This window comes from Henckelia pumila, chromosome 1 (assembly GCF_033568475.1).
Source record: "Henckelia pumila isolate YLH828 chromosome 1, ASM3356847v2, whole genome shotgun sequence".
Taxonomy (NCBI): Eukaryota; Viridiplantae; Streptophyta; class Magnoliopsida; order Lamiales; family Gesneriaceae; genus Henckelia; species Henckelia pumila.
This window is the reverse complement of record NC_133120.1, coordinates 61,838,719-61,910,807: the sequence shown is the minus strand read 5'-3', so window position 1 is coordinate 61,910,807 and position 72,089 is coordinate 61,838,719.

Sequence of the window (72,089 nt, the reverse complement as noted above, 5' to 3'; positions counted from 1 at the left end):
CGTCTATAGGTATGGCTCCTTATGCAGCATTGTACGGGAGGAGGTGCAGATCTCCTGTGCATTGGGATGAGGTCGGTGAGAGGATTTTACTTGGACCTGAGATTGTGCAGCAGACAGCTGATATTGTGACACAGATTCGGGATCGCATGAGGACTGCTCAGAGTCGTCAGAAGAGTTATGCAGATACTCGACGACGAGATTTGGAGTTCGCTGTAGGTGATCATATATTCCTGAAGGTGTCACCTATGAAGGGAGTAGTGCGATTTGGCCGGAGAGGCAAGCTTAATCCGAGATATATAGGGCCATTCGAGATCTTGTAGAGAGTTGGCACGTTGTCCTACCGTTTAGCTCTACCACCAGGGCTAGCGGCAGTGCACAATGTATTCCATGTATCCATGCTTCGGAGATACATCTTGAACCCGTCACATGTGTTGGATTTTGAGCCTCTTCAGTTGACACCGGAGTTAGCATTTGAGGAGAGGCCTATACGGATCTTGGCTAGGGAGGAGCGCAGATTGAGGACACGGGTTATACCGATGGTCAGAGTTCAGTGGCTGAATCACTCGGAGGAGGAAGCTACTTGGGAGACCGAGGCAGATAGGAGGACTCGCTACCCGGATTTGTTCGGGTAAGTACTTTAATTTCGAGGACGAAATCCAATTTAAGGGGGGGGAGAATTGTAACACCCGATATTTTTAAATACGTAAATTCGCATGCATAATTAGGAAATTTATTTATTTAAAATTTTAGATAATGGGTTAAATAATTATGTGAATTATTTGTGCATGATTTAATTTATTTTTAAGCATTTAACCCATAATTGGTGATTTTATGATTTTTAGTATTTAAATTATTTTATCGCGTAGACGGGACCGTGGACGGACGAGATGACAACTTTCTATCCAATTTATTTCATGAGCCTTTTAAGAGACCAAAAATATTATTTTGAGTTTTATTTCCTCAATATTTTTAGTATTTAATTTTATATAATTTTAGGAGTCCGTTTTTATTCAAAATAATCCAAAATAATGACTTTTTAGTATTTTTAAAATTCCCTTAATTAATATTTCGGGATTTTAATTTAGTCATCAGATTTTATTTCTTATTTAGAGTTTTTAAGTTATATATTTTATATTTAAAAATCCTTATTAATATTTTAATTAACCAAACCCCTATTTTTTTTAAATTACACCCTAAATCTACCCTAAACCCCACGTTTTCAAGCCTTGGCCGCCACCCCCTCCTTTGTTCATCAGCTTCTTCATCGACCAGCCATCCCCAAGGACTCCATAGCCACGTTTTTGAAGCTTCCAAGTCGATTGTCATCACCCAGTCGTCCCGGATTCGTTCTACACGCTCCTACCTCTTCTTTTATCGGTGCAAGGCATGTTTCCTTTCGATTTTTTTATGCCATATCAGTTGTGATAGTGTTTGTAATGTTATGCATCGAAAATTTGTAGTTTTTTTCAGAAAATTGTTTGAGTTTCGATGAAGGCGCACGGTTTTGTTAGATTTTTGGTTCATACTCATGTTTTCCTTAGCCATGGTTGCATCTAGCTGCTGGTCAGAGGTTCAGAGGGTTGTGAGGGTATCCTGGACTCGAATGGCTCGAGTGGTTCGAGCCAAACGAGCCCAAGAAAACCAGAAGGTTCGATCGGCCTCCTGAAGTGCGCAGACTAGGGTTCACGGGAAGGGCTTGGTTCGGCTAGGGGCTGGGCTGCATGGTTTGGGTTCAGGGGCTAGGTTCGAACCGCCCAGACGTGGGCTACGTCTGGGCGGCAGCGCTCCGGCCAGGGGCGGCCGGAGCAGGCCGGCAGCAGCCAAGGAGTGGCTGCTGCTCACGGCCGCAGCAGAATTGGGGCTAGGGCGTCGGGTTCTAGGGTTCCAGGTGGAGTCCGTGGGTCATGGGTTAAGTTAGTTGGGTCCGGGTCCGGGTTAAGTTAATTGGGCTCGGGAATTTTTAATTTTAAGTTAATTATTAAATTTATGTGTTTTATTGGGCTAATTAGATTAATTAAATTAATGGGCTACATTTAAGTTTGTTAATGGGCTTTAATTAATTAAGTGGGCTTAGAATAATTAATTATTGGGCTTAAGTATGTTAATGGGCCAGTCTCAGTGTTAGTGGGCCAGAATTTAAGAAAATGGGCTTGAGTGTTAGGGCCAGCAGTTCAGTACAAACCATGAGAAATTGCATGTGTCCTAAATATATATTTAATTATTTTATGCATGAATGTTATTTTAGTATTTATATGTTAGTATAAAAATTAAATTAAATATATATTAAGGACACACATTTTAATTAAGTACATGCATTCATGAAATAATTTTTATGCATGATTTAATGTTTAAGGTTGAGCAAAAGAAAATAATTTTATGTTGGAAGTTGAAGTAGTGTGACAATTTAAGGGGGATTCGTCCCCATATGTGAACTATTGAAAGGCAGTTTACTGCCAATTTAAGAGGTGATTCGTCACTGCCACGTACGTTGGTTTTCACGCTGATCAGTATTTAATGTATGATTTAAGGTTACACTATGGATACAACCATGCGATGTTAGAAAATACTTTGCTCAATAATGTTTATGTATTATGTATGATTATGATATTTAAGTTAATTTAAGTTATGTTATGTCATGATATTTTTAAGCATGCTCATTCATGTATATGTTATGTATTAGTATTAAAGTGATTTAAATTATTTTAAACCCTTGTTATGTTAGCATGTTGGGCCTCTAGGCTCACTACACTGGTATGATGCAGGTGAGTACATAGAGGAGGATGTGGTACCCACCGGTGGCGAGGACATATGAGCGGACATGCATTGACCCCGTGACCGTGATAGTCGTCTGAGTCTTTATGCATGTTTTGAATATTTTAGCATATTATACATTTTTTTATTTATTTTCAGTGGTTGACAGTATGGGATATTTTATTTAAATATTTTCAGTGCATGCAAATTTTATTTATTTTTGCTTATGTCAGTATTTTATTAAATGTTTGACTCAGATATTTAATTTATTAAAAGTTGCATTTTTACTTAGTTTATTTATTTTTAAATCTATTTATTCTGTGCATATATGTATGGGCATGTATGTACATATTATTATTTAGTAAGTATAAAAAATAAAATAAAAAAAAAATTTCTGCATATTTATTTATATAAGAGAGTTAGGGTAGTTTCAACAAGAGTATGAGTATACATGTATGCAAAGTGAACTCCCTATAAACTCGAGGTCAAGGATCAGATAACAGAGACAGACCGGGCCCTGGTATGTAGCATGTTGTGCCGTCGCTTCAGGAGGTGGCTCCCATACCATAATACAAGTGGATATGCCGGACCCAAATCGATGGAAGTCCAACCACTAACAGGTTAGGGAAAAACCCTACTAACAGACATCTCGAAGGAGATAGCTCAGTATGCAAATGAATGCAGCATAAATCAATGACATATAAACCATGCAGTCACATAATACATGCATACTCAGTCAGGATATCTTAAACAGTACTTTCGTACCTCAAATCAGTGCAAGATCTACCAACTCTAGGTCCACGCCTATAGTCTGCTCTACACTGCCAAATGATACTACTATCATTAAAGTGCTCTAAAAGCCTTAACTAAGCTATTGCATACTCCTAAATATTTATAGGAAGCAAAAGCTATACCTTCGTCCGTCGTTAGCCCTTTGATGTCAAGCGCCTCAAAACTAGGCCACAGCTCCGCTACGACGTCTAGATCGCTATGCCACTTCCGGATTCCCCACGGGACGCCTAGAATTCCCTAGATCTGAGTTAGAAGGCTAAGGGATCGAGAGAAAAGAGAGGAACTGGTGCACTTCAAAAATGAGCTCGACACCCCCTATTTATAGACGGAGTTCGGATCGTGCGAACTGGACATCGAGTCGTCCAAACACGTTCGGGTCGTCCAAACTGGGCTTCGGGTGGTCCGAACCCGATATTACGTCATTGATTAAGTCAGCATGATGATGTCATCCATGACGATTGTCGGTAGCACGTTCGGAGCGTCTGAACCACTCTTTGGATCGTCCGAACCCTGACTTCGGACCGTCCGAACCTTGACTTCGGAGCCTCCGAACTCGATGACCCTCAAACCATTTCCAAGTGTTATGAATCCAATTCCGGACTCCGTTAACCAATTAAGAGTTCCCTTAATCATGTTTACTCTTAACTAGTAGGATTAATGAATTGATTAATACGTAATCACTGATTTTGGGCACGGGCTACTACATTCTCCCCCACTTAAGATGTTTCGTCCTCAAAAACAGATCTTAAGTAATGAATGTTATACAGAAATCAGAAACATTCTTTATTCAAATCAAACGTTTACAGATTTTGTAACTGAATACAACTTAAAGAATGAAATCAAAACAAGTCAGGATAGTCTTCACGCATCCTGTCCTCAAGCTCCCAAGTAGCTTCCTTAGTGCCTCGGCACTGCCACTGAACTAAAACCAAAGGAATGACTTTGTTTCGCAAAACCTTATCCTTATAATCCAGGATACGAATAGGTTTCTCAACATAAGTCAAATTCTTGCTTACCTGAACCTCATACCGCTGCAGAATATGAGACTCATCCACCACATACCGTCGCAACAGAGATAAGTGGAACACGTCGTAAATACTGGAAAGATGCGGTGGCAAGGCTAGTCGATAAGCCAAATCGCCAATGCTCTCCAAGATCTCAAACGGACCGATAAATCTGAGAGATAAATTTCCCTTAAGGCCAAATCTGAGAATCTTGTGGAAAGGTGACACTCTTAGAAACACTTTCTCCCCGATATCGAACTGCAAAGGCCTATGCTTGGTATTAGCATAGCTTTCCTGACGATCCTGTGCATTCTTAATCCGTTTCTTGATCTGATCAACAATGTCTATTGCCTGTTGGATAAACTCCGGTCCCTCAGCCTGTCTCTCCCCCACTTCTTCCCAAAAGAGTGGAGTACGACTACGTCGCCCGTACAACGCCTCAAAAGGTGCCATCCCAATGCTAGTATGATAGTTGTTGTTGTACGCGAAATCGATCAATGGCAAATGATCCTGCCAGGCTGAACCAAAATCCATGACGCACGCTCTAAGCATATCCTCCAAAGTACGGATAGTGCGCTCTGACTGACCATCAGTCTCCGAATGATAGGCAGTACTCAAATTGAGAGTAGTACACATCACACGTTGAACACTCCCCCAGAAACTAGAAGTAAACCTGGGGTCCCGATCGCTGACAATGCTCACAGGCACTCCATGAAGTCGAACGATCTCCTGAATGTACAACCGAGCCATACGATCCATATTGTATTCCCGGCTATAGGCAATGAAATGCGCTGACTTGGTGAGTCGGTCCACCACAACCCAGATAGCATCACAGTTCCTCGGGGATACCGGCAAATGAGTCACAAAGTCCATTGTGATAAACTCCCATTTCCATTCAGGAATAGGCAAACTGTGAAGCAATCCTCCAGGTCATCGGTGCTCTGTCTTGACCTGTTGACACACCAAACATCTCGAAACAAACTGATAAACACTGCGTTTCATTCCCTTCCACCAGAAATGAGTACATAGATCCTTGTACATCTTGTTGCTCCCAGGATGAATACTCAATTTAGTGCGATGTGGCTGAGACAAAATCTCCTCTCGCAACTCTTCATCTTGCGGAATCACAAGCCTACCAGACAAACACAGAAAGCCATCTGACTGATAATGAAATCCAGACGAGCTACCCTCGTTAGCTAGATGAGCTAAGTGCTGGGTCTTTGAATCAGACATCTGAGCTTCTCGAATTCGCGAATACAAATTTGGCTCAGATAATATCGCAAACATCTGGATACTCTGCATACCTTTTTTATGCTTGAAGGTATATCCCGAAGTACAACAGTCACTAATCGCACTAGACATCGAACAAGTCTGAAGTGCGGATAGTCGTACCTTGCGACTCAAAGCATTAGCGGTGAGATTAGCAGCTCCCAGATGGTACTTAATCTCGCAATCATAGTCCTTAAGCAAGTCTATCCAACGTCTCTGCCTCATGTTCAACTCAGCCTGAGTGAACAAATACTTGAGACTCTTATGGTCGGTGAAGATCTCAAATTTCTCGCCATACAGATAATGACGCCAGATCTTCAAAGCAAACACAATGGCTGCTAACTCCAAATCATGGACTGGGTAGTTGTCCTTGTGAAGCTTCAGCTATCTAGAAGCGTATGCGATCACATGCCCATTCTGAGTCAGGACACAACCTAACCCCTGAAGAGAAGCAACACTGTATACCACATACCCTCCAGATCCTGACGGGAATGCCAACACTGGCGCAGAAGTCAACACCGTCGAAGCTCACAAAAATTCTCCTCACACTCGGAGGACAACTCGAAATCCACACCCTCGCGGGTAAGTTGCGTCAAAAGTCGAGCTAGCTGAGAGAAGTTCAGAATGAAGCGACGATAATACCCTGCTAGACCTAGAAAACTACGGATCTCAGCAACTATTGTCGGACGTGACCAATTAAGCACCGCCTCAATCTTGCTTGGATCAAGAGAAATCCCCTCCCTGGATATGATATGGCCAAGAAAGACCACTCGATCCATCCAGAACTCACACTTGCTCAGCTTGGCGTATAACTGCTCATCTCGAAGAGTATGCAGTACTAACCGTAAGTGAGAAACATGCTCTTCCATATTACGCGAATACACCAAGATGTCGTCAATGAAGACCACGACAAACTTGTCCAAATACTCCCTGAAGACACGGTTCATCAGATCCATGAACATAGCCGGCGCATTAGTCAAACCAAATGGCATCACTAGAAACTCGTAATTCCCATAGCGAGTACGAAATGCAGTCTTGGCTATGTCCTGATCACGGACTCTCAACTGATGATACCCAGATCTCAAGTCGATCTTGGAGTAAACTGAAGTGCACTGCAGCTAATCAAACAATTCATCAATACGAGGCAACGGATACTTGTTCTTCACAGTGACTCGATTCAGCTGTCGATAGTCAATGCACAGCAGCATCGACCCATCCTTCTTCTTTACAAAAAGAACAGGAGCTCCCCAAGAAGATACACTAGGACGAATGTACCCCTTGTCCAAAAGATCCTGTAGCTGATTCTTCAATTCACGCATCTCTGACGGAGCCAGACGATACGGTGCTCGAGAAATAGGAGAAGCACCCGGCATCAACTCTATGCCAAACTCGACTTCCCTAGCAGGAGAAAAACCCGGAATATCATCAGGAAAAACATCTGGAAATTCATCCACAACAGGAATAATCTCTATCCCTATGCTCTCAGCGGACAAATCAACTGCATAGATAAGGTAGCCTTCCCCGCCAGACTCTAGAGCTCGATTGGCTCTCAAAGCTGATACCAAAGGCATCGGGGGTCGCGCTCCCTCACCATAGAAAAACCAGCTCTCACTCCCCTCCGGATGAAAGCGTACTAATCTCTGATAGCAGTCCACTTAAGCATGATAGGCAGTCAACATATCTATTCCCAGAATGCAATCAAAGTCGTCCATTGCCAGGACCATGAGATTCGCTAACAGAATGTTTCCTTCGAACTCTAAAGGGCAACCCATCACTAGAAGCTTAGCCAAAGCAGATTGGCCCGTCGGAGTAGAAACAGACATTACTACGTCTATTGCAATGCATGGTAACTTATGCCTCTTAACAAAACGTGCAGAAATGAAGGAATGAGATGCACCAGTGTCAATAAGTACAAGAGCAGGTATACCATAAAGCAAAAATGTACCTGCAATGACTTTCTCATTCTCCTCCACTTCTTGATCATGTCTCAGGGCAAACACCTGACCAGAAGCTCGTGGCCTCAAATGAGAACTCCCAGCAGGCTGTCCCTGCGTCCTCTTCTGAACGGTAGCCTGAGAACCGGATCCTGAACCAGAACCAGAACCACCTCCCCCAGATAGTGGACAATCCCTCCGGATATTACCAGTCTCTCCACAACGGAAACAAGCTCCAGAAGCTCTGCGGAAACGGTCGGATGGATGGTTCTTCCCACAGTGATCACACTTGTCCTTCTTACCAAAACGGACAACACCTCCAGACCCAGAGGAAGAAGTAGATCCAGACTTCTTGAAAAATTGAGCACGGGGACCCAAAGATCTAGCAGGCCTCGACTGAGGGAAAGACCTGTTCCGCCGAATGCTGTCCTATGCCTGGTGACAATGGCTCACCAAACCCTCGTAGGACATGTCGTCGCCAACCGCCACAAGGTCATGGATCTCAGGGTTAAGTCCCTTAAGGAACAGATTATACTTCATCCCAGAGCTGTCGGCAATCTCAGGGCAATAGGATAGTAGATCAAAGAACTTCTGCTGATACTCATCAATAGACATGGCTCCCTGTCACAGACTCAGTAGCTCACCTGCCTTCGATTGACGGAGTGCAGGAGGAAAATACAGCTTCTGAAAAGCTGTGCGGAACTCGGCCCAGGTGGCCACTCCTCTCGCCGCAATAAAGGGTGCAGAAGTAAACCTCCACCACCTATGGGCTCGCCCATCCAGAAGATAGCCAAGGGTCTCCATCTTCTGCTCCTCGGTGCAGTGTTAAGTCTGAAAAGTCGTCTCCATACGGTCTAACCAGTTCTCCGCATCCTCCGGAGACTCACCTCCAACAAGGGGCTTAGGACCCATCTGCAGAAATTGCCGTACAGTGAAACGATCCTCATCACGACGACGATGATGACGGTCCCGACGACACTCACGATCGTCATCTCCCCAGCGTCCACCTCCACTACCATGGCTACTCTGGTCATCGTAGTTCGCCATCTACAAAAGCACCTCACGGTTACCTTATGTAGAGTCTAAATCCCAAGAATACTATGCATGCTCTGATACCATAAATGTAGTGACCCTTCCCTGGATCACCTGCTAAACAGAACTTAGGCATGCAAATAACTTAATAAACAGATATCAGAATAAACTGCGAAAACAATATAAAATTACAATCCCAAGGCAAGGAATCTGTAAATACCCAAATATTATACAACCTGATCGAACAACTGTATTAATCCAAATAACAACAGAAATAAACCTAGACGAAGCTCCAGCTCGCCAACCACTGTCTAGCCCCTCTTGGAACCACCCGCCTCGTCCAATCGCAAACCTGCCCCATGGAATAAGGTGTACAGAAACACAGAGTACGAGACGTGAGCATAAAACACTCAGTAGAAGAGTATGAGTATACATGCATGCAAAGTGAACTCCCTATAAACTCGAGGTCTAGGATCAGATAACAGAGACAGACCGGGCCCTGGTATGTAGCATGCTGTGCCGTCGCTTTAGGAGGTGGCTCCCATACCATAATACCAGTGGATATGTCAGACCCAAATCGATGGAAGTCCAACCACTAACAGGATAGGGAAAAACCCTACTAACAGACATCTCGAAGGAGATAGCTCAGTATGCAAATAAATCCAGCATAAATCAATGACATATAAACCATGCAGTCACATAATACATGCATACTCAGTCAGGATATCTCGAACAGTACTTTCGTACCTCAAATCAGTGTAAGCTCTACCAACTCTAGGTCCACGCCTATAGTCTGCTCTACACTAACAAATGATACTACTATCATTAAAGTGCTCTAAAAGCCTTAACTAAGCTATTGCACACTCCTAAATATTTATAGGAAGCAAAAGCTATACCTTCGTCCATCGTTAGCCCTTTGATGTCGAGTGCCTCAAAACTAGGCCACAGCTCCGCTACGACGTCTGGATCGCTATGCCACTTCCGGATTCCCCATGTGACGCCTAGAATTCCCTAGATCTGAGTTAGAAGACTAAGAGATTGAGAGAGAAGAGAGGAACTGGTGCACTTCAAAAATGAGCTCGGCACCCCCTACTTATAGACGGAGTTTGGATCGTCCGAACTAGACTTCGGGTCGTCCAAACACGTATGGGTTGTCCGAACCCGATATTATGTCATTGCTTATGTTAGCATGATGACATCATCCATGACAACTGTCGGCAGCACGTTCGGAGCATCCGAACCACTCTTCGGATCGTCCAAACCCTGACTTCGGACCGTCCGAACCTTGACTTCGGAGCCTCCGAACTCGATGACCCTCAAACCATTTCCAAGTGTTCTGAATCCAATTACGGACTCCGTTAACCCATTAAGAGTTTCCTTAATCACGTTTACTCTTAATTAGTAGGATTAATGAATTGATTAATACTTAATCATTGATTTCGGGCACGGGCTACTACATGGAACTTGGGGGTCTTGTGGCTAAGTTTTTGATTGAGTATAAAATTTAGGCTTGAGCAGAATTCTTGAAGTTTATTGGGATGTCTGGAAACTGGTTTAAAACAGGGATATAACTCGGGTTTTGGGTTAAGGGCTCGGGTTTGGAAATGTTCTAAGATGTTGGGAATATGTCGGTTTAAGCGGGAATTAATTCGGTTAAGTTTTGGTCGAATTTTAGATTTTTGATTTAATAAGGTGCAGAATTTTTGAAGCAAAAGGGCTGCTGCCCGGAATTTTGATTTTTGTAAAATGATTGCTTAGGAATACAATTAAGAGGATGATTTTCCCACTTAGTTCTAAGTGACGTGGAGTCGTGGTTTCAAGAGTAATCCTTTTTTATTAAGAATCGAGCATGTTACAAATTTTACGAGCAAACCGCTCGTTTAGTCCTAAGCGCAAATTATGGGTTAAATTTCCATCATTTGGTTTGTCTCCTAAATCACCATCCCGGTCATCTTTGTGTGAGTCATATGCATGATTATCGATCAACATTTACATATACGTCATATTTACATATGCATGTTAAGTCCATATTCAAATATGAAAGAAAATATTTTTTTAGAAACGAAGTGAGATGATTGTGACTATAGAAAGTATGGATTTGAACGGGCTGGGAGATGTTCTATAGGGGTGTCAAAACTCAACCCAACACGCCAACCCGACACGAGTCGACCCGAAAAATATCGGGTTATGGTTGGGGTTTTTGGATTTGGGTCGAATCGGGTTGACCCAAAAGATAACCCAAAAAAATTAATCGGGTTAGGGTTGGGTTCGGGTCAACCCGAGATGACCCGAGATGACCCGAATATTTTTAATATTATTATTTTTATATAAAAATAAGAAATATTTGCTACATTCTTATACATTGTGTGTTTGAAATTTTTTTATTGTATATTAATATAATAGATTTAATCATTTAATGTTTTTTTTGTACAATTTTTATTTTTTGTAGTAAGTATATACTTTAAATATTTTAAAACTACACTTTCAAATTTAAATATTATATAAGCTTAGATTTTTTTTTATGTGATTAAATTAAATATTAATATTATTATTTTGTGTTTTGAATTTTTATTTAATAATTTTGTTAAAAAATTTTAAAAATTTAAAAAAATCGTGATAGTTCGGGTTGATCGAGTTAGTCGGGTTAGCCGGGTTCAGGTTCGGGTTAACCATTTTCGGGTTGGGTCGGGTTCGGGTCGGGTCGGGTTGAGAAATTTTTAAAATTTATTTTCGTCAACCCGACCCGAATTGACACCCCAAACGTTATGGCTTCCCTTACCAAATTTATGGGTTTGGACGGGTCGAGAAATCCTAGCTTCCCTTACCAAGTATGGGTTTGGACGGGCCGGGAGAAATCCTAGCTTCCCTTATCTAGTATGGGCAAGACGGGTTGTGTGAAATCCTGACTTCCTTGCGGCATAGTGCACTGTAGCCATGATCATGATCGAAATCACAGAGTCAAAATCGAAGGATCTAAGTTCAATATTTATGACTATGTTCAGATCAGTTTATTCAGTTATTTATGTTCGACTTAGCCATGCATATGTTTCATTTCACTCCTTTCATTCAGAAATCATTTATTTATGTTAAGGGCACAAAGTATTTTATTACAAGTTATTTTAATCTGCATATGCTTGTATTTATGTAGTACTCGTTATTCTTTCCATATTCTTGTTGAGTCTTTTAGACTCACTACACTTATTGTTTTCAGGTGAGGAGTATTTCTTTGAGATCGAGGGGCAAGACTATCGAGTGGACTGCGATTCAGGCACGGCACATCCCTCGGACCTATGCTAGTCTTCCGCAGAAGTTTATTTTAAACTCTTTATAGCTATTTATTTTGTTATTTGCAAAAATGCAAACGCAAGGATTTTGTGAGACCCCGTTTCTAATCTTCTAATCTTGAATAATTAACCACAATCGAACACGAAGAGCCGCGGATAAATGAATCAAAATTATTTTTTTTTTAAATGCCTTGCGCGCGTGCAGGCTATGCGGACAGAGGGCTCGAGGGTGGCTTGCCCGCGCGCGGGAAAAAATTCCCGAGCCCTCCAGGCTCGCTCACGCGCACGCGAGGTCCGCCTCGCCCACGCGCAGGCCAAACGGGCAGAGAGAGAGCAGAAGCGTAGAAAATCAATTCAAAGGCAAATCCAATAAATTATAAACTCAAGAACACATACAAATCAATATTTAGAAAATTCCATATTCTAAGTTATGCCCAAAAAATACAATAACAAGTTCGACGATAGGGTACGTTCGACTAATCAAAATAGTACAAGTCCAAAAGGCACAACCCTACGACACATGGTGTGTCACTTCTATCATTCTCACCCCGAGCTAACCCAGACGACTAGGTCCGGCTCCTGATCCTCCTGTTGTCAAGTACACATACAAACAAAAACAACAGTCGGATAACTCGGTTAGAAATATAATTTCTAAGTAAAAGAGACAGGCATGCAATATCAAATAAACACCTCATATAGACATGTAATAATCATCAATAAATCAAATGAGGGTGGATGTATGCATGACTTCAAAACTCGGGATTATCAAATCAGATAATCGAAATATCGATTGGTACTCGGTTGGGATCCCTGAGTTAAGTCTGTACAAACAACCCACCTACACTCCCATTCATGGTGGATGTCGCACAACTCAAACCCTAGACTTCAGAGCAACTATAAGAAGTATTCTGGCACTTGGAAAAACTCGAAATCCAAAGCCACTTCAATATTGCTCCCTAAATCATCTAATTTCAAAACGAATCGAATATTCGGCTCAATATGAATGCAAGTGTAAACAACATAATCAATCAAGTTCACACCAACAATTAAACATGTAGTATGTGATTTTCGGGACTCGAGAATCAATCGAACTCGAGTATACAACCTTATTCAATTCAATGTCGTCTTTTACCTTTCAAGTTCATCGAGGATTCAAATATGAAAATAACAACGAATTCAAATCAATAATCAATCGAATCAAAACGAATCAAAACGGAGAAGATCAACAGTATATTGTCTTCAATTCTCAAATCGATTCAACTCCCAAGTTCGATCCAAACCCAAAACTCCAATCCAAATCTGAAAATGAAGAATATACGGATTCGATATCAATCTACTAATTCAAACCAAACCCGTAAATCAAACCGAAACAATACAACCGATAATTCAAAACTCGATTTCGACGGCATAACTGCTATAAACGGTCAAACCAAAAATCTCCAACATCATCAAACAACTCCAAACAACCCACATCATCTTCTAAACCAACAAAACAATCAAAATCCAAAACCCCATTTTTGAAATAGGCTCCAAAAATCATATAAAATCCAAACTTTGTTCTTTTTCCGAACCGACTTCGAATACACGATCTATGCTAGCTCAAGAACAACATACTCGAAGATTATCAAAATCTGACGATCCAAAAAAAATAAAAGTTTGAGGATCATAGTAAAACTTACGTCAAAACGAAGCCTTCGTTGCGGTGATCATGAATCTCAACTCGGAACTAAAATCCGACGGTCGGATCGTGCGAATCAGACGGAAGAAAAGCTCAAAAAGCCATCCATGGCTTATCTGATCGATACGCATGGATGGGAGAGGGAGAAAGAGGAGAGCGATGTGATGGAGAGAGTCAACTTGCAAGATAATATATATAATCCAAGTTTTTTTCATTTTAGTCCCTCAATTCTCCAAAGTTTGCAAAATGACCCCTGTGAATTATCAAAACGGCCCTCAATTAATGAAAACTCTGATTATCTCAATTAAACTCGATTACAATAAAATCGGGGCATTACAATTCTCCCTCTCTAAGATTTGATTTTGTCCTCGAAATCTGAAAGATCGCAACTGAAAACAAGAAAAAATCAAACTGAAGAAAAACTCACATCAGTCGAATAACTCTGGAAATCGCTGCCTCATATCGGATTCGGTCTCCCAAGTTGCTTCTTCAACTCCATGAAGACTCCACTGAATCTTCATCAACGGAATTGACTTGTTTCTGAGCTGCTTCTCTTTTCTGTCAAGAGTCTGAACCGGTTGCTCGAAGTAACTCAGAGTCTCATCAAGTTCTGCCTCGTCTAGCTGAAGAACATGCGACGGATCCGGATGGTATCTCCGCAACATCAAAACGTGAAACACATCATGGATGCCTGAAAGAGACGGAGGAAAAGCAATATTATGGGCAAGGTCTCCTATCTTCTCCAGAATCTCATATGGACCAATGAATCTCTGCGACAACTTCCCTCTTTTCCCAAATAAGACAGTAACGGAGAAATCTTCAGAAACACATGGTCTCCCTGATCAAAACACAGTGGTCTGCGTCTGATATTCGCATACTAGGCCTGTCGATCATGGGCTATCTTCATTCTGGTTCGAATCAACTTTACCTGCTCTGCCATGTCACGAATCATATCTTGACCCAAAACAGGTGATTCTGAAATCTCATCCCAGTATAACGGAGATTTGCACTTCTTCCCGTACAAATCTTCAAAAGGTGCCATGACAATACTCTCTTGGAAGCTGTTATTGTACGAAAACCCGACTAGAGGCAAAGAATCCTGCCATCCTGAGCCAAAATCAAGAACTACTGCTCGAAACATATCCTCCAAAGTGTGGATCGTACCCTCGGATTGACCGTCGGTTTGAGGGTGATACGTTGTGCTCAAGTGCAAACGAGTACCCAATGCCTCCTGTAAACTGTGCCAAAAGTGAGAAGTGAATCTCGGATCTCTGTCTAATACTATCGACTTCGGCACGCCGTGCAATCTCACAACCTCTCTGACATACAACTCGGTCATTTGATCGTAACGGTATGTCATTCGGTATGGAATGAAACAAGCAGATTTCGTCAATCGGTCAATCACAACCCAAATCACATCACAACCTCTGACTGAACACGGTAGCTTCGTGAAAAATCCATCGAGATGTGATCCCACTTCCATTCCGGAAGTGGCAAACTGTGCAATAATCCACCTGGTTTCTGTTGGAGAACGCGGCGATCAGATCAATCAGGATTGATACCCGGTGCAGCGGAAGTTTAAAAATTTTATATGGAACGATTCCATAATGGGTATCAAAACTTTTACGATTAAATTTTGTGTGTGTAAAAATTAAATAACAATTATAAATTTTTACCTCTAATCTCGAATCGAGATTTTGGACACCAACAGATTGCTCTGCTCTTGTTGTATATCCCTGGAACTGATGGACGAACTGTTCTTCAATCAGGTCCAAGAACGGATAATTAATCCCTCTGATAGATTGCACTAGAAAATCTATCAGAAGTTTCTACGAAGAGAATTAACGAATTTGATCCGTTAAACCAGACTGTAATTCAAAAATCACAGGCTGGATTTTCCTGAGCAGAGTGGAGGGGGCGGCCACTGTTAGAGAAAATACTTAGGGTTTTCGAAAATTGTGACCTATTGTGTCTAATTTTTGTACTGCAATAACTTATTTATAATGTAGGCCGCTAACAGCTTAGGGCCCATTAGTCATAAGTTCAAGCCCGACAAGCAAAGCTCGCATGTTCAGAAATTAATATAAAATTCATCATGACTCCGATTGATAAACCGATTTCACCAATGTGCACAAAAACCATTTCTGCACCTTTTAAAGTCAAGATAAATTTTTCTGAATCCGAATTCAGTGATTTCCAAAAATGCCCATCCCTATGTCATTTTAGGAAATCTTACTCCTCTACTCTTAAATAAGAAGTCCAACTTCTTTGTTCATTAAATTTAACTCTTTAAATTTAACTATCTCAACGGGGATTAAAAATCCATTACTCTGTGTGACCCTCAATGGTTCAGGGATACAGCTAGTCGTGGGCTCACAACTCCTTGTGACTTGGAACAACAAAATTTCAAACATGCCCATCGAATCATGGTAAGAGCGCCTAGCAACATCGCCCCATGATTCCCTAGGTATCACTGATAGTGCCTACAAGAACCAATAGATTTTGGTTAGCGTACAGTACGGTCCCTTCATCCATATATCCCGATCGAATCAACAACCATTGGTATATCGAGAGTCGTTCGAGATTCGATAACTATGCAATACATCTTGAAGATCAAATAGTGACATCGCATGTGCTACTAAGAAACCATTTCTTAAAACACATCATGTACTCTGGCCAGAGATTCGTCACACTAATATCTCCTCAGATCACATAGGATATCCACACTCGCAAGTATGTGGTGAATCCTTGACAACAAAGCATCGACTCCTATATGTGTTGTAACTGTACCCAATCTCGACACCTGATAACCCCAATAGAGTCGGTAAACGAGTCAAAGAACAGTACTAGCATATAGAGTCTCAATGATGTTTCAAGTAGTAAGGACTAATGGTGTACAACCAAAACCGGGGACTTTATCCACTCGATAAGTGATAACCACTTGGATAGTTCGGATAGGGTAGTTCGATCATTCATCGTATGAATATCCATTTGCATGATTCGAACATCTCTATGTTCCTTACCAATGAAACGTGGTACTCTGCATCGCAAATGCTTGTCTCTAACTCGAGCGATCCTTATCCTTATTATCGGACGGCTCAATCGACTAGGAACAGTTTAGAATATACAGTGACTATAAAATGTGTTTCATGATAGACATCCCCATGTTCTACCACATCTTACATACACTATAGTATATTCAAGGTCTTTATCAAAACAACAATAGTATATCACAATATAACAATATGAAGAAATATAAAGTCATTGCCATTAATAAAAGTGTAAATTATATTAAACAAAAGATTGTTTATACAAAGAGTCATCAAAACCCTTAGCCACAAGTTGGATCACCGGGCACCCACTCTTTCAATCTCCCACTTGCCCTAAAGCCAACTATTCATACTACGTAGACCCATTGCTTCGCGATGTTTGTCAAATAATGGTCCTGGCAAGGGCTTAGTAAGTGGATCAGCGATATTGTCTGCAGAGGCCACTCTTTCGACAGTGATGTCTCCTCTTTGCACAATCTCCCGGATGATGTGGTATTTCCTCAGTACGTGTTTGGATCTTTGATGAGACCTTGGTTCCTTTGCCTGAGCAATGGGTGTTGTCACAGTACACCGGGACTGGACCAACAACTTCAGGAATGACGCCCAACTCTTGGACGAAATTCCTCATCCAAACGGCCTCTTTAGCAGCAGCTGATGCTGCAATGTATTCTGCCTCAGTGGTGGAATCCGCTGTGGTGTCCTGCTTGGAACTCTTCCAAGAGACAGCACCGCCATTGAGCATGAACACAAATCCAGAGATTGACTTCGAGTCATCCACGTCACTTTGGAAGCTAGAGTCGGTATAGCCTTCCAATTTTAGTTCTCTTCCTCCATATACCATGAACATATTCTTAGTCCTTCGTAAGTACTTAAGAATGTCCTTCACGGCTTTCCAATGCATTTGACCGGGATTAGCTTGATATCTGCTCGTGACACTCAGAGCAAATGCTACATCCGGTCTAGTAGATATCATCCCATGCATGATACTACCTATGGCTGACGCATATGGTACATGTGTCATTTTCTCTATCTCTTCATCAGTCTTGGGACACATAGACTTGGATAGAGATACTCCATGACACATGGGTAGATGTCCTCTCTTGGACCCATCCATTTAAAACCGTTTCAATATGGTGTCGATCTAGGTTGATTGAGTGAGTCCTATCATTCTCTTAGATCTATCTCTATAGATCTGTATCCCTAGAATATAGGATGCCTCACCCAAATCCTTCATCGAGAATCTACCTGATAACCATATCTTTGTTGACTGCAACATCCCTACGTCATTCCCAATGAGTAGGATGTCTTTAAAATAAAGTACTAAGAATGTCACAGCATCCTTAACTACTTTCTTGTACACGCATGGTTCCTCCGGGTTCTTGATGAAACCAAAATCCTTTATTGTTTCATCAAATTTCTGGTTCCAACTTCTTGATGCTTGTTTTAGACCATAGATTGATCTCTGAAGCTTGCATACCTTATGCTCGCTTCCCATGGATGTGTATCCCTCAGGCTGCTTCATATAGATTTCTTCCTTAATGTCTCCATTAAGAAAAGCAGTCTTCACATCCATTTGCCATATCTCATAGTCATACCAAGCAGCTATGACAATAAGGATTCTTATGGACTTGAACATTGCAACTGGTGAAAAGGTTTCATCATAGTCAACTCCTTGTCTTTGAGTATAACCTTTCGCCACCAATCGCGCCTTGTAGGTCAATACCTTACCATCAGGCCCAAGCTTTCTCTTGTAGATCCATTTACACCCTATTGGAACAATTCCATCGGGAGGATCTACTAAAGACCAAACTTGGTTTGTATGCATCGAATCTATTGCATAGCTTCAAGCCATAAATTTGAATCCGCATCAGAAATTGCTTCTTTGAAGTTTCTTGGATCACATCCAACATCGGGTTCATCTTGATCCCCTTCAAGAAGAAGACCATATCGAATAGGAGGTTAGAAGTCCTCTCGTATCTTCTAAGTATAGGCGTGTCCATCAATGGTTCCTGAGGTGTAGGATCGTTATTTTGTATTTCTGGTTCTTCTCGAATTTCTTCGAGTTCCATCATCTCGCCTTTCTTATCCAATAAGAACTCCTTCTCCAAGAAGGTGGCATTACTTGAAACAAACACCTTTGTTTCAGCAGGATGATAGAAATAATATCCGATTGAATTCTTCGGATACCCTACAAAATAACATAAGGTGGATCGACTATCCAACTTATCTCCCACTGTCTGCTTCACGTAAGCAGGACATCCCCAAATCCTCAAGTAAGAATACTTAGGAGCTTTGCCATTCCATAACTCGTATGGTGTTTTGTCCACTGCTTTAGTGTGGACGTTGTTCAACAACAATACCGCCGTTTCAAGTGCATAGCCCCAAAACAAAGGTGGAAGCTCAGTGAAGCTCATCATGGATCGAACCATGTCCAACAAAGTTCGATTACGGCGCTCTGATACACCATTCAATTGAGGTGTCATAGGAGGAGTCCACTGAGAGAGAATCCCATTCTCTTTGAGATAGTCCGAAAACTCGGTACTCAAGTATTCTCCACCTCGATCCGATCGAAGTGCTTTAATACTTTTACCTAACTTGTTTTCTACTTCAGCCTTGAATTCTTTGAACTTTTCAAACACTTCAGACTTATATTTCATTAAATATAAATACTCATACCTAGAATAATCATCAGTAAAGGTAATGAAGTAGGTGTGGCCATATTGAGTACCAACTCTAAATGGACCACAAACATCTGTATGGATCAAATCCAACAGATTTTGACTACGCTCAGGTTTCCCCTTAAAAGGAGATTTAGTCATTTTTCCTTTCAGGCAGGATTCACAAGTAGGTAGAGAGTTAATATCAGACATATCAAACATGCCCTCTCCCACTAGCTTGTTCATCCTCCTTGAGGAAATATGACCTAGCCTAGCGTGCCAAAGGATTGCCGGGTTTTGACTATCAATTTTCCTTTTGTTTGTTGTTGCCGGTTTATCAACATAATTTATTGGAACGTCTTTTAGTTTTATGTTGTATAGATCATTTTCAAGTTGTCCATTTCCAATCAAACATTCATTCTTGTAAATATTGCAAATCCCATTCACAAAATTGCAAGAATAACCATCTCTATCTAGCATAGAAACAGAAATAATGTTTTTAATCAAATCTGAAGCAAATAAAACATCTCTCAAAAGTAACTTAAAACCGTTCTGCAAAATTAAATAAATATCTCCCACAGCTTTAGCTTCAACTCTGGAACCATTTCCGAGCCTCAGCTGGGTCTCACACATTCTAAGCCTGCGACTTCTTGTCATCACCTGCAAATCATTGCAAATGTGAGATCCACATCCGGTATCCAATACCCAAGAAGTAGTATTAAGTGAAACATTTATTTCAATATAGAACATACCCTTTGCAGTTCGCAACTGCTCTAGATATTCCTTGCAGTTACGCTTCCAATGACCGGGCTTCTTGCAGTAATGGCAAACATCCTTGGATTTTTCCATGTTTGAAGCCTTTGTCTTGTACTTTTTCTCGGGTTCAATTTTCTTGGGTGGGCAGAACGTTTCTTACCCTTTGTACTTGGCCCCTTCTTAGCAGAAGAAGAGGAGCCCACCAAGAAAGCCGATTTATCCTTCTTTAATGTGGATTCATATGTTACAAGCATATTGACCATCTCTTCAAGGGAGGCCTCTATCTTGTTCATATTGAAATTCACCACAAATCCGTCAAACGAATAAGGAAGAGATAGAAGTAGTAAGTCCACGTTGAGTTCATGCTCCAACACCAAATCAAGCGTTACCAACTTCTGTATGAGCCAAATCACTCGTACCCCATGATCACGGACCGAAGTCCCTTCACGCATGCGACACGTCATTAGCTCCTTTATAGTAGCGAACCTTTCAGCCCTCGATTGAGCCCCAAAAAGTTCCTTGAGTTGTACGTGAATGTCAGCAGCATTCACGGTGTCCTCAAATTGCCTCTGGAGTTCATCAGACATCGATGCTTGCATATAGCATTTGGCCTTGATATCATGGTCCCACCATGTATCAAGTTTGGCTAACTCTTCCGGACTTATGTCAGCTGGTGCGGCGAGAGGCCCAACTATTCCCGAGTCATAGGAGGGAATAGAGTATGGGGCTTTCCACTAAAGAAAGAATGAAGCAAACCCGAATACAGAATCAGTGCCGCCGCATAATACCCCTATTGTAACGCACAATCCCGCTTCTTTCAGCCTATTGGACCTAGCAACCCCTAATTCAATCATCCGATGATTGAATTGAGTAGGGGATTCGCTAGGACAGTGGAAAGAGATTTGCGATTCCGTAAGCTAGACCATGGAAAGGAAAGTAGTATAAAGTAGGGCAGATTGCCACACTGTCAGGCTAACTTGGGTTTCCTTCTGGTACTGCTTTCAGCCAACTAGCTCATTGAAGCCTTGCCTTCTAGCTTTTTCCGAAACCCCCCAGTAACTAAGGTAAACAACGTAGAAAATGCACCCATTTCTGTACCGGTTCCGGAAGAGTTGTAAACAGTTCGATCCCTTGCAAGCAGGGGATTTGGGCAAAAAGATCCTTCGGAGGAGATTTTTCTAACACGTAGAGCATCTTCTCCGAAGTCAAGACAATCTTCAACTTACGGAACCATTCCGTATAGTTTGCGCCAGTCAATTTATTTTGTTCGAGGATCGAGAAAAGTGGATTACGCGAATTCATCTTTATGAAATATTGAAAAGAAACAGACAAATATCAGTGATTGATTAATTAATTTACTAAGACATAAAATAGGCAAAATTTATTTTATGAATCTCACTCCCACTATTTTAACGATTTCACTACCCTGTAGTGAAAACGGGAAACTGTTTTCCTTAGTGAGAACATGGAGTCCAATTGACAAACTATGGTCCCGAATAATATCAGCCAACCATAATTTTCAAAAGGTAGAGCCCAATTGCTTCCAAAGCAACCTCCACGTTTTTACCTCATGTCCAATAAGGGCCCAATAATATGACGCCGTTTATTGTGACATGTCAAGATGACCCATCAATATTAAGTTGTGATGGACGGTCGCCATGTGGATCCCCCAATAATATGAGCCGATCCCATGGGAGTTCCACCCAACTTACAACATGTGTCGATCCAATGTACAGCTTTTCGACGAACGGGCCCCCCCCAATAATATGAGCCGGACCATATCCGCGGGTAGCATCTCATACATTTATCGTTGATGGAAGGTAGGAACATTTAAACAAATTTAAATTTCCTTTATTTATCTTGATATCAATTTTAAATCATATTTAAAATGAGGGATTTTAATTTTGAAAATTTGTCTCATCATTTTTAAAATTTTGTATGCTTGTCGGATTCACACAATTTTGTCTAAAACATGCATACAACAATAATATCATATATTATATAGGATGATCGATTCCATTTCTAATCGACCCGTGGTTTCCAATCACGAGTCTTAGTCCAATCCTAGGTAATATGCAGTATGCAATGCAATCCTATTACATTGAGCTTCCAATTTACATTTCTTCTGTCTTTATTGTTTGCTGGGCCCACCTCCATCTTCAAATCTTCATCTCCCACTAAATCTAATGTATTTACAATAAATAACAATGACCAGTAGGGGATACATTTTTAAAGGGTGGGAACGGGCCATAAACCAAGCCCACTTTTATTACATATGACAATTCATATTGGGCCATAAACCAGGCTCATTAATAAATCCAACAACAATAAAAACAAATGTAAATTCCTAACATACACCTACAAAATTGGTCATGGCAATCGATCATCCTTATCCAATAACATTTAATTCAAAATTAATTTATTGGATAACATGCAATGACAATTTAAATTTAAAAGGATAAAATCATATTCCATATATAAAATCTTATTTTACATACAAAATCATATTTTATCTTTTTATCAAATAAAATCATATTTTATCTATAAAATCCAATTTTATACATAAAATCATATTTTACTCAATATATCCATAAGATCATATCTGATCATCAATTGTACCAAAAATAATTAATTTCATAAAATCTGATTTAACGGATAAAATATTTAAAATTTCCAAAAATTCAAATTTATCCAAAAATAAATTTTAAAATTTTCAGACTCGAACAATTCGATCCGATGCCTCGTGGACTAATCAAAAACAATTTTCGATCGGACCAAAAATAGAATTTTAACATATTAAAATTTAATTTTAAAATTAAAAATTATTTTTCGCGGGCCGCCCGGGACACTCCTGGGAGCGACGATCGCCGCCCTGGGCAGCGCCGTGCGCCGCCCTGCGCTGCCCAAATTTTGCCCGAAAAAAAAATTTTTATTTTTAAAATATTTATTTTGTTTCAAAAAACCGAGGCTTAAAAATTTTTGTACAATCGATTAATTTAATCGCTTGATCTGAGCAACCTGGCTCTGATACCACTGTTGGAGAACGCGGCGATCAGATCAAGATTTTATATGGAACGATTCCATAATGGGTATCAAAATTTTTACGATTAAATTTTGTGTGTGTAAAAATTAAATAACAATTATAAATTTTTACCTCTAATCTCGAATCGAGATTTTGGACACCAACAGATTGCTCTGCTCTTGTTGTATATCCCTGGAACTGATGGACGAACTGTTCTTCAATCAGGTCCACAAACGGATAATTAATCCCTCTGATAGATTGCACTAGAAAATCTATCAGAAGTTTCTACGAAGAGAATTAACGAATTTGATCCGTTAAACCAGACTGTAATTCAAAATTCACAGGCTGGATTTTCCTGAGCAGAGGGGAGGGGGCGGCCACTGTTAGAGAAAATACTTAGGGTTTTTGAAAATTGTGACCTATTGTGTCTAATTTTTGTACTGCAATAACTTATTTATAATGTAGGCCGCTAACAGCTTAGGGCCCATTAGTCATAAGTTCAAGCCCGACAAGCAAAGCCCGCATATTCAGAAATTAATATAAAATTCATCATGACTCCGATTGATAAACCGATTTCACCAATGTGCACAGAAACCATTTCTGCACCTTTTAAAGTCAAGATAAATTTTTCTGAATCCGAATTCAGTGATTTCCAAAAATGCCCATCCCTATGTCATTTTAGGAAATTTTACTCCACTACTCTTAAATAAGAAGTCCAACTTTTTTGTTCATTAAATTTAACTCTTTAAATTTAACTATCTCAACGGGGATTAAAAATCCATTACTCTGTGTGACCCTCAATGGTTCAGTGATACAGCTAGCCATGGGCTCACAACTCCTTGTGACTCGAAACAACAATTTCCAACTTGCCCATCGAATCATGGTAAGAGCGCCTAGCAACATCGCCCCATGATTCCCTAGGTATCACTGATAGTGCCTGCAAGAACCAATAGATTTTGGTTAGCGTACAGTACGGTCCCTTTATCCATATATCCCGATCGAATCAACAACCATTGGTATATCGAGAGTCGTTCGAGATTCGATAACTATGCAATACATCTTGAAGATCAAATAGTGACATCGCATGTGCTACTAAGAAACCATTTCTTAAAACACATCATGTACTCTGGCCAGAGATTCGTCACACTAATATCTCCTCAGATCGCATAGGATATCCACACTCGCAAGTATGTGGTGAATTTTTGACAACAAAGCATCGACTCCTATATGTGTTGTAACTGTACCCAATCCCCACACCTGATGACCCCAATAGAGTCGGTAAACGAGTCAAAGCACAGTACTAGAATATAGAGTCTCAATGATGTTTCAAGTAGTAAGGACTAATGGTGTACAACCAAAACCGCGGACTTTATCCACTCGATAAGTGATAACCACTTGGATAGTCCGGATAGGGTAGTTCGATCATTCATCGTATGAATATCCATTTGCATTCTTTGAACATCTCTATGTTCCTTACCAATGAAACGTGGTACTCTGCATCGCAAATGCTAGTCTCTAACTCGAGCGATCCTTATCCTTATTATCGGACGGCTCAATCGACTAGGAACAGTTTAGAATATACAGTGACTATAAAATGTGTTTCATGATAAACATCCCCATGTTCTACCACATCTTACATACACTATAGTATATTCAAGGTCTTTATCAAAACAACAATAGTATATCACAATATAACAATATGAAGAAAGATAAAGTCATTGCCATTAATAAAAGTGTAAATTATATTAAACAAAAGATTGTTTATACAAAGAGTCATCAAAACCCTTAGCCACAAGTTGGCTCACCGGGCACCCACTCTTTCAGTTTCTTCCTCTCGGCTTTCACCTGTAGACAATTTAGACAACGGGACACAAACCTCATGACGTCTCCTTTCAAATGCTTCCACCAGAACTGAGTCTTCAAGTCATTATACATCTTCCGGCCTCCGGGATGAACACTGAACCGGCTGCAATGTGCCTCTCGAAGAATTTGTTGTCTCAATTCAGAAACATTGGGAACAACAATATGGTTATTCACGAATAAAACACCATCCCTGACCTGAAACTCTGACTGGTGACTTGATCTGACCCTCTCTAACGAACTCTGACTGCTCGGATCAGATCTCGGTGCCTCTCTGATCAACTGAAACTGTTAGAACCTAATGGGGGTGGATTTAGGTTCTATTCGCAACTTTAGCAATTTAAAGTGATTATGCAAATACGCAAGCGGAAGACTTAAATCAATTAATAATAAGTGTAGTAAATAAATGTGTAATGTAAATAAAGCAGTAAAAGGGATAAGAGATGTTTATGGAAGTTCGACGATAAATCGTCTACGTCTCCCCTTCTTGGTTAAGATCGATTAACCAAGGATCCACTAGCACTTCGAACGGCTTGGCTTTGATGGCTCCAAGGATAGCCTTACAACTTGACACGATCACCGCGCCGATACAACTCAACACTTGGCCTTAAGGGCTCCAAGGATAGCCACAACACTCGTAAATACACTTGGCTTCACACACAAGTGTTTACAATAACCGAGCAACCAACTCACGAATGAACTTATACAAACAACCCTCTATTTTGAATATATATCTCACAAATATTTCTTTTAACTCTTGTAGGAGAGGAACTTTCTTGCAAAGAGAGTTGAGAGTGAATTGGTGAGTTGAGAAGGCTTCAAATGGCATGTATTTATAGGTGCCAATCCGAACGGGTTCGGGTCATCTGAACGGGCCTTTGGGTTGTCAGAACCTTGTCTGATTGAAATTCAAATTCTTACGGCTGGTGAACTGTTCGGGTGGTCCGAAGTCATCTTCGGGTCGTCCGAACGGCGGCATTAAATTCATTCCGGCAAATTTTCTTCCGACAAAATCTTCATGGCCGTAAAGGATTTCGGGTCGTCCGAACCTGTCTTCGCGTCGTCCAAAGTAGTCATTTCGTGGCCTCGGAGAGTGCCTCCGATCTTTATTTAATTCCTGGAAAATCTTCGGGTCGTCCGAACTCACTTCGGATCGTCCGAAGTATTCTTCGAAGTCTCCGAACTTGTCCTCCGATCTTTATTAAATTCTGGAAATACTTCGGAGCATCCGAAGTTGTCTTCGGGTCGTCCGAACCTGGACAGATTCTAACTTTTGAATTTTTATTCCCAATTTTTTGATTATCTGTTCTTGCTTCCAATATTGTCTATACTCAAAAATATTATTACCTGCAAATTTCTCACTTTAAACTGTTAGTAACGATTAACCAAGTTTTGTAATCATCAAAAAAATTTAATTATGAGAATTGTTAATGCATTAAAAATATTAATCTCATTACATGAGATTTGTATGCGTTTAAGGCGTAACAATCTCCCCCTTTTTGATGATCACAAAACTTGGTTAAATAGGATAAATAAAATAAGACAATAATATAATTAAACAAATTTACTCAAATATTTTTTAAGCTATAATAATTAAAACTCCCCCTCAATTTAATGAATAATTATTTAACCAAATTAATTCTTCCCCTTTTTGCGATAATCAAAAAGCAATTAAAAGACGAGAAAATTAAATTACACAATAATTTCATTAAACTAATTTAGAAATTTTTACATTAAAAGCATAAACAAGTACAACTTAAAATGCAAAAAAAAAACCTAAGAGTCATCATCGTGCTGCGGCGGAGGATAGCGAGAGAAAAAGTCATCGAAGCGAGTCTCCAGCGAGGCAACTCTCATTGTCAATGCATCCATAGAGGCAGTAGAAGATGCAAAGTGGCTGGCTAGATTCCCTTCAATGCGCTGAAGAGTCTCGAAAAGACGATCAGTCTGAGGAGCGGGGGTCGTAGGAACTTTGGGTAACTCAAATGGAAGCTCACCAAGATTTGGAAAAGTATGAAAACCAGAAGAAGAAGGTCCTCCTTTTTCAGCAGGTGGCCCATTGGGAAAACCCTTAGCTTGAGAAGTGGGTGAAAGACTCGAATAAGGAAGTGATAAATGTTTGTTCGGAAGATATTTTTTAAAGGCACGAGTTGGGTCATTAACCCAACAAGAAAGGACAGGATTCCAAGATAGTTCCATCTTGATAATCGAAGAATGGTTGAAAGTGTTGAAATCAGAGATGGGAAGAGCATTTGGGTTATCAAAAGAGATATCAAAATGAGTCAAAATGCGGTTTATGACACGAGCAAAAGGTAGAGAAACTTTCCTCGTGGCTTTAGCCGCATTATGCATAGCTGCATAATGAATCGAGGAAGGTTGAAAGGATGGGAAGAGACAATATGGTAGAGAACATAAATATCAAGATATTTGCATGTGGATGAGTCTCCACTGCGCGGAATGATGGAAGTAGTGATCAATTTCTGAATGATTTGGTTGTCGGGATGGAGTTGTTTTAAAGAAAGACGATCATCGGCAACAGTGGCTGGACGACCAAAAATAGTAGAAAGAACCTCATCTCGATCAAAAGAAGGATCATCAGTGGGCCATCGCTGACCGAAATAGTTGCTGGGTCCCAGCAAAGGAAGGTCAAACCACTCGGCAAAGTTGGAGACAGAAAAGAGAACATGCCTACCCTGGACAATCGTGGCGATATGAAGCTCCTCGCCAAGTTCAAGTTCCACGTTGGCGTAGAACTCGTAAAGTAACTCTTGAAAGATGGCATCCGGAATGGAAGGCTGGAAAAAGGATTCCCAATGCTGGCCAGCAATGAGAGGCAATAAAAGCAGATGTGATGTAGCAAGATAGGTGACATCGAGAATACGACAGGGTAAAATCGGTCGAGTGGGATAATCCTCAGGGATAGGACGAGAAATAGCCAGTAAATTTAGATCATGGATAGGGATTGGGCAGCTAGAGCTAGCTAGATCACGGCGGCATTTGGTAGGCATTATTTAGGCTAGATTTTGGATGAGAGAGGAGAAAAGAAAGTTTTTATGGGTGAAGAAATCGGATGGCCCGAGGGGGTATATATAGCAAAGGGTTCGGACGATCCGAACTGGGTTCGGACGGTCCGAACCTGATTATCGAGGGGATAAGATTGACAGTCTGTAATTCAACTTCGGAGGACCCGAAGTACATTCGGATGGTCCGAACAGTACATTTTTAAGTTCAGGTGGTCCGAAGTTTTTCGGAGGGCCCGAAGCTGAGGCGGTCAAACTTCAAAGTTTTACCGCCCATATTTCGGACGATTCGAAGCTTGGTTCGGAGGGCCCGAACTGGGTAATTAGGAGGGAATTTTGAAAGTCTTGAATTGAATGGGCGCGAGGCAGTTCGGACGATCCGAACTATGGTTCGGGTGGTTCGAACCAGCCAAAGTTTCAAAAATTCAAAAAATGACCCTTAAATTAAATTTTGCAATTTTAAGTATTAAATCAAATAATTCACATAAAATGTGAGCTTTTTAATTTTGAATAAATATAATTGATTTATATTATCCAAAATTAATTTGCTCGATTTTAATATTAAGCTCCCCCTTAATATGACATTAAATTTATTTATGTTCGTAAGTGTTTACAACTCAATCATGCCAAGTTCAACACGCAAACGAATAAAATTATTTTCATCTAGTGGTTTTATAAAAATATCGGTAATTTGATTTGACGTGTCAACATATTGAAGTTCAACTTTATTTCGTTCGATGTGGTCACAAATCAAATGATGACGAATGTCAATATGTTTGGTGCGCAAATGTTGAATCGGATTCTTTGTAAGACAAATGGCGCTAGTGTTGTCACAGAAAATAGGGATTTTTGAAAAAGAGACGCCATAGTCGAGCAATTGATGCTTCATCCAAAAAATTTGCGCACAACAACTACCGGCAGCCATATATTCGGCTTCGGTCGTTGACAACGCAACACAGTTTTGCTTTTTGGAAAACCAAGAAACTAAAAAGTTTCCTAAACAGAAACAGGTTCCACTAGTGCTGTTTCGGTCCACCTTATATCCACCAAATTCGGCATCACAGTAAGCTTTTAAATCAAAGAAGGAATTTTTCGAATACCACAAGCCGAGATTTGGAGTATTTGTAAGATATTTGAAAATGCGTTTTAAGGCAAACAAATGTGATTCCTTCGGACATGATTGAAATCGTGCACACAAGCAAACACTAAACATAACGTCCGGTCTACTAGCAGTAGCATATAATAAGGAGCCAATCATACTACGAAAGGAAGATTGATCTACAGATTTACCATTTTCATCCTTGTCGAGTCTGATTGCTGTGCTCATCGGTGTGGATGATGATTTTGTGTTCTCCATCTCAAACTTCTTAAGAATCTCCTTGATGTATTTGCTTTGGTTCACAAAGAACCCATCCTTGCACTGCTTGATTTGCAATCCGAGGAAATAATTAAGTTCCCCCATCATGCTCATCTCAAATTGTTCCTGCATAAGCTTGAAAAAATCTTGACAGAGAGTTTCGTCAGTAGAACCAAATATCATATCATCAACATAATTGCACAATCAAAAGATCATTTTTGACATTCTTGGTGAATAAACTGTTGGAACACGGTCATTCTCCGGATCGAAAAAGAAAGTGATACCAGTTGCAGCGGAAGTTTTAAAATTTTATATGGAAAAATTTCATATCATGGGTATCAAATTCCTACGATTAAAATTGATAACATAAAATTTAAACAATGTAAATTTTACCTTAAAATCTCGAAGCGAGATTATGGACACCAACAGATTAATCTGCTCTTGTTGTATATCCCAGGAACTGATGAACGAACGTTTCTTCAATCAGGTCCACGAACGCAGATTTAATCCCTCTGATAGACTGCACTAGAAAGTCTATCAGAAGTTTCTATGAAGAGAAATTAACAGATTTGATCTGTTAAACCAGACTGCAATTTCGAAAATTACAGGCTAGATTTTTTATGACAGAGAGGAAGAGGGGAGGCGGCCACCTAGAGAGAGAACCCTAGGGTTTACGAAATTTTTTTATGCCTTATTGTGTCAATTTCTATACTGCAATAACTTATTTATAATGTGGGCTGCTAACAGCTTAGGGCCTATTAGTCATAAGTTCAAGCCTGAGAAGCAAAGCCCGGATGTTCAGAAATTAATATAAAATTCATCGTGACTCAGATTGATAAACCAATTTCACCAATGTGCACAGAAACCATTTCTGCATCTTTTAAAGTCAAGACAAATTTTCTGAATCTGAATTCAGTGGTTTCCAAAAATGTCGATCAATATGTCATTTTAAGAAATCTTACTTCCTCTACTTTTAAATAAGAAGTCCTACTTCTTTATCCACTAAATTTAACTCTTTAAATTTAATTATCTCAACAGGGATTAGAAATCCATTACTTGTGTGACCCTCAATGGTTCAGGGATACAGCTAGCCGTGGGCTTACAACTCCTTGTGACTCGGAACAACAATTTCCGACTTGCCCATCGAATCATGGTAAGAGCGTCAAGCAACGTCGCCCCATGATTCCCTAGGTATCACTGATAGTGCCTGCAAGAATCAGTAAATTTTGGTTAGCGTACAGTACGGTCTCTTCATCCATATATCCCGATCGAATCAACAACCATTGGTACAATGAGAGTCGTTCGAGATTCGATAACTATGCAATGCATCTTGAAGATCAAATAGTGACATCGCATGTGCTACTAGGAAACCAAGTAACCTAAAACACATCATGTACTCTGGCCAGAGATTCGTCACACTAATATCTCCTCAGATTTCATAGGATATCCACACTCGCAAGTGTGCGGTGAATCCTTGACAACAAAGCATCGACTCCTATATGTGTCGTAACTGTACCCAATCCCGACACCTGATGACCCTAATAGAGTCAGTAAACGAGTCAAAGCACAGTACTAGCATATACAGTCTCAATGATGTTTCAAGTAATAAGGACTAATGGTATAAAACCAAAACCGCGGACTATATCCACTCGATAAGTAATAACCACTTGGAAAGTCCGAATAGGGTAGTTCGATCATTCATCATATGAATATCCATTTGCATGCTTTGAACATCTCTATGTTCCAAACCAATGAAACATTGTACTCGGCATCGCAAATGCTAGTCTCAATCTCGAGCGATCCTTATCCTTATTTGTGGATGGCTCAATTTACTAGAAACTGATTAGAATATACAGTGAACATAAGATATGTTTCATGACAGTGATCTCTCTATATTCACTATCTCATCTTACTTTAGTATATTTAAGGTCTTTATGAAAATAACAATAGTATATCATTATATAATAATAAGATAAAGTGGACGTGTAGTAGCCCGTAACCAAAATCAGTAATTAAGGAATTAATCATAATTACTTGGGTAGAGTTCGGAAGCTCCGAAGGTAAGTTTGGAAGCTCTGATCAGGATCGGAAGCTCCGAACAGGATCGGAAGCTCCGATCGATATTACGTCAGGCATGACGTGTGGCAAGATCGGAAGCTTCGATCAGGACCGGAAGCTCCGATCACCCCTATCCGAAGTCAACAAGTGATATTTTGACACGTGGCAGATCAAGATCTTCGGACGCTCCGATGGCAGGATCAGACGTTCCGATCGAGGTTCGGACGTTCCGATCAAGGATCGGAAGTTCCGATCGTTGTCTATAAATAGAAGGCCGAGGCTTCACTTTCATTTGTCAATTACGAGTTCTCCTTTCCATTCTAGTCCTTTTGGAGCTGTTCTAGTCTTCTTAGGCTTGGTCCAGAGGTCGGCGAGGCGTTCGGTAGTCGTAGCGGAGTTGTGCCCAAGTTCTGGAGGCATCGACATCAAAGGGATAATGACGGACGAAGGTATAGCTTTTGCTTCCTATAAATATTTAGGAGTACGCAATAGCTTAGTTAAGGCTTTTAGAGCACTTTAATGATAGTAGTATCATTTGGCAGTGTAGAGCAGACTATAGGCGTGGACCTAGAGTTGGTAGAGCTTGCACTGTTTTGAGGTACGAAAGTACTGTTCGAGATATCCTGACTGAGTATGCATGTATTATGTGACTGCATGATTTATATGCCATGATATTATGCTGCATTCATTTGCATCTTGCTGTATCTCTTTCAAGATGTCTGTTAGTAGGGTTGTACCCTATCCTGTTAGTGGATGGACTTCCATCGATTTGGGTCCGGCATATACACGGTTATCTCAGTATGGGAGCTACCTCCTGAAGCGACGGCACAGCGTGCTACATACCAGGGCCCGGTCTGTCTCTGTTATCTGATCCTTGACCTCGAGTCTATAGGGAGTTCACTTTGCATGCATGTATACTCATACTCTCGTACTGAGCGTTTTATGCTCACGTCTCGTACTCTGTGTTTCTGGACACCCTATTCCATGGGGCAGGTTTGCGATTGGACGAGGAGGGTGGATCCAGGAGGGGCTAGTCAGTGGTTGGCCAGCTGGAGCTTTATCTAGGTTTTATTACTGTTGTTTGGGTTTATACAGCTATTCGATTTGGTTGTATATTATTGGATAAATTACAGATTCCTTTACTTGGGATTGTATATTGTTTATGGTTTCCGCAGTTTTATTCTGATATCTGTTTAATTAAGTTAATTGCATGCATAAGTTCTGTTTAGTAGGTGATCCGGGTAAGGGTCACTACAGAACGCCATTTAAAGAACGTATATTATATTAAACAAAGATTGTTTACAAAAAGAGACTCTCAAAGCCCTTAGCCACAAGTTGGCTAACGGGGCATCAACTCTTTCAATCTCCCACTTGCCCTAAAGCCAACTAGTCATACTACGTAGTCCCATTGCTTCGCGATGTTTGTCAAATAATGGTCCTGGCAAGGGCTTAGTAAGTGGATCAGCGATATTTTCTGCAGAGGCCACTCTCTCGACTGTTATGTCTCCTCTTTCCACGATCTCCCGGATGATGTGGTATTTCTTCAGTACATGTTTGGATCTTTGATGAGACCTTGGTTCCTTTGCCTGAGCAATGGCACACATGTTGTCACAGTACACCGGGACTGGACCAACAGCTTCAGGAATAACGCTCAACTCTTGGACGAATTTCCTCATCCAAACGGCCACTTTAGCAGTAGCTGATGCCGCAATGTATTCTGCCTCAGTCGTGGAATCCGCTGTGGTGTCCTGCTTGGAACTCTTCCAAGAGACAGCACCGCCATTGAGCATGAACACAAATCCAGAGGTTGACTTCGATTTGCCCTATCTCGTAGTCATACCAAGCTGCTATGGCAATAAGGATTCTTATCGACATGAACATTGCGACTGGTGAAAAGGTTTCATCATAGTCAACTCCTTGTCTTTGAGTATAACCTTTTGCAACCAATCGTGCCTTGTAGGTCAGTACCTTACCATCAGGCCCAAGCTTTCTCTTGTAGATCCATTTACACCCTATTGGAACTATTCCATCGGGAGGATCTACTAAAGACCAAACTTGGTTTGCATGCATCGAGTCTATTTCCAACTGCATAGCTTCAAGCCATAAGTTCGAATCAGCATCAGAAATTGCTTCCTTGAAGTTTCTCGGATCACATCCAATGTCGGATTCACTTTGATCCCCTTCAAGAAGAAGACCATATCTAATAGGAGGCCTAGAAGTCCTCTCGGATCTTCTAGTAATATGCGTGTCTTGTGATGATTCTTGAGGTATAGGATCGTTATTTTGTATCTCGGGTTCTTCTCGAATTTCTTCGAGTTCCATCATCTTGCCTTTCTTATCCAATAAGAACTCCTTCTCCAAGAAGGTGGCATTCCTCAAAACAAACACTTTTGTTTCAGTAGGATGATAGAAATAATATCCGATTGAATTCTTCGGATACCCTACAAAATAACATAAGGTGGATCGACTATCCAACTTATCTCTCACTTTCTGCTTCACGTAAGCAGGACATCCCCAAATCCTCAAGTACGAATACTTAGGAGCTTTGCCATTCCATAACTCGTATGGTGTTTTGTCCACTGCTTTAGTGTGGACGTTGTTCAACAACAATACCATTATTTCAAGAGCATAGCCCCAAAACGAAGGTGGGAGCTCAGTGAAGCTCATCATAGATCGAATCATGTCCAACAAGGTTTGATTACGACGCTCCGAAACAACATTCAGCTGAGGTGTCATAGGAGGAGTCCACTGAGAGAGAATTCCATTCTCTTTTAGATAATCCAAGAACTCGGTGCTTAAGTATTCTCCACCTCGATCTGATCGAAGTGCTTTAATACTCTTACCTAGATTGTTTTATACTTCAGCCTTGAATTCTTTGAACTTTTCAAATGATTCAGACTTATATTTCATCAAATATAAGTACCCATACCTACAATAATCATCAGTAAAGGTAATGAAGTAGGTGTGACCAAATTTTGTACCAATACTAAATGGTCCGCAAACATCTGTATGGATCAAATCCAATAGATTTTGACTACGCTCAGGTTTTCCTTTGAAAGGAGATTTAGTCATTTTTCTCTCAGGCAGGACTCACAAGTAGGTAGAGAGTTAATATCAGACATATCAAACAAGCTCTCTCCCACTAGCTTGTTCATCCTCCTTGAGGAAACATGACCTAGCCTAGCATGCCAAAGGTTTGCCGGGTTTTGATTATCAATTTTCCTTTTATTTGTTGTTACCGGTTTATCAACATAATTAATTGGAACGTCTTTTAATTTTAAGTTATATAGATCGTTTTCAAGTTATCCACATCCAATTAAACATTCATTCTTGTAAATATTGCAAATCTCATTCACAAAATTGCAAGAAAAACCATCTCTATAAAGCATAAAAATAGAAATAATGTTTTTAACCAAATCTGGCACATATAAAACATCTCTCAAAAATAACTTAAAATCATTCTGCAAAATTAAACAAATGTCTCCCACAGCTTTGGCTTCAACTCGAGAACCATTTTCGAGCCTCAGCTGGGTCTCACCCATCCTAAGCTTGCGACTTCTTGTCATCACCTGCAAATCATTGCAAATGTGAGATCCACATCCGATATCCAATACCCAAGAAGTATATTAAGTGAAACATTTATTTCAATATAAAACATACCCTTTGCAGTTCGCAATTGCTCGAGATATTTCTTGCAGTTACGTTTCCAATGACGGGGTTTCTTGCAGTGATGGAAAATATCCTTGGATTTTTCCACGTTTGAAGCCTTTTTCTTGTTTTTCTTCTCGGGTCCAGTTTTCTTGGATGGTGCAGAACGTTTCTTACCCTTTGTACTTGGCCCCTTCTTAGCAGAAGAAGAGAAGCCCACCAAGAGAACCGGTTTATCCTTCTTTAAAGTGGCTTCATAAGTTACAAGCATATTGACCATCTCTTAAGGGAAGCCTCTATCTTGTTCATATTGAAATTCACCACAAAACCGTCAAACGATGAAGGAAGAGAGAGAAGTAATAAGTCCACATTGAGTTCATGCTCCAATACCAATTCAAGCATTACCAACTTCTGAATGAGCCAAATCATGCGTACCCCATGATCACGGACCGAAGTCCCTTCATGCATGCGACACGTCATTAACTCTTTTACAGTACGAACCTTTCAGCTCTCGATTGAGCCCCAAAAAGTTCCTTGAGTTTTACGTGAATGTCAGCAGCATTCACGTTATCCACAAATTGCCTCTGGAGTTCATCAGACATCGAAACTTGCATATAGCATTTGGCCTTGATATCATGGTCCCACCATTTATCAAGTTTGGCCAACTCTTCCGGACTTATATCAGCTGGTGCTTCCTTCGGAGGAGATTTTCTAACACGTAGAACATCTTCTCCGAGGTCAAGACAATCTTCAACTTACGGAACCATTCCGTATAGTTTGCGCCAGTCAGTTTGTTTTGTTCGAGAATAGAGAATAGTGGATTGCGCGAATTCATCTTAATGAAATACTGAAAAAACACAGACAATAATCAGTGATTGTTTAATTAATTTACTAAGACATAAAATAAGGCGAGTTTAATTTTATGAATTACACTCCCACTATTTTAACGATTCCACCACCCTCTAGTGAAAACGAGAGAATTATTTTCTTTAGTGGGAACATGGAGCCCAATTGACAAAACATGGTCCCGAATAATATCAGCCAACCATGCTCTTCAAAAGATAGAGCCCAATTGTTTCCAAAACAATCCCCATGTTATTTACCTCATGTCCAATAAGGGCCCAATAATATGACGCCGTTTATTGTGACATGTCAAGATGACCCATCAATATTAAGTTGTGATGGACGGTCGCCTTGTGGATCCCCAATAATATGAGCCAATCCCATGGGAGTTCCACCCAACTTACAACATGTGCCGATCCAATGTACAGCTTTCCGACGAACGAGCCCCCCAATAATATGAGCCGGACCATGCCCGCGGGTAGCATCTCATACATTAATCGTTGATGGAAGGAAGGAACATTTAAACAATATTTAAATTCCCTTTTGTTAATCTTGATATCAATTTTAAATAAAATTTAAAATGAGGGATTTTAATTTTGAAAAGGTTTGTCTCATCATTCAAAATTTTATATGCTTGCGGGATTCATACAATTTAGTCTAAACATGCATACAACAATAATATCATATATTATATTTTAGGATGATCGATTCCATTACTAATCGACCCGTGGTTGCCAATCACGAGTCTAAGTCCAATCCTAGGTGATATGCAAGTATGCAATGCAATCCTATTACATTGTGCTTCCAATTTATATTTCTTCAGTCTTTATCATTTCTTGCTGGGCCCACCTCCATCTTCAAAATCTCCCACTATTTCTAGTGAATTTACAATAAATTACTATGACAAATAAAGGGATACATTATAGGGGTGGGAACGGGCCATAAACCAGGCCCACTTTTATTACAAATGATAAAATCAAATTGGGCCATAAACCAGGCCCATTAATAAAACCCAACAATCAATAATAAAGCCAAATGTAAACAACCTAACATACACCTATAACATTGGTCATGGCAATGGATTATCCTTATCCAATATTTAATTCAAAATTAATTCATTGGATAACATGCAATGGCAATAAATTTAAATAGATAAAATCATATTTCATACATAAAATCTTATTTTATATATAAAATCATATTTTATCTAATTTATTCATAAAATCATATTTTATATATAAAATCTTATTTCATATATTGTACCAAAATAATTATTTTAAAGATTTAATTTATTGGATTAAATTTATAAATTTCCAAAATTCAAAATTTATCCAAAAATTAATTTTCTTAAAATTTTGGGCTCAAACAATTTTGACCCATTGCCTCAGGGACTAATCCAAACAATTTTCAATTGGTCTAAAAATTATAATTTCTAAAATTATAAAATAAAAAAAAATTTAAATATAATTTTGGGGCTGCCCCGGGACAATCCCGGGCAGCCCGCCCTGCCCTGCTAGGCTGGGCCATAGCCCAGCCGAGCGCTGGGCTAGGGCAACAGTTGCCCTAGCCCAGCTGCTGGGCCACTGGGCCGCCACCTGCAGCCCAGTTGCGCGCTGGGCTAGGGCAATATTTGCCCTGGCCCAGCCGCCAGGCTGCTGGGCCGCCTTACGCGGCCCAGGTGGGTGATGGGCTAGGGCAACGGTTGCCCTAGCCCATCACGCTGGGCTGCGCGCCGGGCGGCAGGCTGCGGCTGCCCGCTGCCCTTTCGGGCTGCCGGCAGCCCCCCCCCCCCTCCCCACCCTCCCCACCCAAAAAAATAATTTTTTTTTTCAGTTTTGAAATTGAGGCATGTTACAATTTTGATAAAATTTTAATAGTATGATCCGTGAGCAACTTGGCTCTGATACCACTGTTGGAACACGGTCGTTCTCCGGATCGAATAAGAAAGTGATACCCATTGCAGCGGAAGTTTTAAAATTTTATATGGAACAATTCCATATCATGGGTATCAAATTTCTACGATTAAAATTGATAACATAAAATTTAAACAATGTAAATTTTACCTTAAATTCTCGAAGCGAGATTATGGACACCAACAGATTAATCTGCTCTTGTTGTATATCCCAGGAACTGATGAACGAACGTTTCTTCAATCAGGTTCACGAACGGAGATTTAATCCCTCTGATAGACTGCACTAGAAAGTCTATCAGAAGTTTCTACGAAGAGAAATTAACAGATTTGATCTGTTAAACAAGACTGCAATTTCGAAAATTACAGGCTGGATTTTCGATGACAGAGAGGGAGAGGGGAGGCGGCCACCTAGAGAGAGAACCCTAGGGTTTTCAAAAATTTTTTATGCCTTATTGTGTCAATTTCTGTACTGAAATAACTTATTTATAATGTGGGCTGCTAACAGCTTAGGACCCATTAGTCATAAGTTCAAACCTGACAAGCAAAGCCCGCATGTTCAGAAATTAATATAAAATTCATCGTGACTCAGATTGATAAACCAATTTCACCAATGTGCACAGAAACCATTTCTGCATCTTTAAAGTCAAGACAAATTTTCTGAATCCGAATTCAATGGTTTCCAAAAATGTCCATCAATATGTCATTTTAGGAAATCTTACTCCCTCTACTTTTAAATAAGAAGTCCTACTTCTTTATCCACTAAATTTAACTCTTTAAATTTAATTATCTCAACGGGGATTAGAAATCCATTACTTGTGTGACCCTCAATGGTTCAGGGATACAGCTAGCTGTGGGCTTACAACTCCTTGTGACTAGGAACAACAATTTCCGACTTACCCATCGAATCATGGTAAGAGCGTCTAGCAACATCGCCCCATGATTCCATAGGTATCACTGATAGTGCCTGCAAGAACCAGTAGATTTTGGTTAGCGTACAGTACGGTCCCTTCATCCATATATCCCGATCGAATCAACAACCATTGGTACAATGAGAGTCGTTCGAGATTCGATAACTATGCAATGCATCTTGAAGATCAAATAGTGACATCGCATGTGCTACTAGGAAACCAAGTAACCTAAAACACATCATGTACTCTGGCCAGAGATTCGTCACACTAATATCTCCTCAGATTGCATAGGATATCTACACTCGCAAGTGTGCGGTGAATCCTTGACAACAAAGCATCGACTCATATATGTGTCGTAACTGTACCCAATCCCGACACCTGATGACCCTAATAGAGTCGGTAAACGAGTCAAAGCACAGTACTAGCATTTAGAGTCTCAATGTTGTTTCAAGTAATAAGGACTAATGGTGTACAACCAAAACCGCGGACTATATCCACTCGATAAGTGATAACCACTTGGAAAGTTCGAATAGGGTAGTTCGATCATTCATCATATGAATATTCATTTGCATGCTTCGAACATCTCTATGTTCCATACCAATGAAACATGGTACTCGGCATCGCAAATGCTAGTCTCAATCTCGAGCGATCCTTATCCTTATTTGTGGATGGCTCAATTGACTAGGAACTGTTTAGAATATACAGTGAACATAAGATGTGTTTCAAGACAGTGATCTCTCTATATTCACTATCTCATCTTAATTTAGTATATTTAAGGTCTTTATCAAAATAGCAATATTATATCATTATATAATAATAAGATAAAGTGAACGTCATTTAAAGAACGTATATTATATTAAACAATGATTGTTTACAAAAAGAAACTCTCAAAGCCCTTAGCCACAAGTTGGCTAACGGGGCATCAACTCTTTCATAAAGTAATGTCGATCTTTCCTCTTGAAAAACCATTTGAAAGAAAGAAAGTAGACAATTTATCATACCAAGCTCTAGGAGCTTGTTTCAATCCATACAAAGCTTTGTTTAGACTATACACATGATTAGGCAATAACGAATCAACAAAACCATCAGGTTGTTCAATGTAAACTTCTTCTTTCAATTCACCATTCAGGAAAGCACTCTTAACATCCATTTGAAATAACTTAAAATTTCTAGAGCAAGCAAAAGCAAGTAGCATGCGAATGGATTCTAGTCTAGCAACAGGCGCATATGTCTCATCATAATCAATGCCTTGTTCTTGACTATAACCTTTCGCTACAAGCCTAGCTTTATTTCTGGTAATAGTGCCATGCTCATCAAGTTTATTCCTATAAACCCATTTAGTGCCAATAATAGATCTATCATGCGGCCTAGGAACAAGATTCCAAACATCATTACGTTTTTAAATCATTCAATTCATCTTGCATAGCAATAATCCAAGAATCATCTAATAAAGCATCATTAATGCACTTAGGTTCAACATGTGAAACAAAAGCAAGATGATTGTGTTGGAAAACTGGCGAGTTCCCAGACCAATTACGATTGATACCCGGTGCAGCGGAAGTTTAAAAATTTTCTCATGGAACGATTCCATGGTGTGGGTATCAACCATACAACGATTGAATTATTGTATGTGTAAAATTTAAATAACAATTAAATAAATTTTACCTCAAATCTCGCAACGAGATTAATGGACACCAACAGAACAATTCTGCTCTTGTTGTCTCTCCCTGGAACCGATGAACGCCTTCAATCAGGTCCACGAACAGAGGTTTAATCCCTCTGATAGATTGCACTAGAAAATCTATCAGAAGTTTTCTGCGAAGAGATTACACGAATCTGATTCGTTATTCCTTACTGCGATTCAAAATCACAGACCGGAATTTTCTCGGGCAGAGCAAAGGGAGGGGACGGCCGATCGGTTTTGAGAGGGTAGGGTTTTCGAAAATTGCTCTAAAAAATAATGACCTGTTGTCTGTAATTTCTGTACTGAAATAACTTATTTATAATGCAGGCCACTAACACCTTAGGGCCCATTAGTCATAAGCTGGGGCCCGACAAGCAAAGCCCGCTCGTTCAGAAATTAATATAAAATTCATCGTGACTCCGATTGATGAAACGATTTCACCAATGTGCACAGAAACTATTTCTGCACGTTTTAAAGTCAAAATAAATTTTCCTGAATCCGAATTCAGTGGTTTCCAAAATGTCCATCCCTATGTCATTTTAGGAAATCCTACTCCCTTACTCTTATTTAAGAAGTCCAACTCCTTAGTTCATTAAATTTAACTCTTTAAATTTAACTATCTCAACGGGGATTAAAACTCCATTACACTGTGTGACCCTCAATGGTTCAGGGATACAGCTAGCCGTGGGCTCACAACTCCTTGTGACTCGGAACAACACTTTCCGACTTGCCCAACGAATCATGGTAAAGCGCCTAGCAACATCGCCCCATGATTCCCTAGGTATCACTGATAGTGCCTACAAGAACCAGTAGATTTTGGTTAACGTACAGTACGGTCCCTTCATCCAAATATCCCGATCGAATCAACAACCATTGGTATATCGAGAGTCGCTCAAGATTCGATAACTATGCAATGCATCTTGAAGATCAAATTAGTGACATCGCATGTGCTACTAAGAAACCATTTCTTAAATCACATCAAGTACTCTGGCCAGAGATTTGTCACACTAATATCTCCTCAGATCGCATAGGATATCCACACTCGCAAGTATGTGGTGAATCCTTGACAACAATGCATTGACTCCTATATGTGTCGTAACTGTACCCAATCTCGACACCTGATGACCCCCTCAGAGTCGGTAAACGAGTCAAAGCACAGTACTAGCATATAGAGTCTCCATGATGTTTCAAGTCGTAAGGACTAATGGTGTACAACCAAAACCGCGGACTTTATCCACTCGATAAGTGATAACCACTTGGAAAGTCCGGATAGGGTAGTTCGACTATTCATCCTATGAATATCCATTTGCATGCTTCGAACATCTCCATGTTCCCTACCAATGAAACGTGGTACTCCGCATCGCAAATGCTAGTCTCAAACTCGAGCGATCCTTATCCTTATTATCGGACGGCTCAATCGACTAGGAACGGTTTTAGAATATACAGTGACTATAAGATGTATTTCATGATAGACATCTCCATGTTCTACCACATCTTACATACACTATAGTATATTCAAGGTCTTTATCAAAACAACAATAGTATATCACAATATAACAATATGAAGTAATATAAAGTCATTGCCATAAAAGTGTAAATAATATTAAACAAAAGATTGTTTATACAAAGAGTCAACAAAGCCCATAGCCACACAGTTGGCTCACTGGGCACCCACTCTTACAATCTCCCACTTGCCCTATAGCCAACTAGTCATACTACGTAGACCCATTGCTTCGCGATGTTTGTCAAACAATGGTCCTGGCAAAGGCTTAGTAAGTGGATCAGCGATATTGTCTGCAGAGGCCACTCGTTCGACACTGATGTCTCCTCTTTCCACAATCTCCCGGATTATGTGGTATTTCCTCAGTACGTGTTTGGATCTTTGATGAGACCTTGGTTCCTTTGCTTGAGCAACGGCACCCGTGTTGTCGCAGTACACCGGGACTGGACCAACAAATTCAGGAATGACGCCCAACTCTTGGACGAAATTCCTCATCCAAACGGCCTCTTTAGCAGCAGCTGATGCTGCAATGTATTCAGCCTCAGTGGTGGAATCCGCTGTGGTGTCCTGCTTGGAACTCTTCCAAGAGACAGCACCGCCATTGAGCATGAACACAAATCCAGAGGTTGACTTCGAGTCATCCACATCACTTTGGAAGCTAGAGTCGGTATAGCCTTCCAGTTTGAGTTCTCGTCCTCCATAAACCATGAACATATTCTTAGTCCTTCGCAAGTACTTAAGAATGTCCTTCACGGCTTTCCAATGCATCTGACCAGGATTAGACTGATATCTGCTCGTGACACTCAGAGCAAATGCTACATCCGGTCTGGTAGATATCATCCCATACATGATACTACCTATAGCTGACGCATATGGTACATGTGTCATATTCTCTATCTCTGCATCAGTCTTGGGACACATAGACTTGGATAGAGAAACTCCATGACACATGGGTAGATGTCCTCTCTTGGACCCATCCATTGAAAACCGTTTCAATATGGTATCGATGTAGGTTGATTGAGTGAGTCCTATCATTCTCTTAGATCTATCCCTATAGATCTGTATCCCAAGAATGTAGGATGCCTCACCCAAATCCTTCATCTAAAATCTACCTGATAACCATATCTTTGTTGACTGCAACATCCCTACATCATTCCCAATGAGTAGGATGTCATCAACATAAAGTACTAAGAATGTCACCGCATCCTTAACTACTTTCTTGTACACGCAAGGTTCCTCCGGGTTCTTGATGAAACCAAAGTCTTTAATTGTTTCATCAAATTTCTGGTTCCAACTTCTTGATGCTTGTTTTAGACCATAAATTGATCTCTGAAGCTTGCATACCTTATGCTCGCTTCCCATGGATGTGTACCCCTCAGGCTGCTTCATATAGATTTCTTCCTTAATGTCTCCATTAAGAAAAGCAGTCTTCACATCCATTTGCCATATCTCATAGTCATACCATGCAGCTATGGCAATAAGGATTCTTATGGACTTGAACATTGCAACTGGTGAAAAGGTTTCGTCATAGTCAACTCCTTGCCTTTGAGTATAACCTTTAGCCACCAATCGCGCCTTGTAGGTCAATACCTTACCATCAGGCCCAAGCTTTCTTTTGTAGATCCATTTACACCCTATTGGAACAATTCCATCGGGAGGATCCACTAAAGTCCAGACTTGGTTAGTATGCATCGAATCCAATTCTGATTGCATAGCTTCAAGCCATAAATTCGAATCCGCAACAGAAATTGCTTCCTTGAAGCTTCTTGGATCACATCCAATGTCGGGTTCATCTTGACCCTCTTCAAGAAGAAGACCATATCGAACTGGAGGTCTAGAAGTCCTCTCGGATCTTCTAGGTGCAGGCGTGTCCAGCAATGGTTCCTGAGGTGTGGGATCGTTATTTTGTATTTCGGGTTCTTCTCGAACTTCTTCGAGTTCCATCATCTCGCCTTTCTTATCCAATAAGAACTCCTTCTCCAAGAAGGTGGCATTCCGTGAAACAAACACCTTTGTTTCAGCAGGATAATAGAAATAATATCCGATTGAATTCTTCGGATACCCCACAAAATAACACAAGCTGGATCGACTATCCAACTTATCTCCCACTGTCCGCTTCACGTAAGCAGGACATCCCCAAATCCTCAAGTATGAATACTTAGGAGCTTTGCCATTCCATAACTCGTATGGTGTTTTGTCCACTGCTTTAGTGTGGACGTTATTCAACAATAATACCGCCGTTTCAAGCGCATAGCCCCAAAACGAAGGTGGAAGCTCAGTGAAGCTCATCATAGATCGAACCATGTCCAACAAAGTTCGATTACGACGCTCCGATACACCATTAAGCTGTGGTGTCATAGGAGGAGTCCACTGAGAGAGAATCCCATTCTCTTTCAGATAGTCCAAAAACTCGGTACTCAAGTATTCTCCACCTCGATCCGATCGAAGTGCTTTAATACTTTTACCTAGCTTGTTTTCTACTTCAGCCTTGAATTCTTTGAACCTTTCAAATGCTTCAGACTTATATTTCATTAAATATAAATACCCATACCTAGAATAATCATCAGTAAAGGTAATGAAGTAGGTGTGGCCATGTTGAGTCCCTACTCTAAATGGACCACAAACATCTGTATGGATCAAATCCAACAGATTTTGACTACGTTCAGGCTTCCCCTTAAAAGGAGATTTAGTCATTTTCCCTTTTAGGCAGGATTCACAAGTAGGTAGAGAGTTAATATCAGACATATCAAACATGCCCTCTCCCACTAGCTTGTTCATCCTCCTTGAGGAAATATGACCTAGTCTAGCGTGCCAAAGGTTTGCCGGGTTTTGACTATCGATTTTCCTTTTGTTTGTTGTTGCCGGTTTGTCAATACAATTCACTGGAACGTCTTTTAGTTTTAAATTATATAGATCGTTTTCAAGTTGTCCATTTCCAATTAAACATTCATTCTTGTAAATACTGCAAATCCCATTCACAAAATTACAAGAATAACCATCTCTATCAAGCATAGAAATAGAAATAATGTTTTTAATTAAATCTGGCACAAATAAAACATCTCTCAACAATAATTTAAAACCATTCTGCAAAATCAAACAAACATCTCCAATGGCCGTAGCTTCAACTCTGGAACCATTCCCGAGCCTCAGCTGGGTCTCACCCATTCTAAGCCTGCGACTTCTTGTCATCACCTGCAAATCATTGCAAATGTGAGAACCACATCCGGTATCCAATACCCAAGAAGTTGTATTAAGTGACATGTTTATTTCGATATAGAACATACCCTTTGCAGTTCCCAACTGCTCAAGATACTCCTTGCAGTTGCGCTTCCAATGACCCGGCTTCTTGCAGTAATGGCAAACATCCTTGGATTTTCCATCGTTTGAAGCCTTTGTCTTTTGCTTCTTCTCGGGTTCCACTTTCTTGGGTGGGGCAGAACGTTTCTTGCCCTTCATACTTGGCCCCTTCTTTGCAGAAGATGAGGAGCCCACCAAGAAAGCTGGCTTATCCTTCTTAAGTGTGGATTCATATGTAACGAGCATATTGACCATCTCTTCAAGGGTGGCCTCTATCTTGTTCATATTAAAATTTATCACGAATCCATCAAATGAAGAAGGAAGAGATAGAAGCAGCAAGTCCACATTGAGTTCATGCTCCAACACCAAATCAAGGGTCGCTAACTTCTGTATGAGCCAAATCACTCGTACCCCATGATCACGGACCGAAGTCCCTTCACGCATGCGGCGCGTCATCAACTCCTTAACAGTAGAGAACCTTTCAGCCCTCGACTGAGCCCCAAAAAGTTCCTTGAGTTGCGTGTGAATGTCAGCAGCATTCACCGTGTCCTCAAATCGCCTCTGGAGTTCATCAGACATCGAGGCTTGCATATAGCATTTGGTCTTGATGTCATGGTCACACCATGCATCAAGTTTGGCCAATTCCTCCGGACTTATGTCAGCTGGTGCTTCCTTCGGAGGTGCTTTCTCTAACACGTAGAGCATTTTCTCCGAAGTTAAGACAATCTTCAACTTCCGGAACCATTCCGTATAGTTGGCGCCAGTCAGCTTGTTTTGTTCGAGGATCGAGAATAAAGGATTTCGCGAATTCATTGTATGAAATACTGAAAAGGAAAAAACAGACATATATCAATGATTGTTTAACAATTTACTAAGACATAAAATAGGCGAATTTAATTTTATGAATCTCACTCCCACTATTTTAACGATTTCACCACCCTCTAGTGAAAACGGGAAACTTTTTCCTTAGTGAGAACATGGAGTCCAATTGACAAACTTATGGTCCCGAATAATATCAGCCAACCATAATTCTCAAAAGGTAGAGCCCAATTGCTTCCAAAGCAACCCCCATGTATTTACCTCATGTCCAATAAGGGCCCAATAATATGACGCCGTTTAAAGTGACATGTCAAGATGACCCATCAATATTAAGTTGTGATGGACGGTCGCCATGTGGATCCCCCAATAATATGAGCCGATCCCATGGGAGTTCCACCCAACTTACAACATTTGTCGATCCAATGTACAGCTTTCCGACGGACGGGCCCCCCCAATAATATGAGCCGGACCGTATCCGCGGGTAGCATCACATACATTGACCGTTGATGGAAGGTAGGAACATTTAAACAATATTTAAATTTCCTTTATTTATCTTGATATAAATTTTAAATCATATTTAAAATGAGGGATTTTATTTATAAAAATATTTGTCTCATCATATTTAATTTATTGCATGCATTGCCGGATTCACGCAATTTATGTCTAAACATGCATACAATCATAATATCACATATTATATAGGATGATCGATTCCATTTCTAATTGACCCGTGGTTGCCAATCACGGGTCTTAGTCCAATCCTAGGTAATATGCAGTATGCAAATGCAATCCTATTACATATGCTTCCAATTTACATTTCTTCAGTCTTCATTGTCTGCTGGGCCCACCATCTTCAAATCTTGATCTCCCACTAAATCTAATGTATTTACAATTAAATAACAATGACAAGTAGGGGATACATTTTAGGGGGTGGGAACGGGCTATAAACCAAGCCCACTTTTATTACATATGACATTCATATCGGGCCATAAACCAGGCCCATTAATAAAACCAACAACAATAAAGACAAAATGTAAATTCCTAACATACACCTACAAAATTGGTCATGGCAATCGATCATCCTTATCCAATAACATTTAATTCAAAATTAATTTATTGGATAACATGCTGTGGCAATTCAAATTTAAACAAGATAAAATCATATTTTATATATAAAATCACATTTCACATATAAAATCATATTTTATCTCCATATCAAATAAAATCATATTTTATCTATAAAATCCAATTTTACAAATAAAATCATATTTTATCTAATATATCATAAGATCATATCTTATCATCAATTGTAACAAAATAATTGATTTCAAAATTCAATTTACGGATAAAATATTAAAATTTTCCAAAAATTCAAATTTATCCAAAATCAATTTTAAAATTTACGGACTCGAACAATTCGATCCGAAATCTCGTGAACCAATCAAAAACAATTTTTGACCGGACCAAAAATAAAATTTTAAATATTAAAATTAATAAAAATATAATTTTTCCCGCGGGCCGCCCGGGACACTCCCGGGCCGGCCCGCACCCGGGGCGCGGGCCGGGGCAGCCCGGCTGCCCCCTTAGGGCAGCAACGTTTGCTGCCCTGGTGGCGCCTGGCGCCGCCGCTGGGCGGCGCCGTGCGTCGCCCTGGGCGGCGCCGAGCGCTGCCCTGGGCAGCGCCGAGCGCTGCCCTGCGCAGCGCCCAGCGCTGCGCTGGGCAGCGCACAGCGCTGCCCTGGGCAGCGCCGTGCGCCGCCCTGGGCGGCGACGGTCGCCGCCCTGGGCGGCGCCGTGCGCCCCCTTTGGGCGGCGCCGTGCGCCCCCTTTGGGCGGCGCCGTGCGCCGCCCCTGGGGGCAGCGACCATCGCTGCCCCCTCCGGGCAGCGATCCAATCGCTGCACGGGTTTCGCCCCCCGAAAAAAAAATTTTTATTAAAAAAATTTATTTTGTTTCAAAAACCGAGACTCAAAAATTTTGTACAATTGATTAATTCAATCGATTGATCTGAGCAACCTGGCTCTGATACCACTGTTGGAAAACTGGCGAGTTCCCAGACCAATTACGATTGATACCCGGTGCAGCGGAAGTTTAAAAATTTTCTCATGGAACGATTCCATGGTGTGGGTATCAACCATACAACGATTGAATTATTGTATGTGTAAAATTTAAATAACAATTAAATAAATTTTACCTCAAATCTCGCAACGAGATTAATGGACACCAACAGAACAATTCTGCTCTTGTTGTCTCTCCCTGGAACCGATGAACGCCTTCAATCAGGTCCACGAACAGAGGTTTAATCCCTCTGATAGATTGCACTAGAAAATCTATCAGAAGTTTTCTGCGAAGAGATTACACGAATCTGATTCGTTATTCCTTACTGCGATTCAAAATCACAGACCGGAATTTTCTCGGGCAGAGCAAAGGGAGGGGACGGCCGATCGGTTTTGAGAGGGTAGGGTTTTCGAAAATTGCTCTCAAAAATAATGACCTGTTGTCTGTAATTTCTGTACTGAAATAACTTATTTATAATGCAGGCCACTAACACCTTAGGGCCCATTAGTCATAAGCTGGGGCCCGACAAGCAAAGCCCGCTCGTTCAGAAATTAATATAAAATTCATCGTGACTCCGATTGATGAAACGATTTCACCAATGTGCACAGAAACTATTTCTGCACGTTTTAAAGTCAAAATAAATTTTCCTGAATCCGAATTCAGTGGTTTCCAAAAATGTCCATCCCTATGTCATTTTAGGAAATCCTACTCCCTTACTCTTATTTAAGAAGTCCAACTCCTTAGTTCATTAAATTTAACTCTTTAAATTTAACTATCTCAACGGGGATTAAAACTCCATTACACTGTGTGACCCTCAATGGTTCAGGGATACAGCTAGCCGTGGGCTCACAACTCCTTGTGACTCGGAACAACACTTTCCGACTTGCCCAACGAATCATGGTAAAGCGCCTAGCAACATCGCCCCATGATTCCCTAGGTATCACTGATAGTGCCTACAAGAACCAGTAGATTTTGGTTAACGTACAGTACGGTCCCTTCATCCAAATATCCCGATCGAATCAACAACCATTGGTATATCGAGAGTCGCTCAAGATTCGATAACTATGCAATGCATCTTGAAGATCAAATTAGTGACATCGCATGTGCTACTAAGAAACCATTTCTTAAATCACATCAAGTACTCTGGCCAGAGATTTGTCACACTAATATCTCCTCAGATCGCATAGGATATCCACACTCGCAAGTATGTGGTGAATCCTTGACAACAATGCATTGACTCCTATATGTGTCGTAACTGTACCCAATCTCGACACCTGATGACCCCCTCAGAGTCGGTAAACGAGTCAAAGCACAGTACTAGCATATAGAGTCTCCATGATGTTTCAAGTCGTAAGGACTAATGGTGTACAACCAAAACCGCGGACTTTATCCACTCGATAAGTGATAACCACTTGGAAAGTCCGGATAGGGTAGTTCGACTATTCATCCTATGAATATCCATTTGCATGCTTCGAACATCTCCATGTTCCCTACCAATGAAACGTGGTACTCCGCATCGCAAATGCTAGTCTCAAACTCGAGCGATCCTTATCCTTATTATCGGACGGCTCAATCGACTAGGAACGGTTTTAGAATATACAGTGACTATAAGATGTATTTCATGATAGACATCTCCATGTTCTACCACATCTTACATACACTATAGTATATTCAAGGTCTTTATCAAAACAACAATAGTATATCACAATATAACAATATGAAGTAATATAAAGTCATTGCCATAAAAGTGTAAATAATATTAAACAAAAGATTGTTTATACAAAGAGTCAACAAAGCCCATAGCCACACAGTTGGCTCACTGGGCACCCACTCTTACAGATTGCAAATATTATTAAGAGAATAACGAGTGGTTACTCCCTTCGAAGGACTTCCAATTATAAGATCTATAGGATGATCTTTGTGAAGCGTTCAATCCTTTGGAAGTGGTGTTTCCTCAATAGAAACATCTAAATGATTTAGACTTGATGAAGCCATCTCTTCTTCGAGTAATTCTACATCATCATTGTTAGTGCGAGAGACTATTGACATAGATTCATCAAATACAATGCATAGATTCTTCAACATATAAAGTACGTTTATTAAAAACTCTAAAAGCTTTACTTGTTGTGGAATATCCAAGAAAAATACCTTTGTCGGATTTGGCATCAAATTTGCCAAGGTTGTCCTTACCGTTATTATGTATATAGCATTTGGAACCGAAAGCCCAAAAATATGAAATGTTAGGCTTTCTCCCTCTCCATAATTCATATGGAGTTTTCTTGAGAATTGGCCTTATTGATACACGATTAATGATGTAACAAGCAGTGTTCATTGCTTCAGCCTAAAAATATTTTGGTAGAGAATGCTCACATATCATGGTCCTCGCAATATCCACAAGTGTCCTATTTTTCCTCTCAATGACCCCGTTTTGTTGAGGAGTCCTAGGACAAGAAAAATTGTGACCGATGCCTTTCTCTTCACAAAAAATTGTAAAACTCGCATTTTGAAATTCAGTTTTGTGGTCACTACGGATCTGTTTTATTGAAAGATTTTTCTCATTCTCAACTCGTTTGACAAAAGTTTTAAAATAATCAAAGGCATCATTTTTGTGGGCTAAAAATAATGTCCACATGTAACGTGAAAAATCATCAACAATGACAAATGCATAAAGCTTCCCTCCTAGGCTAGCGTTTCTCGAGGGACCACATAGATCTAGGTGAAGAAGTTCAAAGGGCATAGAAGTAGATATAAAATTTTTGCTTTTATGTTTGCCAAGTTGACACGCATTACAAACAGAATCTAATTTTAAATTGATTTTTGGCATACCAACAACTAAATCAAGTTTAAAAAGTTTTTCTATGGTACTAGGACCAACATGACCTAGTCGTCTATGCCAAAGAATGTTGTCATCAACATTCAAGGATATAAGGCTTTTCATATTTTATAAAGATAAATTATTTAAAGAAACCTTGTATACATTTTCACTTCTATATCCTTTGAAATTTATGGATTTGTCAGTCGTGAGTGATATAGTGCAGTGTTGGGGAGTGAACTTTACTTCATAACCTCTATCGCACAATTGACTTTTTCTTAGTAAGTTATGCTTAAGCCCTTTCACTAGGAGTACATCATCAATCAAGCAGGATTCAGATATACTTAGTAAGTTATGCCTATTGAGCCGATTTCTTCGATAACTCATTTGCTTTTGTCTCCAAATATGACAGTTCCTTTCTTTTTTGGTTTGATAGATTGGAGTAGCTCTTTGTTCTCGGTCATATGTCTAGAACATCCACTGTCTAGATACCATATGCTTGGAAGAACAGCTTTCCTATTTCCCTGCAAAAATTTATTTTGGTACCCTTTAGTTCTTTTGGGTCCATAGAGTTAGAAAAGAGAAATACAAAATAGATTTCTAAGAGTTCAGTCTCTCATAGCGACATCATCGCCACTTTTCAAGAGTGCTCCAAGTAGTAGGTAGGGCTATGTCCTCTTTAAAAACCTATTTCCTTGGACAGAGCAGCGTTCATCAGGAAGACCAGTCGTAAGTCAAGGCAGTTTAAACCGGTCTATGATGAACTCCCTTGGATCATGATCTCATAATGCTGACTAATGAGTTGTTAAGTACTCTTAGGCCTCTATTTCATATAACTCTTTTGATCATATTGAAATCTCAAGGATCTACATTTCTATCTAGCATGACCAATTTTACAACAATAAGAGCATGTAGGGGGTGATCTCATTTTTGCCTTAGCAATTAGGCTAGTAAAGTCAATTGATTTCTTACCATACCCTAGTCCACCCTTATCAAAACTACATTTCTGCATGCTAAGTAAATTATTCAAATTATTACTACTAACATTGAACTTATCAAAAGATTTTTCTAAGTGAGCTATGTCATCCTTTAATCTTAGGTTTTCATGCTCCTTAGTTTCTAATTCATGTTTGAGCTTTCTATTTTCTTTTCTAAGAGATTTATCCATATCAAACATGTTTTTATATGCATGTAGTAGTTCGTCATAGGAAAGTACCTCGTCATCGTCTTTGGAGACGATGTCATCACTTTTAGCCATGAGGCAGATGTTTGCTTCCTTCTCGTCATCGTCGCTATCACTCCAAGTGCCTATGAGTGCTTTCTTCTTTCCCTTGTCAACTTTCTTCTTGAAAGGACACTCATTTGCATAGTGGCCTTGTTGTTGACAGTTGTAGAAGGTAACTTCTTTGTCCGTCTTCTTTTTGAAGTTGTTTCCTCGCATAAATATTTTGAATTTTCTTGCAAAGAGTGCCATATCATCATCTTCATCTTCTTTGGATTGGCTAGATAGAGCAATCCCCTTTGCCTTGATATCTTCTTTCTTTATTTCCTTCCTTGTTGAAAGTTCCAACTCATGGGTTTTTAGAGTTCCATGAAGTTGATCAAGGTCATAGGAAGCGGTGTCGCCTTTGTTGGATTCTATGATAGCCGTCCTCTTGGCATCCCACTCCTTGGGTAAGGCGCGTAGAGCTCTCCTCCACACTTGTTTGGTTGGATATTGTTCCCCAAGTTGGGCTAGCTCATTGATAATTTTAGTAAGCCTTTGGAACATAGTATCTACATCTTCATTTGATTCCATCTTGAATGTTTCATATTTGAGTTGGAGTAGATAGATCTTCGTTTTTTTGACTTGATTAGTCCCTTCATGGCATATCTCCAACTTATCCCATATCTCTTTAGCGGATGAGCACATTGAGATCCGGTTGTACTCATTCATATCTAAGAAACAATGAAGAATATTCATGGCTTTAGCATTTTGAGATATAAGTTTCATATCCTCCTTAGAAAATTCGTCCATTCCCTTAGGAATTTTGACACCCTCAACCTCTTTAGGAGGTATGTAGGGACCTTTCACAGTAACCTTCCAAAGGTCATAGTCTACGGATTGGATATATAGGGACATTCGGTTTTTCCAATATCCGTAGTTTATGCCATTGAAAAGAGGAGGACGATTTGTTGATTGCCCTTGAGCATAGTCGCTCGCTAGATTTGCCATAAGAACCTTTTTGAAAATATTTTGAAAAATGTGGCTCTGATACCACTTGTTAGAACCTAATGGGGGGGAGGATTTAGGTTCTATTGGTAACTTTAGAAATTTAAAGCGATTATGCAAATACGCAAACGGAAGACTTAAAGCAATTAATAATAAGTGCAGTAAATAAATGCGTAATGTAAATAAAGCAGTAAAAGGGATAAGAGATGTTTATGGAAGTTCGACGATAAATCGTCTACGTCTCCCCTTCTTGGTTAAGATCGATTAACCAAGGATCCACTAGCACTTCGAACGACTTGGCTTTGATGGCTCCAAGGATAGCCTTACAACTTGACACGATCACCGCACCGATACAACTCAACACTTGGCCTTAAGGGCTCCAAGGATAGCCACAACACTCGTAAATACACTTGGCTTCACACACAAGTGTTTACAATAACCGAGCAACCAACTCACGAATGAACTTATACAAACAACCCTCGATTTTGAATATATATCTCACAAATATTTCTTTTAACTCTTGTAGGAGAGGAACTTGCTTGCAAAGAGAGTTGAGAGTGAATTGGTGAGTTGAGAAGACTTCAAATGGCATGTATTTATAGGTGCCAATCCGAACGGGTTTGGGTCGTCCGAACGGGCCTTCTGGTCGTTCGAACCTTGTCTGATTGAAATTCAAATTCTTACGGCTGGTGAACTGTTCGGGTGGTCCAAAGTCATCTTTGGGTTGTCCGAACGGCGACATTAAATTTATTCCGGCAAATTTTCTTCCGACAAAATCTTCATGGCCGTAAAGGAGTTCGGGTCGTCCGAACCTGTCTTCGGGTCGTCTGAAGTAGTCATTTCGTTGCGTTCGAGAGTGCCTCTGATCTTTATTTGATTCCTGGAAAATCTTCGGGTCGTCCGAACTCACTTCGGATCGTTCGAAGTATTCTTCGAAGTCTTTGAACTTGTACTCCGATCTTTATTAAATTCTGGAAATACTTCGGAGCATCCGAAGTAGTATTCGGGTCGTCCGAACCTGGACAGATTCTAACTTTTGAATTTTTATTCCCAATTTTTTGATTATCGGTTCTTGCTTCAAACATTGTCTATACTCATAAATATTATTACCTTCAAATTTCTCACTTTAAACTGTTAGTAACGATTAACCGAGTTTTGTAATCATCAAAACAATTTAATTATGAGAATTGTTAATGCATTAAAAATATTAATCTCATTACACGAGATTTGTATGCATTTAAGGCGTAACAGAAACAACTCTGGTTCGGCCTGAATTGCAAAAACTCTGATGGATCTCCTATCGGTCTCAAACTCCAAACCAGAAGTACAACAGTCTTCAATCAATTGAGAGACACAAATTGTAGTAAGAGATAAGGAGCAAAGCTTCCGACTAAGAGCGTCTGCAGCTGCATTCGACTTTCTAGGATAATACTTGATCTTACAGTCAAAGTCCTTAAGCAAATCCATCCATCTCCTCTGTCTCATGTTCAGCTCCGACTGGGAAAACAAGTATTTCAAGCTCTTGTGGTCAGAAAATATCTCAAACGACATGCCATAAAGGTAATGGCGCCAGATCTTCAAAGCAAAAACGATCGCAGCAAGCTCAAGATCATGGATCGGATAACGAATCTTGTGCAGCTTCAGCTGCCTCGAAGCATAAGCTATGACATGCTTCCTCTGCATAAGAATGCATCCAAGACCACGGTGAGAAGCATCACAATAAACGGAAAAACCTCCCGTACCTGATGGAATAGACAAGATCGGAGCGGTTATCAATCTCTTCCTTAGCTCAATGAAACTGTCCTTGCACTCCTCAGACCAAATAAACGTTGCATTCTTCTGGGTCAATTCGGTAATCGGATTTGCAATGGAAGAGAAGTCTTTGATAAATCGGCGATAATAACCCGCTAAACCCATAAAGCTTTGGATTTCTGGCACTGATGTCGGTCTCGGCCAATTAATAACTACCTCGATCTTACTGGGGTCAACAAAAATTCCATCTCCCGAGATAATGTGGCCTAGAAAAACAACTCGGTCGAACCAGAACTTGCACTTCGATATCTTAGCATACAACTGTTGGCTCGCAAAATCTGCAATACAATCCTCAAATGCTCTGCATGGTCTGAACAGTTCTTCGAATAAATCAGAATGTCGTCAATGAAGATAATGACGAACTCATCTAAATACCGCTGAAAGATACGATTCATCAGATCCATAAAAACTGCTGGAGCATTGGTCAAACCAAACGGCATGACTATAAATTCAAAATGCACATATCTGGTTCTGAAGTCTATCTTAGGCACTTCCTCGTCGCAAACTCTCAGCTGATGATACCCTGATCTCAGATCTATCTTCGAATACACTGAAGAATCTTGCATCAATTCTAGGTAGAGGATACTTGTTCTTGACCGTAGCTTGATTCAACTAGCGATAGTCGATGCAGAGTCGCATAGAATCGTCTTTCTTCCTCACGAAGAGCACTGGAGCACCCCAAGGCAATACTCTAGGTCGGATGTATCCCTTGGCAATCAAATATTCTAACTGCTCTTTCAACTACTTCAATTCTAATGGAGTCATTCGATAAGGCGCTTTCGAAATAGGCTGAGTACCTGGTGCAAGTTCGATGTTAAATTCGATCTCTCGAATAGGCGGCAAACCAGGAATCTCATCTGGAAATGTACATCAGGAAACTCTCTAACCACCGGTATCTCAATCAACTAAGGACTAGACTTCTGAACATCTACTGCATAAATCAAGAATCCCTCTGCTCCTCTCTGTAGCAAACGAGACATGGATAACACAGAAATCAAAGGAATTCTGGATCGAGAACACTTACCGAAAAACTTCCAATCATCTGCCACCTCAGGTCTGAATCGAACCACTTTCTCAAAGCAATCTACTGTCGCCCTATACTTGGTCAGAGCATCAATCCCGACAATACAATCAAAATCAGATAATCCATGTACAATGCAGTCAATCTCAATCGAATTCTCTTTGGATTCTAACACACAATTACGGACCAATCTCACCGAAATAGTTTCCCCACCCAAAGGCAAAGAGATAGAAACGACATCAGATAATGGCTCAATAAATAAATCATGCATCACGACAAATCTTTCAGAAATAAAGCAGTGAGAAGCACCCGTATCAATCAAAACATACGCAGGATAACCAAAAATTGAACAGTTACCTGCTATCATGTCATTTGGAGCTGCATTGGCCTGATCCTCTGTCAGGGCAAACACCCTCGCCTGCTGTCGAGAAGGTTGATTTTGATTCTGATTCTGATTACCTCCCTGATGAGACTGTTGCTGGGGCTGAAAAGAATGGACTCCAGAAGTTGATCTCTCGGGATGAGCTGGCAGTTAAGAAGAACTACCGCTCTGAGCTCTATCGGATCCTCGCTGAGGACAGACTCTAGCAAAGTGACCCGGCTGCTGAAAGATATTGCAACTACCAAACACGCCTTGACACTGATCACTTGGGTGATGTCCTCCACACTTACTGCATGATGCTCTTGAAAACCCTGAATTCTGTCCAGAACTGAACTGTCTAGAGCCACTAGATCTCGATGAACTGCTCCCAGACTTCTTAAATTGCTTCCCCTTCGGTCGATACTGATCTCTCCTGTTTTTGCCACTATTGCCTCCTTCAACCCTCTGAGACTGATTCGATTGCTGAGAAGGTTGGTACTGATACTGGGACTGCTGAGGCTAAAACTGAACAGGCTGATTCTGAAAAGATCTCTGCAGCTGCTGAGGAGCTATCTGATTTCCTCGCTGCATCAAAAGTCCAGCTTCGGCTCCCTTAGACTGATCCATGGCATCTGCGAAGTTATTGGGTCTCCCGGTATTGACCAAAGTAAAGATCTCAGGATTCAAGCCGTTGATGAAATGATCGGCTTCGGCTTCCTCGTGATCTGCGATGTGAGGTGAAAACCTTAAGAGACTGTAAAACATGCTTACATATTCCTCGATACTCAAATTCCCTTGCTTCAAATTCGCAAATTCGGCACACTTTTCCTTACGATACGAGACAGGAAAGAACCGCTTGTAGAATTCAGTCTTGAATAAAATCCAAGTGACAATGGTGCCTCGATTCTCATTTGCCCTCTTGGTTGTAGTCCACCAATTCTTAGCAACACCCTGTAGCTGGTGAATGACTAACCTGATTCTGCGGTAATCGGTATAGTCGAGAGAATTAAAGAGCTGATCAATTTCCTCTAGACAACTTTCGCAGTCAACGGAGTTCTCGGTACCAGTCAAGGTAGGCGGTCGGAACGATCGAAACCTCTTCAATAGAGTCTCCATAGGGGTCACGGTTGCATCAAACTGATCCACTCCAGTACTACCCTGATCATTCGGAGGAGTTACTACTGGCTGCGGATTCTCAGTAGAAGGAGGTACCAAAGGTGCTTGATTCCTTCTTAGAGATCTTCGATGTGCCATCTGATATCAAAGGGTTAGGACACAATATCTCAAACTCAATCTCAATCTCAAAACCTCGGTGTCCAAAACTCTGCTCTGAGTACTCATAAATCTCAATGATATACGAGAACAGATAATAGCACAAGGTAGATATATATCACATAATTCATGCTTTATAAATTAAATCACAACTCATGTAATTCAATTAATTCATGAATCAATAAATCATGCTCGCACGTATTTAAAATAATCATTTAAATAAATCAATAACATGCGAGAATTCAATTCATGCGGACTCGTTCTACCCCGCTCACTCTAGTTCAAATCCAAGAATTTTATCGCTCTGATACCACTTAATGTGAGACCCCATTTCTAATCTTCTAATCTCAAATAATTAACCACAATCGAACACGAAGAGCCGCGGAAAAACGAATCAAATTTTTTTTTGTTTTTTTTTAAAAAATGCCTCGCGCGTGCGCAGGCTACGCGGGCAGAGGGATCGAGGGTGGCTCGCGCGCGCGCGCGAGGCTTGCCCCGCCCGCGCGCAGGCCAAACGGGCAGAGAGAGAGCAAAAGCTTGGAAAATCAATTCAAAGGCAAATCCAATAAATTCTAAACTCAAGAACACATACAAATCAATATTTAAAACATGCCATATTCTAAGTTCTGCCCAAAAAATACAATAACAAGTTCGACAATAGGGTACGTTCGACTAATCAAAATAGTACAAGTCCAAAAGGCACAACCCTACGACACACGGTGTCTCACTTCTATCATTCTCACCCCGAGCTAACCCAGATAACTCGGTCCGGCTCCTGATCCTCCTGTTGTAAAGTACACATACAAACAAAAACAACAGCCGGATAACCAGGTTGGAAATATAATTTCTAAGTAAAAGAGACAGGCATGCAATATCAAATAAACACCTCATATTGACATGTAATAATCATCAATAAATCAAATGAGGGTGGATGTATGCATGACTTCAAAACTCGGGATTATCAAATCAGATAATCAAAATATCGATCGGTACTCAGTTGGGATCCCGGGGTTAAGTCAGTACAAACAACCCACCTAAACTCCCATTCGGGGTGGATGTCGCACAACTCAAACCCCTAGACTTCAGAGTAACTATAAGAAGTATTCTGGCACTTGGAAAAACTCGAAATCCAAAGCCACTTCAATATAGCTCCCTAAATCGTCTAATTTCAAAACGAATCGAATATTCGGCTCAATATGAATGCAAGTGTAAACAACATAATCAATCAAGTTCACACCAACAATTAAACATGCAGTATGTGATTTTTGGGACTCGAGAATCAATCGAACTCGAGTATACAACCTCATTCAATTCAATGTCGTCTTTTACCTTTCAAGTTCGTCAAGGATTCAAATCTGAAAATAACAACGAATTCAAATCAATAATCAATCGAATCAAAACGAATCAAAATGGAGAAGCTCAAAAGTATACCGTCTTCAATTCTCAAATCGATTCAACTCCCAAGTTTGATCCAAACCCGAAACTCCAATCCAAATCTGAAAATGAAGAATATGCGAATTCGATATCAATCTACTAATTCAAACCAAACCCGGAAATCAAACCGAAACAATACAACCGATAATTCAAAACTCGATTTCGACGGCATAACGGCTATAAAAGGTCAAACCAAAAATCTCCAACATCATCAAACAACTCCAAACGACCCATATCATCTTCTAAACCAACAAAACAATCAAAATCCAACCAAAATCCAAAACCCCATTTTTGAAATAGGCTCAAAAATCATATAAAATCCAAACTTCGTTCTTTTTCCGAACCGACTTCGAATACACGATCTATGATAGCTCAAGAACAACATACTCGAAGATTATCAAAATTTAACGACCCAACAAAAATCAAAGTTCAAGGATCGTAGCAAAACTTACGTTAAAATGAAGCCTTCGTTGGGGTGATCGTGAATCTCAACTCGAAACTAAAATCTGACGGTCGGATCGTGCGAATCAGACGAAAGAAAAGCTCAAAAAGCCATCCATGGCTTCTCTGATCTGTACGCACGGATGGGAGAGGGAGAAGAAGGAGATTGATGTGATGGAGAGAGTCAACTTGTAAGATAATATATATAATCCATGTTTTTTGCATTTTAGTCCCTCAATTCTCCAAAGTTTGCAAAATGACCTCCGCGAATTATCAAAACGGCCCTCAATTACTGAAAATCTGATTATCTCAATTAAACTCGATTATAATAAAATCGGGGCATTACAGATTTATTGATCGTCTTTGGGCATGTAAACATCAAAGTGTTATTTATTTTGGATGGTTGAATTGTCAGATCTTTTTCTCTCTTCTCGTTTCTATCTCGGTATACTTTTTTTTTGTATTGTTGGTCGTATTTTTAGTTGCTGTCTGTGACAGACGGGTTTGAATATGTATAGAGATGTCATGCCGAAAATTTTCTTAAAATTTGCATTTTATTTAATTATTATTTAAAGTAGAGTTTGGGTCGTTTCACAAAGATTGTCGAGTTTCGAGATGGAATAAACGCGTTCCATATGTCTGTGCACTGTGGAATGTCCCAGTCAAGCATATTGGTGGGAGCTTGTCTTAGTCTTGATGTGAGTACAGTGATTGCGAGTATCTTTAACTATCAGGAGGATGTCCATCGATTGAAATTCAAAGGTGAGTAACCTGTGGTCGAGATGATGTAGATCATCAGTGTAATAGCCCGTATCCAGAATTAACGATTAATGAGTAATTAATCGTGTGATCATGTTTAGATTTAGTAAAACATGATTAAGGAAATTCCCAACGGATTAACAAAAATAGTAAATGGATTCAGAATACTTGGAAATAGTTCAAAGGGCCGAGTGGGATCGGACGATCCGATCTGAGATCGGACCATCCAAAGTGGCTGTGTTTGGGAACTAGTTCGAGGATGCGAGCGGTTCGGATGCTCCGAAGTGATGTTCGGGCGATCAGAACTTGAGCAGGGACACGTGTGTTTGTATCATCGGATGGCTAACGTCATGGATGACGTAATATGGAGTTCGGATGATCCGAAGGGTGAGATCAGACCATCCAAACAGTGTATGCGGCAGGTGTATGGTTGCATGCGATTGGTTGGATGTGTGGCGGAGATCGGACAATCCGATGAGACGATCGGACGGTCCAAAGCAGATCGGACGCTCCGAAGTCGAGATCGGACGGTCCGATCGTGTTCTATAAATTTGGGGTCCGAGCTCCTCATTTGTACGAATTCCGAATTCCTCTCCTTGGCCCGCGTGGCTCTATTTTAGGGCTTTGGGTACTCTTATTTTAGAGTTGGGGTAAGGAATATATATTAGCATAGTTAGACAGTTTCTGACATAGTAGCGGAGCATTGCTCATGTATTAGAGCCGTGCTCGAGGCTGTGGAGCTGCATCAGGGGTGTGCCCTAGTTGCGGGATAGTCGCCATCAGTGGGCTGACGACGGACGCAGGTATAGCTATGGTCTCCTTAAATTATTTAGGAGTATGCAATAGCTTAGTTAAGGCTTTTAAAGATTAATATATGATGCATGGGTATTTGCATTGTAGAGTTGATGATAGGCTTGGAACCTAGAGTGGGACTACTATGACTGCCTGTAGTAAGGTACGTAAGTACTGACTGAGATTTCCAGCAGATATGCATGCTTATATGTTGCATTTATGTGTTTGTATGTTATTGATATTGATATATGGCATGTAAATATCATCTTGTGCTTGTACATCTGTACATCTTTTGATATGAGCTAGTTAGGGTTGCTCAGCCTTGTTTGGACGTTTGATATCGAGTACCCATAGGTACTTGTACTTAGAGGACTCTGTTGTCTGCGTCTGAGATTTGGGAGTGAGTGTTCGCACACAGTGGTTAGCTACCTCGATGTGACGAGCTCATATCCCAGGCGCCAGTCTGAGCAGTTTGCATACAGTTATCCCTGATATGGATACCCTGTCATTTAAATGCATCATATTTGTATGTTTATCCGTATTTGCGTATGGAGCTTAGAGCTCACGTCCAGTATTTTCTATGTATCTGGACACCCCATTCAACGGGGCAGGTATAGGTGCAGGATTGAGAACCTGTAACGCCCCAAAATTATCTTAATGGACTTTATTTGAGATAATCAGAGATTTTAGAAGTCGAGGGCCGATTCAATTTTGATCAAGGACTAAAATGAAATTTTCAAAATATTCAGGGACTAAAATGCAATTATGGGAATTGTTAGATAATTAAGAGGCTTTGACTCTTTCTTTCCACTCCATCTTCTTCCCCTCCACCGTCTCTCACCATGGAAATCGACCCAAAAAGCTTCCAAGCTTTGGGATTTCCATTTTAGCTCGATCCGTCCGTTGGAAATTGATCTGAAGTCGATATCTGCGACCACAACGATGAGTGCTCCGTTTGGAAGTACGTTTATCTTATTTCTGAGAGGTTTGAATTTTTGGTTGTATTTAGAATTGATTTATATTCGGAGAGGATGATTATGAGATAGCTGTGATAGTATATCTAAGACGGTTCGAAGAAATAACGACGATTGGATTTGATATGATTTTTCTTGTCATTTTCAAAAATCTTGATTTTGAGATGTGTTGATATTCTGTTGGGTTTGATGTTTGAGGACTGGAATGAGTTTGTTGAGTTGTTGTTTTGCTGTCTGCATTTTCGGTTTGGTCAGTTTACAGTTGTTATGCCGTCCGTTTGAGTTTTGGATATCGTTTCGATGTTTTGAATTATACCGAGCTTAGTATGAGTTTTGATATCGATTTTGATCGCTATGACTTCTTCTGATAGATTGATTTGAAGTCTTTGGAGTTGTGAGCCTTGCAGCTTGGATCAGTTTGGAAGAGTTGAGCCGGTATAGTATCGATGTTCTTCTTTATCGATTGATTTAACTTGACTTGGATATTGCTCGAAGAATTGTTGTTTTCAGATTGAAGTTTTGGAACATCAAAGAAGAGGTATAAGATGACTTTGGAATGGAATAGGACGATTAACTCGAATCCGAATTGATTCGAGTATCCTAGAAGAAATCACATACTGCATGTTTTGACTGCTTATTTGATTATATGATTGAATTTATAGTGAGTGCATGAGATTACATATCCATTCATATTGAGCCTTGATTTATTCAATTTGAATTAGACGATCTAGGGATTGTGGTTAAGTGGCTTGGTAGGCGATTTACTACCTTGTCGAGTAGCTCACTTTAATGCCCTGGAGTCTAGAGGATTAAAACATGCCACGTCCATCTCGAGAGGGGAGTCAGTGTGATCATTGGATGTTTTAACCTCGGGATCCCAAACCAAATAAAGAAGGAAAGAAAGAAAGAAAGAAAGAATAGAAGAATTGCATTCGATTATCTGAGTCTGATAATCCCGAAGTTTTAAAGACATGCATATCATTTTAATTCAGTTCTTGATTGGATTAATTGATTATTTGAAGAATGAGTTCATATTATGATTTGATATGTTTACTTGATAGCATGTTAGTCTCTTTTACTGGGAATTGTATTCTTACCGGATTATCCGGTTGTTGTCTTTGTTTGTATGTGTACTTGGCAACAGGTGGGGCAGGAGCAAGTCAGAGATCGCATGGATAGGTGGTCGAGTTGATAGAGTGAGGCCTTGTTGTTTTAGAAGTCGAACTTTGTATTCGAACTCCTTTGTATTTCATTTTGAGTTGTAGAACTTAGAATCGATGCTTGTTCTACAATTTTATGTATTTGAATACCTCGTTGTTGGAAAATATTAGTTGGATCATGTTAGAGTCCCTATGGGTATGTTATTACACTTTTGGAGCAGAAACAGCAGGCCATGCGCGCCCGCGCAGCCCGAAAGGCGCGCCCGCATTTCCTACACTCTCTCGGAGGCCCGGACAGGGCTTTAGGCGCGCCCGCGCGTCCCTCCCTTAAAAAAAAAACATTGTTATGCCTTAATCCTTTTAATTAGATTGTGTTGATCTATTGCCTTATCTTAAGGATAGAAGATTAGAATCTTGGCCTCACATTAAGTGGTATCAGAGCGATAAGATTCTTGGACTGAATTTAGAAGAGAGCGGGGTAGATTGAGTCCGCTTGAATTTAATTCCTCGCATGTGATTGATTAATTATATGATTGAAGAATATGCGAGCATGCTTTATGATTGAGAATTATTTGAATTACTTGAGAATGTGATTTAAATTTTTAAAGCATAAATTAATTGAGATACGAACTGTTTTGGGTTACTGGTTGCATTAATACTCTTGAGATCGATTGAGTATGTCGAGTTGAGGTTGTTGGACACCGGATAGATGTATTTGAGATGTTGTGTCCTAATCCTCTTGATTCAGATTTTCTACTCGGCAAGTTTTGAACAGGATTCAACTAGTAGCGAACCCGATTGTACAGAATTGTTCTATGACTGAACTGATGGATGTCACACCGACTCTGATAGAAGCATTACTAATTAGATTTTAGTCAATTAAACCTACAACTCTGAGGAGTTCTGAGAAAGAGTTTGGGTGTGAAAGCTGATTAGAAGAGATAGATCAGTTGTTTGATTCTTCAGACTACACTGACGAACGACGGATTCAGTTAGTTGTTTACCAACTACAAGTTTTGCGAAAGTTGGTGGATATTGAAGAAGAAAGCCTTAGAGAAACAAGGTTTGTTCGTTTCGTAGAGTTTGTTAAATCCGAGTTTCTGCGACAGACTTTAGTACTTGCTTTTACCAAGGATTCACAGACTCTAACTGCTCCTGACGATGACGAAGTAGGTAACTGTTCGATTCTAGTATTTCGATTCTTTTGCTGTTAGATATTGATGCAACTTTTCTTTTTGTGGAGAAGTTAGAATGATGCTTCCTCTACTATTGACTATCTGAATTAGTTGCGGTGAATTTAGTTCGAAATTTTGAATTTTGTTTCGATGGGAGTTGATTGTACTGAACAGTACTATATTTCGGTTATCAGTTTTTGATTATATTATCGATGTAGTATATTAACCGAGTACAGGGCAACCGAGGTTGATTTCAGATTGTTTCCAGATTCGGATCCGAGATGTTAGACGAGTGGATTTTTCCTCCAGTAAGAATTCCTGAGTTAAGAATTCCTTTCTTATTGTTTCTTGATTACCGTTGGTTACAGAAAGGTACGGAGGAATGTTTGATGTATGTAGGTGATGTCTTCATTCAGCCCTTGTTGGTTGATTTAGCAGAGTTGTTGAGTTTGCTATTGTCGTTCTAGTTAAGATTCCAGATTTGACTTCGAGTCGAGAGGATGAGTTCAACATTAATTTTAGATCAGACATCATCGGCTGATAATCTGAAGGGAAGAGGTTTCAGAGATCGAATTTGGAATGAGGTACGACCGATTTGAATTTTTATCGTACAGATTGAATTGGAATTACATCTGCAACGTTTACGAGTCCTTGAACCGAATCTTCAAGAGAGTTGTAGATAAGTTCTTGAGTATTCTTATCAATGAATCTCTTATCCTTCGAAGAGCCGTATTGATATTTCAGATTCTTTAAGAATTGTTCGCATATTTTCATGTCGATCAATTATGCTATTCTTTTGATGTATGAATCTTGTTGAGACCGAGTTGTCTTTTCCTCGATCTTTTCTCTAAGAAGATGGAATTTTATTGAACACCTCAAGACTGGAACTATTGTGAATTGATCTGGATCGACGTCCTTATCTGAATTTGAAGATTTTTGGATTTAACGAATTCTATCGCGAATCCTTTGAAGAATTCTTATTGTTGAGAAGACGATTACTTAGCAGATTATGTTCTTCTGTTTAGTTTGTATCTTTGAGACCAGTTCTTATTGAGTTCGAGGAGAGATTGAACAGCACCTCAGTATTATTGACTTCTTCGGTATTGATGACCTTTCGGTGCTTTGCACTCCTTCTTATTGAGAATTGAGACTTATTCTATTTAGAAGAACTCCTTGTTTTATTGAGCATCGAAGAAGTTGAAAACGCTCGAGATGCAATGTTAGTTTCCGATTTGAGCCTCTCAGAGATCTTATTGCTCGAAAGATTTAGCATCATTTTATTTGTTTGGAAGATTTCAGTAATCTGTTCTGATCTAGGAAGATAGAAGTTTTGATTGTCGCAGCTGAACTGATTTTGTATTTGGAGAGAAAGTTATAGAGGACGATTTATCTGAAGGCAAATTTTATTGTTATCCGAAGAACTGATGGTAACAGCTAAGATCTTATGCTGTATGATATGATCTTATTTTATCTACTTCAGTTGTCTTCTTTGACAGATGATTGCTGCACTTATGATAGAGTCTGGAACAGATGGAACGTTTATCTTGACTCATTCATTCGACTTCGAACCAGAGTTGCTTGAGAACGCTTTGGGATCTGATTCAACCTTTCAAAATCTGATGAAGATAGATCTGATCTGAGTATAATCTGAAATGCAGAATTTTTATTGATGCCTTATTAGCGAATAACTTTCGTGGTGCCAGATGTTTCGGTTTGAGATAGAGTATAAGGAGATTGGCACTTTGAAGTTTATTTAGAGTTCTTCCAGATGATCGAAAGATGTTTGATGAATTGAGGAATCAGATCGAATAGAGGATGAGGAAGCATGAAGTTCAAAGTATGGATTCTGATGTTTTGAACTGTCAACAATCAGAGAGAGAACAATCCAAATTTCTGTTGTACAGTCTATTCTGATTCAAAATGGAATTGGGATCACAATTCGTTGATTTTTGTAGCAAGGCTACTTTGTGAGTCCGAGATGAGAGGTTATCTGAATTTAGTTGATCGAGTAATGGAATCTTTCGTTAAGAATTCTCGATTCTAAGAATTCTTGATTTATTCTGTTGAATGATTGTTGTTACAGAATAGTATGAACGAACTCTCGAAGCTTTACAGTTGATGTATTGAATTTTAACTTGAACTGGTTGATGTGCCAGTAGTTATTGAACGACTGAAGTTGTTCGGAATGAACTTCTAGATTGGTCCCAATTGTCAGAACGAGTTTGACACTGAATGGGGATCCAAATTTTATCTTCAGGAAGTTCGTGAAGAGAACTTTCTTAGAATCATTTGCGAAATGAGGTAAGGCCATTTTGAACTTTGAACAGGCCGTGTGATTTGAAGAATAATCCTATATTGTTGAAGAATTTTCTGTTGAACGAATCTCTCAGAAGTATTAGTTGAAATTAGGAATTCTTATTGATGAATTTCTTGCTTTCGTGCTTTGAGAATTGTACTGATCGTACAGATTTTTCGACAATCTTTTCAGAATTTTACGCCAATCAGTTGTATACTAATCTTGATGTTTGAATTTCTTACCGGACTGAATGAATTTCTTTGATCTTATTATCTGATGATGGAATTTCTGATTATTCACTCTTCTGTATTCTGAGTTTTAGTACTGAGGATCTTGCAGTACTTGGTTTTCTTGTTATTGAGAATTCTGATTTGAATCTTTTTAACTGAAGGAGTGAATGCAGCAACTGATGTTTAGAATCGAAAAATTTATCATTTTTTTTATCGGTAGTCTGTTTTTTATTGATTGATGGAATCCGCTACAGTTTTCTGTACAAAGTGTATTATGATGAAGAGGAGAGAAATGATATCTTGTCAGAGGTTGTCAGATGTCATGAATTGCCGAAATCTGTCAGTCTAGACAGAGATCCTCGATGTATTTGTTCTTTCGGAATATACTTAGAAGAGATTTTTGTTATTGATTACAACTTATTTCGATTCGTTACCCTCAGAACAACGGACAGCCAGATCAGATGAGTCAAACTTTAGAGGAATTTCCATGAGTTGTAGTGCTCGACTTAGCACTAGTTGGCAGAATTCTTGATTCTTGTGGAAACTTCGTACAACGATAGCGATCAGATGATTATTGAAAGCACTTTCTAGAAGTTGTACGAGGAGAGATGAAGATCTCTTTCTTTTTGATTTGAAATTTCTATGTCACATGAGTTAGAACGAAAGATGATTCAAATTGTGATTGAAATTAGAAGGATTTTCTGACGAGGATGAGATGACTTTGGATAGGCGGACGGAGTGTTGATGAATTAATTGACTAGAGATTCTGACATTCTCTGATTGATTAAGATGTCAAACTATTTGAGTCGAACGATTCAGAGTTTGATTGGAAGAAGATTCTGGACTTAGTTTCGAGATATAAATTCTTATTGCAGTCCTTTGATTCTAGCCTCGACCTTGTGATAGAATCGTGATTGATTTCGAGGACGAAATCGATTCTTAGAGGGGGAGAATTGTAATGCCCCAAAATTATCTTAATGGACTTTATTTGAGATAATCAGAGATTTTAGAAGTCGAGGGACGATTCAATTTTGATCAGGGACTAAAATGCAATTTTCAGAATTTTCAAGGACTAAAACGTAATTATGGGAATTGTTAGATATTTAAGAGGCTTTGACTCTTTCTTTCCACTCCATGTTCTTCCCCTCCACCGTCTCTCACCATGGAAATCGACCCAACAAGCTTCCAAGCTTTGGGATTTCCATTTTAGCTCGATCCGTCCATTGGAAATTGATCTGAAGTCGATATCTGCGACCACAGTGACGAGTGCTCCGTTTGGAAGAAAGTTTATCTTATTTCTGAGAGGTTTGAATTTTTGGTTGTCTTTAGAATTGATTTATATTCGGAGAGGATGATTATGAGATAGCTGTGATAGTATATCTAAGACGGTTCGAAGAAATAACGACGATTGGATTTGATATGATTTTTCTTGTCATTTTCGAAAATCTTGATTTTGAGATGTGTTGATATTGTGTTGGGTTTGATGTTTGAGGATTGGAATGAGTTTGTTGAGTTGTTGTTTTGCTGTCTGCATTTTCGGTTTGGTCAGTTTACAGCCGTTATGCCGTCAGTTTGAGTTTTGGATATCGTTTCGATGTTTTGAGTTATACCGAGCTTAGTATGAGTTTTGATATCGATTTTGATCACTATGACTTCTTCTGATAGATTGATTTGAAGTCTTTGGAGTTGCGAGCCTTGCAGCTTGGATCATTTTGGAAGAGTTGAGCCGGTATAGTGTCGATGTTCTTCTTTATCGATTGATTTAACTTGACTTGGATATTGATCGAAGAATTGTTGTTTTCAGATTGAAGTTTTGGAATGTCAAAGAAGAGGTATAAGATGACTTTGGAATGGAATAGGACGATTAACTCGAATCCGGATTGATTCGAGTGTCCTAGAAGAAATCACATACTGCATGTTTTGACTGCTTATTTGATTATATGATTGAATTTATAGTGAGTGCATGAGATTACATATGCATTCATATTGAGCCTTGATTTATTCAATTTGAATTAGACGATCTAGGGATTGTGATTGAGTGGCTTGGTAGGCGATTTACTACCTTGTCGAGTAGCTCACTATAATGACCTGGAGTCTAGAGGATTAAAACATGCCACGTCCATCTCGAGAGGGGAGTCGGTGTGATCGTTGGATGTTTTAACCTCGGGATCCCAAACCAAAGAAAGAAGGAAAGAAAGAAAGAAAGAATAGAAGAATTGCATTCGATTATCTGAGTATGATAATCCCGAAGTTTTAAAGACATGCATATGATTTTAATTCAATTCTTGATTGGATTAATTGATTATTTGAAGAATGAGTTCATATTATGATTTGATATGTTTACTTGATAGCATGTTAGTCTCTTTTACTGGGAATTGTATTCTCATCGAATTATCCGGTTTTTTTCTTTGTTTGTACGTGTACTTGGCAACAGGTGGGGCAGGAGCGAGTCAGAGATCGCATGGATAGGTGGTCAAGTTGATAGAGTGAGGCCTTGTTGTTTTAGAAGTCGAACTTTGTATTCGAACTCCCTTGTATTCCATTTTTAGTTGTAGAACTTAGAATCGATGCTTGTTCTACATTATTATGTATTTTAATACCTCGATGTTGGAAAATATTAGTTGGATAGGCACGCCCGCGCAGCCCGATAGGCGCGCCCGCGTGTCCTGCACTCTCTCGGAGGCCCGGACAGGGCTTTAGGTGCGCCCGCGCATCCCTACCTTTAAAAAAAAAAAAAAAAACCTTTTTATGTTGGAAAACTGGCGTTCTCAGATCAATCACGATTGATACCCGGTGCAGCGGAAGTTTAAAAATTTTTATCATGGAACAATTCCATGGTGTGGGTATCAACCATTCAACGATTAAATTATTGTGTGTGTAAAATTCAAATAACAATTAATTAAATTTTACCTTCAATCTCGAAGCGAGATTATTGGACACCAACAGAATTAATCTGCTCTTGTTGTCTCTCCCAGGAACCGATGAACTCCTTCAATCAGGTCCACGAATGAGGTTTTAATCCCTCTGATAGATTGCACTAGAAAATCTATCAGAAGTTTTTCTGCGAAGAGATTAAACGAATCTGATTCGTTATTCCTGACTGCGATTCAAAATCACAGACCGAAATTTCTCGTGCAGAGCAAGGCAGGGGTTCGGCCGATTATTCTAGAGGAGAGGCTAGGGTTTCGATTTTTCTCTCTCAAAATAATGAGCTGATATCTCAAATTTCTGTACTGCAATAACTTATTTATAATGCAGGCCACTAACAGCTTAGGGCCCATTAGTCATAAGTTGAGGCCCGACAAGCAAAGCCCGCACGTTCAGAAATTAATATAAAATTCATCGTGACTCCGATTGATGAACCGATTTCACCAATGTGCACAGAAACCATTTCTGCACATTTTAAAGTCAAGATAAATTTTCCTGAATCCGAATTCAGTGGTTTCCAAAAATGTCCATCCCTATGTCATTTTAGGAAATCCTACTCCCTTACTCTTATTTAAGAAGTCCAACTTCTTTATTCATTAAATTTAACTCTTTAAATTTAACTATCTCAACGGGGATTAAAACTCCATTACACTGTGTGACCCTCAATGGTTCAGGGATACAGCTAGCCGTGGGCTCACAACTCCTTGTGACTCGGAACAACGATTTCCGACTTGCCCAACGAATCATGGTAAAGCGCCTAGCAACATCGCCCATGATTCCCTAGGTATCACTGATAGTGCCTACAAGAACCAGTAGATTTTGGTTAGCGTACAGTACGGTCCCTTCATCCAAATATCCCGATCGAATCAACAACCATTGGTATATCGAGAGTCGCTCAAGATTCGATAACTATGCAATACATCTTGAAGATCAAATTAGTGACATCGCATGTGCTACTAAGAAACCATTTCTTAAATCACATCAAGTACTCTGGCCAGAGATTTGTCACACTAATATCTCCTCAGATCGCATAGGATATCCACACTCGCAAGTATGTGGTGAATCCTTGACAACAATGCATCGACTCCTATATGTGTCGTAACTGTACCCAATCTCGACACCTGATGACCCCCATAGAGTCGGTAAACGAGTCAAAGCACAGCACTAGCATATAGAGTCTCCATGATGTTTCAAGTCGTAAGGACTAATGGTGTACAACCAAAACCGCGGACTTTATCCACTCGATAAGTGATAACCACTTGGAAAGTCCGGATAGGGTAGTTCGATTATTCATCCTATGAATATCCATTTGCATGCTTCGAACATCTCCATGTTCCCTACCAATGAAACGTGGTACTCCGCATCGCAAATGCTAGTCTCAAACTCGAGCGATCCTTATCCTTATTATCGGACGGCTCAATCGACTAGGAACAGTTTAGAATATACAGTGACTATAAGATGTATTTCATGATAGACATCTCCATGTTCTACCACATCTTACATACACTATGGTATATTCAAGGTCTTTATCAAAACAACAATAGTATATCACAATATAACAATATGAAGTAATATAAAGTCATTGCCATTAATAAAAGTGTAAATTACATTAAACAAAAGATTGTTTTTACAAAGAGTCATCAAAGCCCATAGCCACAAGTTGGCTCACTGGGCACCCACTCTTTCAATCTCCCACTTGCCCTATAGCCAACTAGTCATACTACGTAGACCCATTGCTTCGCGATGTTTGTCAAACAATGGTCCTGGCAAGGGCTTAGTAAGCGGATCAGCGATATTGTCTGCAGAGGCCACTCGTTCGACAGTGATGTCTCCTCTTTCCACAATCTCCCGGATGATGTGGTATTTCCTCAGTACGTGTTTGGATCTTTGATGAGACCTTGGTTCCTTTGCTTGAGCAACGGCACCCGTGTTGTCGCAGTACACCGGGACTGGACCAACAAATTCAGGAATGACGCCCAACTCTTGGACGAAATTCCTCATCCAAACGGCCTCTTTAGCAGCAGCTGATGCTGCAATGTATTCAGCCTCAGTGGTGGAATCCGCTGTGGTGTCCTGCTTGGAACTCTTCCAAGAGACAGCACCGCCATTGAGCATGAATACAAATCCAGAGGTTGACTTCGAGTCATCCACGTCACTTTGGAAGCTAGAGTCGGTATAGCCTTCCAATTTGAGTTCTCGTCCTCCATAGACCATGA